We start from the raw sequence: 72,089 nt of genomic DNA, 5'->3' as shown, positions 1-72,089 counted from the left end.
TTGGTGAGGAACTGTTCTGAATTTGCACCATTTACAATAAACTCTGTTACATCCTATCCAGTAAATATATGTCTAACAGTTTCCATGAACAAGACACTACATTTAATGGTCATGTACAAAAAAAGGTACTCCTTGTTCTTCGTTCATAGATAATAGAGGAAGTAATAGCTTACATTTTGGAATTAAATACATATCTAAAATGATATAGTATAGTTTTATACTTTCTACTCATCTTTAGATGAGGAAATTGAGCTGAGGTTCAGGGAAGCAACTTATCCAAGAACACATGGTTAATAAGCAGTGGAGTTAGGGTTTTCCAAAGAAGTCAACAAATGTGATTACTTCAAGGATAGAATTCAATTCATTTTCCCAACATTATTCCCCTTAAAAATTCTATGGAGTATAGATTGTAAAGCTGAATGCTTCGTTTCTATTTTGATAACCTTGGAGAAACTCTAAGAGATGGCTCATTGGGAGTTGATCCTTATATTTTTGCAGCTTGATAGTCTATCTATACTAATATGCAAAAGCAGTCAGGATTTACATGCCTCAAGATTAATAGTTTGTCCACCTGTGTACACAGTTCAGTGTTTGGACAGAATGAGATATGATTAATTTAAATCAATAACTGAAGACGAAGCCCACTACCACTCTACCCATCCCATAAGAAAAGAGGCTGAGTAGAATCATAAAATCCAAAAAGACACCTGAAAGGAACCATAAAAAATATCATAGTCAATGCCTAGGTCAACACAATCCACCTCTGATTTAAGTACAGAAATCCTATGAAGAAGCCACGAGGGGTCTCAACACACCCATCCTGACTATGAACTAATTTTTTCCCAGACGATCAGGGAACTCTTTTATTAGGAATTCACTTCCCTGAATTTGACCTTGCTCAGTGACTTTGGAGTGAAGAAAAAAATGACTGCCAGATTCAAAGAGGATTCTTTTCTTCTTCAGCCAGACTGGGATCAGCTGCGAAGCAAGATGATGATACCTGGTGAATGAACGTTCCTATGGGGCCATCCCTCAATCTATAGCTGCAAGAAAATAGCAGCTACATGGCGCAGAGGTTTTGGGACTTCATTCTTTTTAAAGTAAGTCATCGCGTCACATTGTAGAATCCAAACATGTCTTAGCTGGAAGGGACCTGCTTGTCACTCTTCAGATACAAAGACTGACTCTAGCATTATCACACTGATGTTTATGATGTCCTGTGAGGTGGGCTAGGCACCAGTACTTCTATTTTAGATGAAAAGATGAACTTAGAAGATGTTCAAGGACTCACCCAAGTTCCCGCCAAACTAGTCTATCAAAGAGGAGTCTGAGGCACACTTGTAATCTCTGAATTTGGCAACTGGCCAATGTCAGCCTTATAGAACAGGACCCAAAACTCACGAGGATAAGGTATTTTCCCATGGTTACCCAGGGAATGGGTGCCAGTGCAGAGATGTGAGTGTAAACCACTGGTTATTTAGCAATGCTAAGCTGAGCAGCCATTGCTCAGGGCCATGCATCCTGCTTCCCTCCTTTCTGTCCCTAAATTTGTCCACCTGCCCTTTTCTACTGCTACCATTTATTTTCCCACTTGGATTTTGCTAAGAGAACACCACATATCTCTCTCTCTCTCTCTCTCTCTCTCTCTCTCTCTCTCACACACACACACACACACACACACACACACACACACACACACATCCTCTTTCTCCCCTCCCACGCTGACAATCAGGAACACCCTTTCCGTTTTATGGGATTTAGTGCTGTTGTTTTGTTTTCAAATTTAATAACCATGGGGCAGATAAAATAATGAGGCACCAATGCTTTCAGTTGTAGGAAATTTAAAAATGATTGTAATCATTTTTCCTAGGATAATAACTGTTAAGTGCTTAGCATAGGGCTTGACCCTGTGCTATTCAATTGAGGGTAGATAGCCTCATCATTAGAAAAATTACTCTTGGCCACTGAGCTAATTAAAAGCAGAACCAGTATTTAAAGCTGGGCCTTCAGACTCCTTGCCCAGAGCTCAGCGAGGGCTGCCTCAACTGGTCATGACGCTTTAGTTAAGCTGCACAGATAAGAAAGGCTGTGAACTTGGGGAAGGGGAGGTGGTTACAGAGTTCACAAGAGTGAGACGAATTACTGCTTGTCAGACACTCAGGAAGCGTCATCTAGGGTTGGTTCCTGCATGGGTGCTGAAAAGTGCAATGCTACGACTGAATGTATGTATCGCCGGGGTCACCGACATGAATAGCCAAGCAGAAGGATATATGTAGCTGGAGAGGAAAGGCTGATAGAGAGCAAGAGCAGGGACAGACATGACTTACTTGTACTTTCTGTGTTTTATTCTTTGGGTCCAAAGTGAAGGAGGAGATGGTGGGAAAGAAAGATTTTGAGAATCCAGAGGAGCTGGAGGCTGGAGAAGGTGGAAAGATGCTTTTCTAAGCTTTGGATGGCCTCTGGATTATATCAGTTTTAAACTGGCTGAGAAATCACTTGACACTCCTACCCCTGCGCTCCTCCCTACCCCACCGAGCACTGCCACACATCCTTACATTTATTCCCATCTGTCCTAGACCAGTAACACCCAAGGACCCATATTCTCTTCAGCTGCTCCCCAGAAAGCCCATGCCAAGACACCCCTTCCACAGGCGGGCCATGTGGACTCTGTCTCCTCCCCCTCTCCATCCTTACACTTGTGTATTTGGTCTTTGCTGCAGAGGCCGACCCCACATGTTATATCACTGTGTGTGGAGCACATTCAGCAGTGATTGACTTACAGCACAGGCATCGTCTTCTGTTCTTTCTATTAGGGGTGTGATCTGGAAGATGAATGTTTATAACATCACCCAAGGAATTTCATCCTCCTCCGGAAAACTGTGTAGGAGGGAATCCTAATGGAGAAAGAATAATGTCTTTTGGGCTGCAGCCAAATGTTTGGGCTTTTTTTTTTTTTTTTTTTTTTTTTTGGTACTGGGGTTCCTGGAAGCCCTTCTACCTCCGGGCTACACTCCCAGACCTATTTTTACATTTTTATTTGGAAACAGGGTCTCCTAAGCCAGCGCACGCGACTGGCTTCGAACCTGCGCGATCCTCCTGTCTCTGCCTCCCAAGCGCGGGGATTACAAGCGTGCGCCACCACGCCCAGCTGGGCTTGTTTTTAAAAGGCTCTGTGAGCACCTTCTCCTGTTTATTGTAAACTTACCACTTTGCCATAGTCCCTAACTGGTTGGGGTGGGGGCGGGGGCAGAGGAGCAGTGATGAATGAAGGAACATCTCTGTTTTCACTGAGAACCCACCTTACAGTGATGATGTGCCAATTCCATATTAATCGACTTCTTGACCAGGCACACCTTAAAAGGCTGCATGGCTCTCAGCTTCTGAATTGCATCTGCAGGTGGGAGTGGGGCAGAATCCTGAAAGGTAAATCCTTTTGTGTACCCAGGCAGAAGAGCAACTTCTTGCTAGTGGGAAACAGCTCAGTAGTGTCTGTCGCCCTGGGAGGGCCTTGGGAGGCGGTTTTCATGGTGGAATGACACAGAATTTACGGTTGATCCTGGTTCAGTCACAAAGGAAGTGATATAACCACAGTGAACCTCAGTTTCTTCATCTACAAAAAGTAAACCTCAGGGATACTAAAAAGATTTAAATGTCTGTAAAGAAGATAATCAGTGTAAAATACTTCCTGCTGGGTTCTTGTTTCTTGACAACCACCAACATGATCTTGGAGAAGGAAGAGAGTGGTTGCTTCCTCAGAAAGAAGAAAGGTGCTCTGTAGATGGAAAGGGAATTGAAACTCTACTAGGGGTCTAAGAAGTAAGATAATTTTCCCTGGGTAGAAACTGAGAAAATGTTAAAGCCGTCTAAAGAATTCCTGAAATATTATGACATCTCTTAGGTGACAGATTGGACAAGGCACGGTGGTAGCCGTGATCTGGGCTAGGGCATAGAGTTTCTTCCAAAATGAGATTACCATGTGGGAACTCCTAGGCTTCATGGAGTTTAGAAAGATTGTACCAGCCCCAGGCAAAGCTGTCATGTGACAATAAAAAATCCTTCCCTACCTAGGTATGGGGAAGGAAAGGGCCATGCCTTTGTAGTACTAGCAAGCCCTGTAGTAGATATCTAGCTAGTTGTCCAAAGACCAGTAAACATGCTGCATGGATGGTAGAGTCAGCAGTAAGATGTCACCAACAGCCCAAACCAGAGCCTCATTAGAAGTGACCAGCAGGTGCAGCCAGCAGTAAACAGACCATGTGATTTGTCCACCCTGGACTTTAGCCACAGATATTAGATGGGTGTGAAGGCACAGACCCAGCCAACTGCATTGGGTCAGAGACTTGACTGGCAAATCCTCTTCCTTGTTAATGCATGAGCTCCTTTATTCACTAGATGCCATCTTGGTTGGGGGGAAATCGAAATTCTTAAACATTTTTTCAAAGGAACTTAGGTTATCCTAAATAATCTAAACCTTAAAAGACTTCTTTGAATCCAAAGACTCTTGTAAATGGAAACATTCCTGTTCCATGTCCATCCCCACCCTCTGGTATAGTAGGATGGGATTTAGAGAATTCATTGCAGAGATTAGTTACAGAGAAATAGACAGGTCCAATGACTTGCATGCTATTATATCTTAACCTAACTACATGTTTAATAGCACCACAGACAGGAGCAATCACTACCTGTGAGTTCCCTCAAGTGTAATAGAAAGTATCAAATTGGGCAGAATTCTCCAATGTGAAAGTTCCTCAGTTCTGGCATATTAAGTTCTGCTAACACAGATCAGAAAGAAAGTGTCTACACAGTCATTTGCCACAGGTTGATTTTATTTATAACACTGAAAAAAAGAAAAATGGAAGTAGTTCATTATCTTTAGTTAGTTTTTTCGTGTGTGTGTGTGGGGGGGGGGGTGTCTGGGGATGGAACCATGGGCATTCGATCTCTGAGCTATACCCCCTGCCCTATTCTTTATTCTTTATTTTGTAACCAGGTCTCACTGAGTTGCCGAGGGCCTCACAAAGTAGCTGAGGGCCTCACAAAGTAGCTGAGGCTGTCCGCGAACCACAATCCTCTGGTCTCAGCCTCCCAAATGCTGGGATTACAAGCGTGCGCCATCACGCCCGGCTAGTTTGATTTTTGTGTTGAAGATAGTGAAGATGTTTTGCCCTGGCCTCCACAGTAGAGGGGAGGGAAAACAGCATGACGCTGTCTGTGCCCTTTGTGGTGTTCTTCATCATCTCTTAGCCAACTGCCAGAGCACTTTTTCTATTGTCCCTTTCCAACTATATTCTCCACTTCTAATTATTTAGTCATCATTCCTCATTTAATTTGTAGAAATGCTCTCCAGGAAATAGTATCTGTATTTTGCAGACAAAGAAACAATGTGTCTCTTATAGTAGGGCAATACAGGGTTATATTTAAGAGCTGATACTCCTAAATATCTATTGCACATTAGAAATGCAAGAAATTTGATCTGAGCTGTGGTGCTTATTAAAAGCATGATCCTTAAAGGAGGCCTGACTGTGGTAACTACACCCCAGGGGTTGAAGGATGACAAGAAAGCTGGGGTTAGAGTGTTTTATTCTGGCCATGCCATCATGATCCTCCAGAAATTGGTCCTAGTGGCGGAGAAAGCAAATATGGCTGAATGCCTTTTTCCCTTTTCTTAGGAAATTCCTCCAGAGAACACCAACACCCACTTTCACATCTGAGTAAGAAAAAAGTTAGGCATGGTGGTGCATGCCTGTAGTCCTAACACTTGGGAGGCTAAGGCAGGGCTGGAGATATAGCTTGAAGGTAGCTATATTCAATCCCTAACACCAAAAACAGAAACAGAAACAGAAGAAGGTAGCTATATTCAATCCCTAACACTAGAAGCAGAAACAGAAACAGAAAAAGAAAAAGAAAAAGAAAAAATACAGGGTTTCTTTTCAGAATATAGAATAGGTACCCTTTTACCTACCATCAAAGCAGAAGGTGAGGCTTCTCAAAAGACCCCCCAACACACACACACACACACACACACACACACACACACACACACACACAATCTGAAGAAAATCACAGACCCGCAACATTACTTAGGAGGTGTCCCTCAAACCCCCAGGCTTCCTGCAGCTCTGAATTCTCCCTCAGTTGTGTATGTTAAGGGTAGGATTTGACAGATGATGATGTGACTGTATGTCCTTTAAACCATAGCTTTTAAAAGTTTGGGGCACATTGTCACCAAATTTATCAATTAAGAACCTAATTTTGACCCTTTTTTTTAAACCTTCTTCACATAGAAATTAATTTGTTCTGTGAAAACAAACATGGACACGATCGTATTCACTATCAGTCTGAGGTGACCAGGAGGTGGTTTAATGGATGACTTTTAAACTCGTTTTTTTTCCAAAGGAAATATTATGGGGAACGGCAATTCCTACAACAACTAATGGCCGTCAGCTCAGGGTGAAATAGAGGGCTGGTGGGAGCTCCACCCTCCTTCTTATTCTTTCTGCCTCTCCCACACATGCCTGGGACATCCTTTCAATCCCCTGGGCTGCATGGAGTATATTTTGGAAATCGCTGCATATATAAAATATGCAAGCAAGAAAACCACACGTGAAGAATTATTACTAAGGGCTCCCATGAGCGCCATGCTTATACTTTGGAGAATTATGATTCATTAACCAAAGAACTCACCACCATTTTTACAAGAGCATTTCATCTCTGGAAGGCTGTGCCCACAGAGTGTGTTAATGGTATTGTTATGGAGCCCATTTTGAATTTCAGTCCATACTGTGCTTTTGCTTTGGCTCTACTTAAATATTGAAATTAAAGATGCTTTTATTTACCCAGAAGTGGTGGTAGGTTTAACAGGAGTCGTTAAAATGTCTAAAAACAGATGTATCTCAGGAAACTCCTAATACAGACAGTATGAAAAGGCAGAGAGAAACACACACATATGTATGTTTAAAAATAATAAAAATAATCAAAAGTGTGGGTAACAATTCAAGACAAGTGAAGAAAGGGTGTAGGACAATGTGATTAAAAGGCCAAGCTCACCGTTCAAGGAATAATTTCCACAAGATTACTAACACTGCCTTGTGTCATAGTGGCATCCTAACTGGTATCTAGAAAAATGAAGGCGGTCCAATTCTGCTCCCCTTGCCTCTGGTGGTGTCTTACCTGGAGTGTTGACTTAGTTCTGGGAACTTTGCTTCAAGAGGAATGTGGTCCAAGAATAATGGGCCTTGATGTTAAATTGTGTTCTATGAAGCAGTGTTGATGGAGTTGTAGCTGCTTTGCCTGGAGAAGGTGGGACGTTTGTATCATCCTTCAAGAGATTTTTATGAAAAAGAGTCTGGCTTGTCTCTGTACAACTCTTCCTCCCCCCATTCGCCTCTCCAGCAGGGCTGACACCAGAGGGTGCCATTGATACAGATTACACCAGGATTTGAGTTTTTCCATGTGTCTTCAAAAGGTAGATAAAAATTAAACGGACAACTGGGTGTGGCAGTGCACGCCTCTAATCCCAATACTTGGGAGACTGAAACTGGAGCATCGCAGGCTCGAGATCAACCTCAGCAACTTAGCAGAGTCCACCAGAATTTAAGGCCTGTTTCAGATTAAAAAATAAAATAGGCCTGGGAGTGTAGCTCAGGGGTGGAATGCCCCTGGGTTAAATCCACAGTACAAGAGAGAGAGAGAGAGAGAGAGAGAGAGAGAGAGAGAGAGAGAGAGAGAACAATTGAAGGACAGTAAGTAAGATTTTGCCTTAAGGCAAGGCATTCTAATCCGGGAGAAGATCAAAGGGACATGTCTAGACACCTGCATTCAGAATGGGCTCTGGTATAAGGGAATCCATGTCTTTAAGACGAGAAGTGTGGTAATGTTGGCAGCCAGTGAATAGTGCTTGTACAATATGACTAGCCTTGTGGTATTTTATGTTTTTCACAAGTGTTCTTCCCAATCACCACCGCAGTACTCCCAGATAGGAACTGTAATCATCTTTAATTGATAGACGAAGAAACTGAAGCTTAGACAAGCAGTGTAACTTTCCTAAAGCCACACAGAGAACAAATAAAAGAGCTGGCACTTGGGCTCAAGTTTCTCTGATTCCTGAATGTAAAATCTAAATTGTTATGCCACATCTCCTGTCAACAACAAATTACAAAAATCCCATCTTTCTTAGTGAAGTTGATTGTCCAGTTCTCTTGGCCTTGCACATCAAAAGGTAAATCATGGCCTGGGGAACAAGGGCGGGCATGCCAGCCACGGTCTTGCTCCCGCTGCTCACCAATATCTCAATCTGAGACTCAGACGTGAACCCGCACACCTGGGCTCCAGATGGAGAAGGCCGTCCCGCATGTAGCACATGCGTCCGGACCCAATTCCATCACTTCAGCCACCAAGGGCATGAATGACGTGCCAAGGCTCGTGCTGGATATTTTGATTTTGACATTTCTCAAATGCCCTCTCCAAAAATAACACTTTAGGGAGGCAAGATGTGGCCTTGCAGGACATTTCAGAGCTGCTGCTGGGAGCTGAAGGAGCAGAGCCTGTCAAAGCACACGCCCCACTGCCACTTTGGAAACGCTGAGGTGAGAGAGAGGCAGCACCCTTCCCTCCCTGTGCCACCAACAGCTGCGGCTCTCCAGGGGCCGGGGTTCCATCTGCGCAGGAAAGAGGCCGGCGCGGTCCTCACCCAGGCTCTGTTAGTGCTAAAACAGATGTTCCTCCAGCACTCACATCTTAGGTGGCCACTTTCACGGGGTGGAAAGGATAATCTAAACCTTCCTGTTCTTGCCAAAATAACCATGTGGAGGTCTTTGTTCTGCACGTCTCTGGAACACACAGATAGCTTTCCAAGCAGTAGGAGCCTCCTGTCCAGTTCAATCTTTGGACAATCTCTTTTTTTTCGGGGGGGGGGTGTTAAGGATTGAACCTAGGGGCATTCTACCTCTGAGCTATACCCCCAGCTCTATTTTTAAATTTTTTATTCTGAAGCAAGGACTCACTAAGTTGCAGAGGGCCTCACTAAGTAGCTGAGGCTGGCTGCGAACCTGTAATCCTCCTGTCTCAGCCTCCCAAGTACTGGGATTACAGGTGTGTGCCACCTCGCCTGGCTGGACAAACTCTTGTTCTGCCCATTTTACCCCAGTTTCTTGAAGCCCTGGCTGTAGGGCTCCCCTGGTTGGAGTCTGTGAGAGCTGCCTTTGTGGGGAGTTTTCACAGTGAAAGCCATCAAGGCAGGCAGTGAGGGACGCTGGGCTTCCAGTCAATTACAGCAACAACAGGTTTTACCTTGGCTGTCTGGGCTGAGAGGTCACCCATCTGCAGGTCGCTGGCCTTGTCTGGCTCCATTCCAGGAAGGAAGGTAGGGGAGTCCCTGCCCATAGGCTACAGTAGTCTCTGCCCAGCTGGGGTAGAGGACTGTAGACGACTGACCCACGGCTGGTCTAAAAACTTGAGGATTCTTTTGCCTTAAAGAAACAAGCTGGGGAGCAATAAAACTGATCCTCCGAGGCAACCCAAACATGGAAGCCAGAGATTTATATTCAAACCTTTCCTCTGTTTTCTTTCTCCGTGAGTTTGTGATAAAGTAGAAAGAAAAATAGACTTGGAGCAAGAACACTCCATTTGGGCCCGTCTGTGCATGCCTGTGGGCCCCTAGGCGAGTCGTCTTTCAGCTCTAAGACCCATGTCTCCAAAGCCCCTTTCCACTCTAAGATTAAGACCTAAGAGTTCTTGGTTATATAAACAGGATTCTTCCAAGGCCATAATTATTCCCACAATCAAGAACTATTTATTAAGTAAGCAGTAGTGTGTGATTTTCTGAAGATAAGAAGGAGAAGACATGGTTCCTACAGGCTAGTCAGCGGTGACATGGACCAGCGACAAAGCATGTGAGGTCCAGAAAGTTGATTTGTTTACAGATGAACATTATGAATTGAATGATACACCCCAAAAGAGTCCATACCATAGGGCAGTGAGTGATGGGGTTCTTGGGCTGAATTTTTCTACGGAGGAAACTCAGCCCCTGACTCCAGGATAATATCTCCTGTTCCATTTACCCAGGGACCTTCTGGAATGGAGCATAACCCAAGCATCTGTATGGCAGAGCTGTGGCCCATTACCAGTGGGACAGTTACAAAGGGCTGATGGATCCAATAGGAAGAACCTTTCTGGAGTTGATGACCATAATATTGAAGGGCGAGGCTATATAGCCATGCTCACTAAGAGAAATCTCTTTTATGAATGGCCTTTGTTGCTTTGAGGAAACAAAGACTATTTGAGTATCAACCAGCATTCAGTAAGAAAAGGAACCAGGATTCAAGCACAGGCCACTGGACTCCAGAGCAAGCCGTTTTAGCCAGCATCCCATATTGCCTGCTCCAGGATGCTTCCACCCTGAGTAGCTGTGATGAAGGGATATCATCAACACAAGCAATTCTTGCTGCAACTTGGACTGTCCTGGCAAGCTCCGTGAAAGCTGTTCATGCCCAGGCTCACCCCTGAGTTCTCAGTTTCCTTGGTATGAGGGGTCTGAGCATTAATATGTTTTAACAGTCAGGAGATGAATTACTGATGTCCACATAAAGCGAGCTCAGGTGTAGAGTTGCCTCTGTGGTATGTCCCCAAGGTGGATCTGAGCTGATTGGTTAGTGGCTCATGGAAATGGATACAGATCTTTGACTCCTTCAAGGATAGATGCAGCTCTGGACCCATGAGAATTTTCATCGTGGTAAAAACTCCCCATTGGAGAGGTCACCCAGAGAAACACTGCTAGGAATTCCTCTGGCAGTACATGGATGTTTGTTGCAAGATGATAAACTTAACCACTCAGATTCCTATTAGTAAGTGAACACTGTCTCCCTCCTCTCTGGTTTTCTAACTTTTTGCCTTGCCGATAAAGCCCTGTGGAGGTGGGGTGAGTCACCTGATGATGGCCAAAGACATGAGTCTGCGAGAATGGCTCAGGTTTTCCCTCCCTCCTCTCTTGTAGGAGCCAACAAGCTCACATTCTTCTCTGCTCTGTCATCCCTACATGGTCCCTCACCGGGAAGGCTTTCTCTAGGTCTCCTCATCGGCTGGTGAGACTTCCTAACTGCACAGGAGAGAGCTAGCCATACCATGCATCTCAGCTGTTCTTACAATCCAAGGTGATATTTTGACCTCTCTTGGTTTATTTATAGTCCATTTCTTAATTAGTTTATGACTTGGATGGAGGGAAAAAGTGGTATATACGCACTTCTTAAATAAATCCCATCTGTTCCCTTTAAAATGTCACATTTCCCTAGTCAGTTCTTCCCGTAACAAAAAAAAGAGAAAATGCTACAAATTCTCTCCCTCCTCATAAGATTTCACCATTACCCCCACAACCCTCATCAGAGTGTATTAGCTTTTTCTTGAAATAGTAATCATCAAATCATTTGTAATCCATATGCTGCTACCCAGGAGTGGCAACCAGAATTTCAGGATTAATTGCAAGAGCTATAAAGGGCTTTGGGGACATTTTCCCCAGAGCCTCCATAAATAGCAAGAAGGATGCACAGTAACTCTGGCTTGGTGCTTTCTTTTCTAAGTAGAGGCCAAGAGGAATGAATGGCTTTTCAAGCCTCCCAAAGTCTATATGACATGAAAAGTTTATTCTAGTAAAGGGAACCAGACCCTTGTCATCTGACACTAAAGAGGTGCCCTTCACTTGGGTAACAGGGGTCAGGAGGAGGAGGAGAAACAGGTAACCTTTAGCCCACATCAGTCATATCATTACAATTCTGGAATCTTTCTGAAGCGCGGCGGGTGATAGGGTAGAATTCCACAGGGCACGTGGCCTTCTTGGACTCTATCCAAGGGAGTGATTTATCAGAAGGCCCTCCTTATGACCCGGGCTGGGAGTGGTGGTGTCGGCAGGCCTTGGGGTGGCTGGTAAAATGCCGGTGCTCATCAGTTAAATCATCACATGCCTGTTCATACTGTCAAACCTCAGTTACATAAGAATCAACAGCCCAGTGTGCCACTCATCCACCCCTGTTCCTTCATTGCCTGGTTGAGCTTCTAGCTTGCTTTTCAGGCAACTCTGGGTGTTGGGCAAAATGACTTTCATCTGTTTGAAATACCCAGTCCAGAGGATTTTCTCACGATCTGTTGCTTTCCATCACCAGCACCTCTGTTCCACGTCATGCTCTTGGCTAATTGAGGTTGCTAAAGGCATATGGATTCTGCTAATGGATTCTGCCCTCCCAGAGGAGTCAGATACCAGGGCAATGTCACAACAGTGCATGGAAGAGCCATCTGGCCAGGCCTGCATGGTAAGAGGCCTCAGAATCCACAGTGAGGCTCTCACTGGCTCGAGACGGAAAACCAACTCAGCTCCATCCACCAGTGTAAGGGAGCTAATGGCAACTGGCAAAGCACTGAGCTCAAACAGAAAGACGACATGAGCACTGTGCAGGAACGTGGCTCCCAGAGGAGCTGCCTAAGCACAGATTATTTTTCTATGGTATTTGACAAAAAAGTATGAATTTTTTGTTTGTTCCTCTGATCTCTGACATTACTTACTTTCTTTTCGTCATCTGAACAGCACTTCGAGCTCTGGTGGACTTTCTGTTTTAAAAGTTTATTGTCAGAAACTTATTTTTCAACTTGTTTCCAATCATACCTGATAAAACCAGTGATTTTCCTGGGCTCATCAACTTACTTTGGAGGAAATTCACTACTTCTGTGACAATATTGGTTGTGCAACAATTTTCAAGTGTTCTATGCTTAGGCTGCAGGCTTCCTTTAAAAATCTGGTTTCTCTGTTCATCTGTTGACAGACACCTAGGTTGCTGTCATAATTCAGCTATTTGAGTTGTGCTGCTATAAACATAGAATACATGTATCACTATAGTATTCTGACTTTAATTCTTTTGGGAAGATACCAATGAGTGATATAGCTGGGTCATACGATGGTTCCATTCCGTGTGTGTGTGTGTGTGTGTGTGTGTGTGTGTGTGTGTGTGTGTTACTGGGAATTGAACCCAAGGGCATTCTGCCTCTGAGCCATACCCTTAGCCCTATTTTATTCTTTTATTTCGAAACAGGGTCTCACTAAGTTGTGGAGGCCTTGTTAAGTTGCTGAGGCTGGCTGCGAACCTGTGATCCTCCTGTCCCAGCTTCCCAATACTGGGATTACAAGCGTGTACCACCACACCTAGCTCCATTCCTATTCTTTCAAGGAATCTTCCATACTGATCTCCATAGTGGTTGTGTTAATTTTTTTTTTTTGCAGTACTGAGGATGGAACCCAGGGGCATTCTACCTCTGAGCTACACCCCCAAGCTCTATCTTTTTTATTCTTTATTTTTGAGTTGCAGAGGGCCTCACTAAGTAGCTGAGACTAGCCACAAACCGTGATTCCCCCTGTCTCAGCCTCCCAAATGCTGGGATCACAAGTGTGTGCCACCATGCCCTGCCTGGTTGTGTTCATTTTAATTTACAATCTTACCGATAGTGTCTTAAGAGTTGCTATTTTTAAATATCCTTGCCAGCATTTATTATTGTTTGAATTCTTAAAGACAGTGTGGTATGTGCAAACGGTGGAATTTTACTCAGCCATAAAGAAGAACACAATGATGTAATTTGGAGGAAAATGGATGAGGCTAGAGAATATTATGCTAAGTATGATCAGCCAGACTCAGAAAGTCAAGGTTCAGATGTTTCCTCTCATATGTGGAAGCTACAGAGAAAATACAAAACAAAAGGGATTTCTGAGGGGAAAGACCAATAGAATAGTGGAAGAGAGTTGAGAGAGAGGCAATCTGAGACAAATAAGGAGGGGAGAAGGGAGAATTGTTGAAGGAAATAGTTCAAATAGTGCTATGTCCATATATGACGGTATCACTACCAATCTACCTAACATGTGAGTTAGGATCGGAGGGAATCACACCAAGTGCTGAGTGCATGCATGTTTTTATCACTTTGAAGTTCATATGATGTATAATTGCAATGTACCAATAAAATTATGTTTAAAAAACAAAAGAACTATGGTAGAAATTCTGACTCTGTAGGCACTTGGGTAATGATCTGACCCCTTTATTTTGGACCATCACTGTCTTCTGTTAGTTTTTTTTTTTTAATCATGCAGAATATAATTCTTCATCAGTGTTGTTTTTTGTCAACGGTGGTTCTGAGACAAGATTTTATACTTGAAAATTTGAAATTATATAATATTTATAAATATATATTATATTTTGAAGAGTTTAATTCAGTCCTCTAAAAACTAACCCAATTTGCTGTTGTCTATCACCTCTAACAGGGGAGATGACGGGTCTTGTAAAGTACACACTACCCTTCTGGAACACGGACCAAATGCCAGCACAGAAAAATGAGCCCTTTGGCCCTATGATGATGTGTGAAAAGCTCAGCATTTGCCAACACCTGTGAGAAGCAAGTGTGGAAGAGAGTGGGTAGCATCATGGCTGCGATGACGTGCTTTGGAGCTGCTCAGCTGTAGTAGATGGAATAGTCTGCCTGCCCCCAAAGATACATGCACCTACTAATCACTGGAATTTGTGACTGTGACCTTATCTGGGGAAAGGGTCTTGTGGATGCAACTATATTAAGGCTGAGATAAGCCTTTCTTGAATGACTAGGGCAGGTCCTAGATCCAAGAATAAATGCCTTTATAAGAAACAGAAGAGGAGACAAAAATGCAGTAGAAAAGACCTTGTGGGGATGGAGGCAGAGGTCAGAGTGATACAGCTACAAGCTGAGGAAGGCCAGGTGCCACCAGAAGCCGGAGGAGGTGTGGAGGGTTCTCCTCTAGGGCCCGTGGGGGGAACGGAGCCCTGATGATGCCTTCACATTGGGCTTCTGGACTATTGAACTGTGAGAGAGAAATTTCCATTGTTTTAAGCCACAGAACCTAATAGACCACTTGTCACCTGAGTGACCAAGTTTAACTTCCATAAACAAAGCCTCAAAAGGAAACCTGCAGGTTAATGTAGGTGACTAGGTTAGGACATGGCCAGGTACCTGGCATGCCTTACATAAGTTGTTTCTAGTATGGCAACTGCCATTCAGCAGAGCTTAGGTTTCAACCCAGTCACAGGTTGGAACACTGGACACCTGGGGAAAAATTGCTTCAAACAATCTCAGCATCTCAGCAACATTTTCAAAATCAGATGAAGAACATGAAACCAAAACAGCATTCTCCACCAGAGCCATTATTTAGATCCTCTAAATCTGACTAGTTTGGGATAAATGCAGCTTCTGGAGGTTTATGTGCTATGACTTTTAACAGTATACCTGTTAAAATCCACATGCATGCTTCCTCAAACTTTGTATGACCTAGGAGCCTTGATCCTTCTGTCTTGGTAAGGACCCCACCCCACGGGAAGGATAACTGCTCTTTTCTCTAGAGATAGCAACCATGGGAGGGAATTTTTTAGGGAATATGGAAGGGACTGGTGATTAGAAGGCTGCACTTTCTGGCTTTAAAAATACATTCGTACTCTTGCCGGGCGTGGTGGCGCACGCTTGTAATCCCCGCGCTTGGGAGGCAGAGACAGGAGGATTGCGCAGGTTCGAAGCCAGCCACGTGCGCTGGCTTAGGAGACCCTGTTTCCAAATAAAAATGTAAAAATAGGTCTGGGAGTGTAGCCCGGAGGTAGAAGGGCTTCCAGGACCCCCAGTACCACCAAAAAAAAAAAAAAAAGTTCTTACTCTCAGGACCATCAGCTCTGTTTTGGCATAAATTTTCCAGGAAGGTGCAATTCTAAAATGTTAGTATGCTCTAAGAAGAAACAACAGACTTAACTACCCATGTGCCTCAGTGTCAAATGGAGGAAGCAACGTTACAGAGTCTGCACTGGCCATAGAACTCGCAGCAAAGAGAATGGAGGACAGAGGTACTTCCTTGAGTTTATTCCACTCCAAAGAATTTGGTGCTGCCATTTATGGGACAAAAGGTCAGAAATGGCCAATACCTTAGTGCCTTTTCCTCCACTGTGGTTCAGCTGCCCTGCTTTCATATTTTACTGGTCATGGTATTTCCAAGCCAACCATGAGCTAGGGAAACGTGAACCATGACAAACCCAGCAGCACCCTGGCCAAAGCTTCTCCAGTTCTGCAAACCTGGGCGGTACAGGGACACCGTCGGCTGGCTTCCCTGACAAATGCACATGGAGTATGGCAGGGACCTCTAGGGAGCCGCAGGTACTCCTCATACAATTCTGGTGATCAGAAAGCAGTCACTATTCCCAGCATTTGGAAGGCTGAGACAGGAGGATCGCGGTTAGCGTACAGCCTCAGCTACTTAGTGAAGCCCTTTGCAACTCAGTGAGACTCTGTTTCAAGATAAAGAATAAAAAATAGGGCTGGGGGTGTACTCAGAGGTAGAATGCCCCTGGGCTCTATCCCCAGTACTGCAAAAAAGAAAAAAGAAAGAAAGAAAAAGAGAAAGAAAGAAAGAAAGAAGAAAGAAAAAAGAAAGAAAGAAAATAATAACAATTGAGATATCCTGGACAAAAGGCTTTATCTCATTGAAAGGAGTTGATTTTCCCTCCCCCTTCTATAACCACTGTTTATTGGAGAAGATTCCAGAGGACAATATATTTTTTAAAAGCAGGTTTGTAGAGATACTATGAGGTTGTATGAATAAAATGAAGTCATATCTGGGAAAAATACACCAAAGCAAATCAAACCTAAAATATCTAACTTTGCAATCTTACTCAGCCCAAATGCCCTTGGAATCAAGGCACAAACTGCACAACTATGTATACAAAATGCTTTTAAAGTTCTTTTATAAATTTGGAAGAAAAAGGAATGGTCTGTTTGGATCTACTAATGTAAAATTCCTTGCTGGAGGTTTATAGACACTAGTACAAGTGGTCCCCAAATATTCTTATTCATTTTTTAATTGTAAATAAAAAAAGAACAGATTCTACTCTTACAACTCCCACCCCATCACAGCCTCCAGACACAAAAGATAAAGTTCTAAGAAAAAAGGAAGGCTTCCTTCCAGGCCTCTGATAGTGAAGTTACACTCTGACAGAACACGGATTACATTTAAGTCCACCATATTTTTCCCCCATGAGAAACCACATATTATTTAACATCTTGAATTTTTTTGCATGAGTTTACTGGAAAAAAACTGACTTGGGTTTTTGGACCTTTATCACAATTTTTGTTTTGATTTCTTAATTTTTCTCAAATAAATAAAAAATCAAATTGAATGAGCAGCAATGTGTTAGTCATCTCCTTAATAGAGAGATTCTGGGAATTAGAACTTTCTCTTGGTGCTTGCCATCATTGGATGTGTTGAAATCAAGCAGTTTCTACATGCAGGCAGACCAGTTGGTAGGGTATGGAGAAGGAGTGACTCTGGGTCCTTGCTGTAAGAAAGCAGAGTGCTGCTGCAAGCCCCGCCATTGAGCAATGACTCAGGGATGTGGCTGGCAAAGGGGTAGAAAGTGGCTGTGGGGAGCGGCTGTTAAATAACTGGCACCCCAAATTAAAATACGATCGACCAAGTCACTCCAGCCCCAAACCTACCATAATTGAGAGTCACGGTGTGGAGAAAGCCATACAAGTTGCAAGGGTGCATTTGTCAGGTATTTCTTCCTGCTTCCTTCAGTATTTCAAGGATTAGGGGGATTTTTCCCTTGATTCCACAGTGCCCATGGAGGATTGACTTATCTATGTATAAAATATCCATCAATTAAATTGAGACTATACTAGTTATATCTTTAAAGATACCATATAATTGCAATTATAAAAGGTATTCATAATCATCATTTCATAAATGTTTCCTATAGCTCTATGATATGGGTAGAGATTATTAGTCTCATTTTACTAGTGAAGAGCATTTCAGTAGTAAATGTAGGAAAAGTACTCGATCTTACAAGCATGATAAAAATAGATATTAAAACAAAAAGCGGCCGGGCGTGGTGGCGCACGCTTGTAATCCCCGCGCTTGGGAGGCGGAGACAGGAGGATCGCGCAGGTTCGAAGCCAGCCGTGCTGGCGTAAGAGACCCTGTTTCAAAAATATAAAATAGGTCTGGGAGTGTAGCCCGGAGGAAGAAGGGCTTCCAGGAACCCCAGTACCACCAAAAACAAACAAACAAACAAAAACAAACAAAAAGCGTATTTTTGATCATCAAACTAAAAAGGCTACAAGTTAGCAAGATTTTAAAAATAGTGAATGTCTTATGTTGGCAAGGCTGCATTGAGACTGAGATGATCTTTATGCCAGTGGCAGTGCACACTGAGCCTTTATGAAGAGCCATGTGCAATTCGTGACAGATCTTTAAAAGTACTCATACTTTTGAATGCAATATTTTCATTTCTAAGAATCCCTTCTAAGGAAATAAATGCAGACAAATTTTGTATTAAAAATGTTTCTTACAATGTTCTTTATAATTGTGAATCTTGCAAATGACATAAACATTTAACCACACGAAAATGGTTATAATATACCTCCATACTGGAATACTGCGGGGCCCTTGAAGAAAGGTTTTTTAAAAAACTTTTAATGACAAACAAAAAATTCAGAATGTGCTGTTAAGTGAAGAAAAAATAAAAAAAAGGTCTTACGTAGTAGCATGGTTCCAGTTCTATAAAACTATGTAAATCCATTTAGACTAGACTGGAAAAAAAAAACCCAAAGCTTGGTTAACTTTCTTAAGGTCACAGAGCTGTCTAGATGAGCAGCCAGCTTCTGAACGCAGTTCTTCAGACACTAATTCCAGAGTCTCCTTCCCCATACCATCGTGTCTCTGAAAATATTTGGTTTGAGCAAAATATCATTGTTTGTTTAAGCTGTTAAAAAAACAAGCCACCATTAATGAAATTATGCTGAAGACCGTTACTACTTAAATAGACTTAAGGCTCTAAAACTTTGGATTATAAATCAACTTTCCCATCCCTGCAAGTTGTTGATGCTACCCCCACATTTAGAACACTCAAGGGTGATATCATTATTGCCCGAACTCAATTTCCAACATGTATCACCTGCGCAAGATATAAAACCTCTGTAACATAGAGAACCACAAAGAAGAAGATAACAATATTGAAGACAACCTGGAAAGATTATCCCCCCCGCCCAGCAGTTTCCAAATTGGACTAAATGGCAAAATTATCAAGATGAACTAGAAATTCAGATCCAGTTCCCAACAGAAGAGGGACTATTTTAATAAGTTGAGGGTGGAAACTTGGCATCTGTATTCTTAAAGTACACTGGGCAGGACCATCTTTAAGCCATTCTAGTCAGTGGTAGAAACATGTCTGATGAGGTCTCCACATGCACAATGATTAACATATGGTGACTCCACTGTTCAAAGTCGGACTGTCCCTCAGAATCCAGATTTATTTATGATTTGAGTATCCTGGCCTCTGAGTCCTGTAGCCACACGACATATCTACTCAATGGGTAATGTAATCATTGGTTACTATCACTTATCAAATCTTAGTGGCCTCAGATAATAAAAATGTATTATTTTCTACTACCTATGAACCAAAAATCTGGGTACAACTTAACTGTGTGCCCCTGGGCCAAAGACTCTCTCGAGGTGGCAAGCTATTGTTCAGGGCTGCGGTCTTAGGGAAGGCCAGAGATGGGGAGAAGGGAGGAGGGAAACGACTTCCAAGTTCACTTATTAGAAGGTCTCTGTCTTGCTCCATGGAGCTAGTTTATACCATGGCAGCGGTCTTCCCACAGAAAGTGACCAGAGAAAGCAAGAATGAGGGAAAAAGAGCCAAGAGGAGAAAGAGAGAACAAGAGATAGAAATAGAGGATACATATGCAAAAGAAAGAAGGCCATAATCTTTTGCATGATCTAATCTTGGAAGCGGCATCCAGTCACTTTGTTAGAAGCAAGTCACTTAAGCACATAATCAAGGAGAGGAAATTACACAAGGGTGTGAGCATTAGGACCAGGGGTCACTATCGCCTCTGTTTTAGAGGCCATACTACACTACCCTAGGTAAATAGCAGAGATAAAATTCTACACTGAACCCATTCACCTCTGTCCTTTCATTTCTGTTTGGTAAGTATAGAGCTGAGGCTGGAGTGAACTTGTCTATTAGTGGTAGTTAAGTCAATAGTATTAAAGCAGAAGGAAGTTTAGTGTAGGTTCATGTCTGAGTTTTTACACATACAACATAAGCTGTGTGTGTCACTTTAGTTATCAGTGGAGAGACTTAATTAGTCAAGACTGTACAGTTGAAAAGACCTTAGGATTTTTTTTTTTTTTTGCTTTCAACTCTTATCTTTTCTAGCCCTAACTTGTGGAATATTACTCAATTCTTCTAGAAAACTTAAACTTCAGGTCCTGACTTCAAATGTAACTTGCTCAGAGGCTAATGAAAGTATATTTTTCATCCTCTTTGAAAGACAGATACTAAGTATTGAATAAAAATAAATGTAATTATTATATTTTATGCATATGAATGTGTGTGTGTGTGTGTGTGTGTGTGTGTGTACATATGCATACCACATCTTACTAGGCTCATCTAGGGTGTTTTGGCTGACACCATCTCCAGCTCAGCCTAAGTAGTGGGTCCTATAGTAACGTGAACAAAGCTCGGCATGCGGACCCAGCTAGTTTACACACAAGACCTACCGTGCAAAGTTAAATCCAACTTGCCATCTGGTGGGCAGATGACCGGTGCTACAAGCATTTTCCAGCATCTCAACTTGCTGTTGAATTAGAGCCACAAATTTAAGCAGCAGATACAGCTGCAGCATGGCTACTTTTAGAATAGGGCATTTTCTGTCTCTCCCCATGAAATCACTGGTGAGGAGGGAGTCCCCCTTGCCGTTTCAGCTGCCAAGACATTTCACGCTAACGAACTGTGAAAGGGAAGTCACTAATGATATGAAATCCCTTTTTATGGCCAGGCCTGGGCCAAGGCCACCAGAGGGGTGGTGTGTTTCCCTGGTGGACCGTTAGGAGAGGTTCTCAATGAGTGAGGCGCAGCCCTCTCTTTGTGGAAGGTGGGAGGACAGGCTAATTCCTAAGCAGTGCCCAAGGACTCTGGGGTCACGGGATTTCTCTGGGGACATGTTTCCATAAACCACTATCTATTCCCTTGCCAATAAGCCAACGTTTGAGATAGGACCTTAGATTAGCAAGGTTCAGAGGAAAATGAAAGGGGAGATAATTTTGCAGACCACCTAGGAAAATAAAAGTAACCCAAATACCTGTTCAAGTTAATGGAAAGTCCCATAAAAATGGCTATCCCATTGAAGTCCGCATCCACTGTAACTCAAGCCAGCTGACAGTCTGAAGACTTACACAAAGGGGCGACCAAGGGACACGGGTGTGGTGCAGTCAGTGGAAAGACCCTAATTCAGAGTAAGGGAAACTGATTCGTGTCTTACTTGTTTCATTTTTGGCTGTGTGCTTTTGTGTCAAACACTAGAACTTTCTGAGTCTCCTATCTTACCTGTACAATACCATTAACCACCTCATTTAATTATTATGAAAGTGAGGCTATATCCACAGAAAGGAATACTAAAATAATGTCACTATTAAAATTATGTTTTTACCATTCTGTCCCTGTGACAGAAGTTTTAAATCAGAAGTATGACTTTCTGAGAGAGAAGTCTGTTCTCCGGGAGTCGATTTTGAAAAAAAAATTTTTCAAAAAAAGTAACAGAATTTATGAGTGATTTGTGAACAGATTTCCCCAGCAAAGGGTATTAAATACTGAAGGAATGGGGGTATAATAGAAAGAGGATTTGAGAAAAACACAGACGCTATCTCACTCAAACAGCAGAAGTATGCCTGGGATCTGGTTGTGAGGAGAAGACCCTGTGGTTAGGAGACCCCTTGACTAGGGCTTGAGATCTGAGTGAGTAAGTTCTCTAGTTCCACCGAATTGCAGGTTCTCATTTCTCATTCACCAGTATTTCTCCATGTTTATTGCAGTGCTTGGTATACAATAGATGCTCACTAAATGTAGAATAGAAACCACATTATGCAGGTTTCATGCTTTGGCTGAGAGTCAGCTATTAATCAGCAGACTAACTCGGGTGTTGGGGGGGGGCCTTTCTGTACATACCTCCTTCCCTGGCTTCTGGTCTCTTCCAGGTGACATTTCTGAGGTGGGTTCAATCCCTACATCTGTAGGACATGTCAGCCCTTCCAGCAGCTACCTGAACACACCAGAAGTCCTGGATAGAGGGTACGTGTGGTATAGCCCTTCCTATAGACAGGTGACTCCTATGTCATCTAAAACTAGAGTCTGAATGGCTGCCGATTTCAAGTGCTGCACGTATGCAGGGGTAGGTGGGGTGAAGCCCCCATGTCAGGGAAATGGTCAACAGAACAAGCAGTATTGCCATCCAGGCCAGGAAGCCATCAGTTCTCTGTGGTCTGGGGTGGTGAGTCCAGGAACGGGCCTGCTAGATGCTTTGGGCCCCAGTTATTACAACTAGACAATCTCTGATGAGTTTTATGATTTTGCTCAATGACGGTAAATCACACATTATAATTCTTACATGATTGGAAGTAGATATAGGCTCAGAGAAATGACAACAAATAACCCTTTCTCCCACAATACTGTTTTCCTAGTAACCAGAACCGGAGAAAACCAGAAGGTTTCAAATTAGTGAAATATCGGTTTGGCTTTCATTTAACTAAAATCGCAGTTCAAGCCAGGTGTTGTGGTGCATGCTTGTAACCCCAGCATTTGGGAGGCTGAGACAGGAGGATTAGGTTTGTGGACAGCCTCAGCTAGTACTGAGTGAGGCCCTTTGCAACTCAGTGAGACCCTGTTTCAAAATAAAGAATAAAAAATAGGGCTGGGGGTATAGCTCAGAGGTAAAATGCTTCTGGTTTCTATCCCCAGTACATAAATAAATAAATAAATAAATAAATAAATAAATAAATAATATAGTAGTTCAAATTTCTCTTTTTATCCACGATGTTCATGATGGATGTGCAGAGGACCAGACACTGATACTCAAAGCAGGTTGAAACACCTCCCATGTGTTTCGCCAACACAAACGCAATGACTACCAATGCCAGGACTTTAGGAGGGATTACTAGGGAACAACCCCACACGGAGTAAAAGTGGTGAGAGTCATCTTAGAGAAGAAGTCCTCCATGGCCTTGGGCAAGTCACTGCCCCCCCATGTCTCAGTTTCCTCGTCTATATAATATGAAAGATAATTGAGTCTTCTGCAAGGGTCGTGTGAAGATGGAATGAGATGAAAACTGTGAAGAGTCTAAGGCTGCGCCTAGCATGGTAACAGATCTGCCCTCACTCTAATGAGGTGTTCTCCTGCCTTTTCTCTTCTGACAGAAAATCCATTCCCAGAAGCTTTCAGGGGAGAATGGAGGGTCAAAATGAATCCCTTGTGGCGCTTAAGTTTTCCCAGAGGAGGAGAGCAGCCAGAGGTATCTCTGCTCAGGAACGCACCAGTGAGAAATTGGCACGTGGATAAAGATTTGTTTGCTTGAATATATGGAGACAGGTATGAGTAAGCAGTCTGAGCTTCTGGACATTTTCATTATAAGAATATTTGTACTGTGTCCAGAATGGGGTCTTTCTTTTCTCATGTGACTGGAGACTACTCCAACATAGAGAATCATCAAGACAAATCAGATAGAAAATGAGGACCTTGTTGTGTTTGTACTTAAAAGTAAATCTACTCACAGCCTTTCCTCCCCTGAGATGTTTCATATTAAACATCCATATACCCTTTAGCGCGCGTGCACACACAAACACACAAACACACACACACACACACACACACACACACACACTCACACTTCTATCTAACCTTGCTATAAGAGTTTTGAAATATTCTCCAGAGAAAGGGCCTAGATCTGAGAGCTTAGGAGAGGAATGCGATCTTCACTTGTTACACGGTGGATTTTTAAAGCTCTTTCCTGACTCTCTCCTTCTGTGTTATATCGATGCCCATATTTTTTGAATGATCTACCAAATCACTCATACCTCAGCAAAAGATAGAAATTATTGCCTTTGGTGATATCCTCAGCACTCATTCACATTGACTGTGTTTGTCTTTCTTCTCTTTTGGGGGTGTGATGGGGAGCATCCTTATGCTCATGACAGCTAATCAGCCTCTGTGCCCTCTGCCAGCTTGGTTTACAATAAGCTTCATCTGGCAGTCCATCTGGAAGCCAGTGCAGTCACCTGCAGCGGGTGAGCATATGGATGTGTATGTGATTTCTTTTTATTAACTTAGGGACCATTTCTCACCTTGTTCTCTAGCTTTGTAGCCAAACAGAATACAGGGCTCCCATTGATTTTTGTGACCTGGAATTAGGTTTCTTTCAAGGAAAATGGAACATACTAAGATCAGTCTCATGGAGCATGGAGAAAGTGAAGAAATGGGCCATAAATTCAGGTGCCCCTTGGTGGAGGGTGCAGTTGGCCTCCATTCTTTCCTTGGGTACGGGCCAGATGCTACAGTGGAACTTTAACTGCCCGTAGAGGGCAGAGTTCCAGAGCATTTACTGTGAAGCATGATTTTCTGTATTGACTTAACTCACACGAGTTCCCTAGCAAAAGGGACTACCACTGTAGGTTGCACACACTCAACCTACCTATAGTCTCGCTTCTGAGGCTAGAAAATCTGAAGTTGGAGAGAGAGATTTTATTATCTTTAACTCTGTTTCCAAGCATTTATCGTTGTTGGGTCCATGTGCACCAGGTAAAGAAGAAATGTCTTATTCTGTATTCAACTTTGCAAATGACATCATTGTTCTATAAACTAGTAAGTTCTTGTTATTTTAAGTCAATGGAAATTGTCAACTTTGGAGGGAGATGTGAGATGTCACTTCTTCGGTTTCCATTGGGCAAAGAGCTGAATGACTTCTTAATGTCCTTGTTGGTATATTGGGCTTGGTACCCTTATTGAAGACCATTGGACTGAATTGTTATGCTTTAAGAATGAAGTATGAACTAACGGGCTCTCCGCACTTCTGCAGAACGAATTCATTTTTTTCTCCTTTTTAAAAAACTTGACGCATTGCAATAATGCAGCATAGTGAAGTTGAAAGTGATGCAAACATGTACACAGCTTGGTGTGTTTCCTTCCTTCCACCCACTCCTCCTTTTCTCCTCAAACATGTTAGTGTGCCTGGTAGTGAACTGTTTGCTTCATCAGTGTCCTTTTCCCCGCCCTCCTTTCCCAGTCCCTTTCCACTATTCTTCTCCCTCCTTGTTTATCTGAAGTCCCCTTTGTTATCTCTTTTCTCTCTAGCTTCCACATATGAGAGAAAATTTGTGACCCTTGACTTTCTGAGACTGGATGGTCTCAACATAGTATTCTCCTTTCCTTATTTTCTTTCTTTTTTAATGACAAAAGCACTCAGACTCCTTACCCTCTCAAAGGAAAAAGGAATTATCACAGTGGCGATGACAACCTCAGTAAAACCACACAAAGAACCTCTTCCCACCTAGGAGAGGATGCTACGCCTCATCCTCGTGGTGTCCATGTTCTGTGTGTTCGGTGACAAGCCTCTAGTAACAAACCATAGAAATAATCCCTGAAAGCATAGACTTCAGAGTAAATGGATGTCTTTTCTAGAAGGACACAAATAGCCCTTCCCACTGAGGCTCCGATCATAACTTTCGCCCTTCTCTTTGATTTCCCAAGAGATTAAATTCCATAGAACCTTCTACCTTTAGCGTTCCACATGTTGAATAGAGCAGAGCCTGCAGAGGTCACTCATTTTGAATATTTTTCTTTTAATTATTTTTTCAATGATATAAAAAGACGGCTGGCTGATTGTTTGTTGTTTTTTAATGAAACTTCTGTGAAAAGAGTCAAGGTAGAATTTCCTCTCTGTATTTTGTTTGCTTCCTTTCTTCCCACTTTTCTTTGCTCATCTTGCCAAAACTAACGTTTCTCTATGGCTCTGGTATGCTTTATCCCCTAGCAGGACTTTTGATCTCTAAAGATTTAAAGTTTGGAATAGGCATTGGTGGCCTTGATTTTACAAAAAAAAAAAATATTTTAAACTCCTTAATGCCTTGCTCTTTTGAACATGCCATCACTCAGCAAAGAGACTTCCTTACGTAAGATCCAATGAATCAAGCCACGATAGTGTTGAGCAAATATCTGGTGACTTTGCAACAGTATGGGGAGGCTGGAATAAGCTTCTGAGAAGTCATGTATTCACCATGCATGACTCAGGGCTCTGAACGTAGAACTGGCTTAGGAAACTAGATGGGGCTCGGAACAAAGGAGAGAACACTCTCATTCTTAATTCTAGTTGGTGTTGGTCTAGCAAGTCCTAAGGAACTACTGTTGTGATTTTTCCTTCCCCCCAACTCTGTTATTCATTCTTCTTCAGAGGAAAAGGAGGTCTCATTTCCTTGTGATTCTGTAGCATCTTAAGCATAAAACCAGTAAGACCAGTGCTCCTGGCTAATCTCCATGTGGCAAACATCTGTGTAATGTCCCACTGCGTGGGCCCATCTTTGCAACCACCCTGTAATTCTGTCCACTAATCATGAGGCGAGCTAAATCTGTAAAGAAACTGAACAAATTCTTTTCACTTCTGTCTGTGAAACTTCCATTAGGGAAAATTCTGCCGTTTAAAAGTCTTCACCAGGCCGGGCGTGATGGCACATGCTTGTAATCCCCACTCTTGGGAGGCTGAGACAGGAGGATTGCACGGGTTTGAAGCCAGCCTCAGCTCCTTAGTAAGGCTCTCAGCAACTTAGTGAGACCCTGTTTCCAAATAAAATATTAAAAAAAGGTCTGGGAGTATAGCCCGGAGGTAGAAAGCCTCTGGGTTCCACCCGCAGTACCACAAAAAAAAAAAAAGTCTTCACCAGAACATTTTGAATATACATTAAGAATTAAGAAGTGTGTGTGTGTGTGTGTGTGTGTGTGTGTGTGTGAAAAATTGTAAGAAAACAGGACTAACTTGATAACCTGAAAGTGTTAGATCACTTGTTTTTTTTAAAAAAAGACAGAAGTTTTGCTGAAGTAATATGGTCTATAGTTCTGAAATTACAGAATTCCCTTACTATAATAAGACTGAGTATTTATTGTTCAGAGTTCTGAGTTTCCAAGAAAAAAATCCATTCTAGTTAGTTTAAGCAGAAAAGAGATTTATTAAAGAATATGAGAGAAAAAAAGAGAGAGAGAGAGAGAGAGAGAGAGAGAGAAAAAAAAGAAAAAAAAAGAGAGAAAAAAAAAAAAGAATATGAGGCAGACCACAGAAACTCAAGGAGGGTCGGAGAGCAGGCTCTGAGCCATCCAGGAAGATTTACTGGCCACACTGAGAGAGATTCTCAGCAAAAAATTGCTTTTGCCATCATCCTTTTGCACCTGTGAGGAAACTGGGGTGGACAGGAGCAGTCCTGCCAGTGTTGATCTCTAAGGTATAGACAGCTCCACCGTGACACCAATTCTTCCCACGTAGCCAGTTCCTTGGTTACTCTGTCCAAATCCAATAATCTCAGGAGTGGTTCTGATTGGTGGAATCCAGGTTACCCTAGCCACAAGGGAAGCCAGTATGCATGATTTCTATATAGCTTCTGCTTCTAAAAGGTGCAGCTTAAAATGTGCAATGTTACCAAAAGGTAAGTAATATATCATAAAAATTAAAATCATTTTTGCTTCAAAGAACATCATTAAGAAAATGAAGAGAGCCGGGCATCGTGGCACACGCTTGTAATCCCCGCACTTGGGAGGCGGAGACAGGAGGATCGCCAGCCTTGCTGGCTTAAGAGACCCTGTTTCCAAATAAATAAAAAATATAAAATAGGTCTGGGAGTGTAGCCCGGAGGTAGAAGGGCTTCCAGGAACCCCAGTACCACCCCATAAAAAAAATAAAATGAAGCTGGGCGTGGTGGTGCACGCCTGTAATCCCCGTGCTTGGGAGGCTGAGACAGGAGGATCGCGCTGGTTCGAAGACAGCTTTGCTGGCTTAAGAGACCCTGTTTTCAAATAAAAAAAATATAAAAAATAGGTCTGGGAGTGTAGCCCGGAGGTAGAAGGGTTTCCAGGAACCCGAGTACCACAAAAAATAATAAAATAAAATAAAATAAAATAAAATGAAGAGACAACTCCCTAAATGGAAGAAAAACTTTGTAAATCATAGAGATGATGAGAGACTTGTATTTCTTCCAAATAACGAAATCTTTTAGCTCCATCTTTTAAATAATTACATAAATTTCTTCCATTTAAAGAAATTTCACAACTCAATAATGAAAATATATAAGAATTAAAATTAGGTACAGGATCAAAATAGTCATCTCTCTGAAGAAGATATGCAAATGGTCAACAAGCATCATCAGCCAGCAGGGAAACGCAGATCAAAGCCACATTGAGTACCATTATGTATCCACTAGTTGGCTGTAGTAAAAACAAAAAACAAAACACCAGATACTAGCAAGCACTTGTGAGGAGATGGAAAAGAAATGCAACCCTCATAAATTTCTGTTAGAAACATGATATGGTACAGACCCTTTGGAAAACCATTCAGCATTTCTGCAAAAGATTAAGCATAGAGTTGCCCATCATCTGGAAATACCATTCCTAGATAAATATCCATAGGAAGAGAAGTGTAAGTCCACAAAAAATATTAGACCTGAAGTTTTATAAAAGCAGTGCTCAAAAATCATCAATAAATAGAAATAATCAGTGTCCATCAACAAGTGGATGAAAATGAGTATATCTATACCATGATATATTATTTGGTCAGGAAAAGGAACCAAGTACTAATACATGTTACAATATAAATAAACCTTGAATACACTGTGCTAGGTAGAAGAAGCTAGTCACATGTGCTAGGTACCTTATGATTTAATTTACATGAAATGTTCATGAGTAAGTTTGCTGTGGCCAGCATAACAGCTCCGCAGTCTAGATAACTAGGTGACTTAAACGATTGAAATTTATGTTCTCGGTTTTGGAGGATGGAAATAAAAGATCAAAGTGTGAGTGGGGTTGGTTTCTTCTGAGACCGCGCTCCTCGGCTCTTAGATAGCTGTCTTCACATGGCCTTCCCTCTGTAACTGTGTCTCCATTTCCTCTTCTTGAAGGCCACCACTCATATTGGATTGCAACCCATCCTCTTGACCTCATTGTCCCTTAATTACCTCTTTAAAGATGCTGTTTTCATCACCCTGTGAGCTGTTTTGTGCATATGTGAATGTCTTTCTTTGAATATTACTTGATGTATGATTACAATGCACCAGTAAAAACTTTTTAAAAAGCCAGCCAATCGTAGTGGTGCACGCTTGTAATTCTAGCATTTGGGAGGCTGAGACAGGAGGATTGCAGTTCGCCGGCAGCCTCAGCTACTTAGTGAGGCCCTTTGCAACTCATTGAGACCTGGTTTCAAAATAAAGAATAAAAAATAGGGCAGGGGGTGTAGCTCGGAGGTCGAATGCCCCTGGGTTCCATCCCCAGACCTGCAAATAAATGAATAAATAAATGAAGACTCTGCTTCCACATACAGTCCTATTCTGAGGTACTATTTATTAGTACGGTAATATATGAATTAGAGTAGACATGGTTCAGTCTTTAATAGTCCATTCTAGGAAATATATAGATTAATAAATAGATGAACAAATAGTTTAATAACTGCCTGGGACTGGCAGATGGGATTATTGAGGGCTCATGATTTATGGGTCAGAGGTTTCTTGTTGGGGAAATGAAATGTTTGACATTGATTGTAATGGTTACAAAATCATGTGACTATACTAAAAGTCATTGCATCATACACCTGAAATGGGTGAATTGTAAAGTATAACAGTTGCATCTCAATAAAGCTCTTACCAAAAAAAAAAGAAAGAAAGAAAAAGAAGTACAGAGATATTAGGTAGCCACAAACGATGAATATTTATCACAGGAAATAAGCACCACCCTCAGCTGAGAAATTAAGAACAAGCCAGGAAATAACAATCCATGGCCTCTGTGGACGAGGATGAAGGGTTCCTCCCTCAGCTTAAGTCTGAATCACCTTGACACGCCAGTGTGAGCACTGGTGTTTTTGTTTTGGTCACGATACCAATGTCTTTGGGAACAAAAGTGAACTGGCCGAGACATGTCGTTCCTCTGATGTCCAGGATGAAGGTGGTTGCTCTCATGAGGGCCCCAGAGCTCTGGGCACATCCCTGAGAATCCATACAGTGTAGAAAAGATTGTCTTCTCAGAGATACAGTTATTTTTTCAGCCTCTGGATATGTTTATTCCAGTTGAATGCATTTTTGGGAAATAAAAATGTTTAATTTAGAAAGGTGTCTCTATAATATTCGATGGAGTCTGCTCTGGTTTTATTTATTTTGCTTTTCTATAGTATTATCTCTTAAACCCTAATTGCCCTTGGCAGTACTGAGCCTCTCATGCACGGTTCATATCTGTGGACCTCCCTTGGGTTCTGCTCACTCTTTACCTCTTGCGGTGGTCTTGATTTTTTTTCTCCCCATGAATTTATTTGAGGTTCTATTGTTGCTCTGAAGAAACATATACAGCAGAAAGCATTTGGCAATGGATGGAGACTGGGGAGAGGACCAAGGAACGCTTCTTTGAGTTTTGAATTTCAAGTCTTTGAGGGTTGATAGAGGAAGGAAAGGAGAAGTGGCGAAAAAGGGAGACAGAGGAGGACCATTCAGGCATCACAGGATGCTCAGGACCACCAGGATCACAAAGGCAGCAGTCTGTAGTTTGATTTGAATTGGGTGTAGGCTACAAGGTGGGGGAAAGGCAGAAGGTAAACCTGGATTGGTAGGCAGGGCCAGGGGCAAAAGATGTCTAGGGCAACTATTACAACATACCTTTAAGGCATAAATTGCTATCACATTAAATTGTGAAAGAGTATTCAGGCATTGGCTTCTTGTGGTTCATATTGAAATCAGCAAAATTATTCTAGAAAATAAAATCCAGGAACTTTTTGTGGAGCGATGTAATGGAATTGACCCATATGAGCATTGGCAATGAGTGTTCAGATAAGCTTAAAGTTGACACAGCTGGAAGCGAGGGGTATGATGATGGTTTTTATATGGAAGGCCAGGGAGAGTTGCTTTCTGTCACACCAAGTGTAAGTCATAGGTGGTCCAACCCTGATGGGCTTCAGGAGAATCCAAACACAACCAGTAGAGATAAACCAAAGGTGGCTGCCAATGTTTTCTAAAAATGCTTTCAATGATACTCCCCTGGCCCGTGTGAATATATTCCTTACTCTGTCTGATTTGGAGTGAGAGATCTTAGAGCTAGAGATCCCAACCAAAAGTCATTCAGGCTACTGTCTATGTATCCATCCATGTATCTCCCCCATCGATCCCCCTACCCATGTACCATCCATCCAAGCTTTGAATCTTCATGTGGCACATATAATACAGTTTTTGTTTCTGGCTTTTGGTTGAGAAACATGTGCGTGTACACACACACACACACACACACACACACACACACACACTCACACACACACCCTTATGGTTTCGATTTTAAATGTCCCCCAAAGACCACATGTTAAAGGGTTAGTTGGATACCAGATTATGGCATTATTGGGAGGTCTTGGAACCTTTAGAAGATGGGACCTGGTGATAGGAAGTTAGGTCACTGGATTTGTGCCCTTTAAGGGGATATTGGGCTGCAAATATTGTCCTTTCCTTTCTGTTTCCTTCCCAGGCACCGTGAGGTGAACAGGCCTCCTCCACCCACACATTCCCGCTGCTATCATGCATTGCACTACCCACAGGGCCAAAGCAACAGAGGCAAGCAACCATGGGCAGAAACTCCTGGAATCATGAGCCAAAGTAAAATCGTCCTCCTCGTAAATTGTTTACCTTGGGTATTTTGTCACAGTGAACCAAGCTATCTAATACACACACACACACACACACACACACACACACACACACACACACATTTTCATTTTTAAATGAACAAACAAATGCCTAAAAATGAAAATTCACCTTCCCTTAACTTCCAGGGGAGTATTTTTTATATTAGGAAAACATTTGATGTCAAGGACAACATTGCCATCTCTTCTGAATAGCTTACGTCTTAATTAATTCCCCTGTCCTTTAGTAAATGAAACCTCCATTCCTAATAGAACCCCCATGTCATTTTGGGGGCATTTAGAATAATTTCTAATGGTAGCTAGTTATTTACCTCAAAATTCTTCTCCTAAATCCAAGTGAGAAATGTCACATAGTTTTCCTCTGATACACACCCCTCTCCAATTTTAATTACAATCCTTGTTCATAGCCAGAAAACCCTCATCTGGATTGTTTGCCTAAGAAACGCCACCTTCTGTGTCTGCCTATCCCAACCCCTGCCATTTTTGGGCAAATCAATCTTCCTCCCATTTATGACTCCTAATGTGTTGGAGGGAAGTGGGACAGCGAAGCCATTTTCTGGGTCCTCTTTTGAGAAGAAAGCAAGCTTGGTGACTTGTTCTGGGATGGGTTGGGGGATCATGCAACAGTACCCCGAGCAACACATCTGGCCAGGGCTTTACGCTCTTACCTCTCCTGGAATCCTGAGATGAAGAAAAAATTAGAGAGGATGTGAAAAGGGAAAATCTTTTAGTACTGAAAATGACTTGACTGAGAACCTCCCTGTGTGTTGACTTCCCCTGCCCTGGTCCATTTCCCTTCCCCATTTAGACCTCCACAGTCCTCTGCGGTATATCATTCACAGGACCTGTGCCACGCAGTAGTAAGCTGTATCTAGAAAAGGCAAGGAAATGAATTCTCCCTTGAAGCCTACAAAGAAACAAGCTCTGTGGACGCTTTGACTTTAGCCAGACAAAACTGATTTGAAAATTCTGGCTTTCCAGCACTTTCAGACAATAGATTCACATGGAGTGAAGTCACCATGTATGGGGTATTTTGCCACAGCAGCGGGGAGAGGGCACTCCACTTGCTGCATCGCCTACTTACAAGTTCATCTCTTTGAATCAAGTTCCCAAACTCATCTTTGTATCTCCAAAACTGAGCTTACTGGCTCACAGTCATTTGCAGAGCACCGAGTGTGGACTTCTCTTTGGGGGCAAACTATCTCACTAAATCAACTTCTGTGATGCTGGCCAACCTACAGCCTTTTTTGGGGGTACTGATCTTATCCCTGCTTCCTGCAACTTTGATTAGGGCAACGGAGTTGTATGTTACTAAAACTGACAACTTACAGATGTGTCATGGAGCACAAAGTAGCTGTGATTGGGCAACCACACAGAGCTTGGAGACGCCCCTTCAGTCCACTGGTGTCCAATCAAATGCTTCTAGAAGAGAAATGACCCGCAGAGGTATCGGAGAAATGCAAGACACAGTTCCTGCCTGTAAGGATTTTGTCAAAGGAAAAAATATATAGAAACATTAGTGACAGGAAAGTATTATATTCGATATAATAAAGCGTTCTTTGTTAGATAAATAGAATCAGAGAAGATTACATTAGCAATATCCTTCCTTTCCCTGAATGGGAAATTTATGGAATTTCTTTGGAATGTATGAATCTAGTTCCATGTTCCTCTCGGACAGTTCTGAGGCTCAGCTTCCCATAAATGGTGTCATAGTTGGGCTTTCTCAAGCTGTGAACATAAAGGGGAAACTGAGACTCATTCTCCCCTTGCCACTTTTCCTTACTTCCGAAGTTGTGAGAAAAACCTAGTGTTTAGAAAGAGGCATTTTAATATAGCACCTTATATGTTTACCTATTATAAGAAACCTTTTTACTGGTATTATAAAAATAGGGTTTTAGCCGGGCGTGGTGGCACACGCTTGTAATCCCCACGCTTGGGAGGTGGAGACAGGAGGATCGCACAGGTTCGAAGCCAGCGCGCTGGCTTAAGAGACCCTGTTTCCAAGTAAAAATATAAAAAATAGGTCTGGGAGCATAGCCTGGAGGTAGAAGGGCTTCCAGGAACCCCACTACTACTACTACTACTACTACTACTACTACTACTACTACTACTAATGATAGGGTTTTAGATTCTTAAAAAAAAGAGCCATCTTCTGTCACTATTTTAATGGGGTCCAGTTGGGAGTGTTTGCAGAGCAACAGATTCCTGTGATGAGGTGTGCTTAATTTCACAAACTCAGAAGAAGAAATCGTAGTAAAGAGCAGAAGTACCCTCATCTTTCCCCCATAGTAAGGACTAAGAGGTCCTCTCCCTCCATTATTGGGTATCTGTAGTCACAGGGAGGAAAGCCAGAGGCATCCTGAGAATGCCTGACACAGCCAAGTCGCCCCTCTCCACAAGGGCGAGGGCTGGAAGCCAAGTTATCTCTGTAGGAAGAAAAAGGCTCCCTGGAGAAATGGGGGAAAGTAAAGGCTTTAAATGAAAAGGAGCCATGTATAGTGGATGCCTGTAGTTCTCGTACTTGAAAGGCTGAAACAGGAGGATCGTAGGTTCATGGCCAGCCTCAGCAACTTAGCAAGGCCCTCAGCGACTTAGTGAGACCCTGTTTCCAGATTAAAAATAGGGCTGGGGATGTAGCTCAGAGGTAAAATGCCCCAGGACCCTGGGTCTGGGTTTAATCTATAGTGGCGCACACACACACACACACACACACACACACACACACACACACACAAAGAGGAGAAGGAGGAGGCAAAAAATAAAAAGCCAGGTGTGGTGGTGCACACTTGTAATCCTAGTACTTGGGAGGCTGAAACAGGAGGATCACAGGTTTGAGGCCAATCTAAGCAATGTAGTGAGACCCTATTTCAAAAATAAAAAATAAAAAGGACTAGAGGTATAAATGGAGGTAGAATGTTCCTGGTTTCCATTCCTATGGAAGGAAGGAAGGAAGGAAGGAAGGAAGGAAGGGAGGGAGGAAGGGAAGAAAGGAGAAAGGAAGTCAGGCAAAGCACAGGCCTAAAGGAGAAGAAGAGAGAAGGGTGAGTTTCAAAAAGAGGTCATGTCCCACAGGCCTGGGCAGAGAGGTTTCACCTGTGCAGAGTCAGAAAAGAGGAACCAGGCCTGGGCCACAATGCTTGATTTCCAGGGTGTCTTGGGCAAGCAGGGAGAAGGAGGAGGGAAGGGAGGGGGTAAGCTCTGGCCCCCCACAGTCCATAGGAGGCCTGCACCAGTTTCTCCAGGGTGTGTGACAGGTTAAGAATACAGTCTGGAAAGTAGAAGGTGATAGCTCTTGGTCAGCACATCAAAATACAGGAGCTGCTGGGTGGAGGAGGGGACCAGGCTGGAGGCCTGTGGCATTGGCTAGGACAGGCACCTGAACATGAGTGTCATTTTAACTGCATTACCAGGGCATCCTAGCACAATTTCTGATATGCAAGGGATGGTAAATGGAAATTCTCACTAAAGTAATGCAAAAGATTGAATTAAATATTGCTAGTCTCTTTGTTTAATGTTCTGCCTTTCAAGACTTACTTTAATGAAAATAACCTGATTTATACTAGATTTCGTAGTCACACATTACCCTAGCTTCTCTAATCCTATTCTTATAAGGCCCATATGTTCCTCAACTGGAAATTCTGACACCATAGTGGTTTTCACAAAATCTCCACAGTTGGTCATGAACAAAATAACACATGGTCAAAATTATATATATATACACTATGGTCAAAATGTGCAGCATTGCTATTAGCTGACGTGCTGACAATTATGGAAGGATATGAATAGTGCCCACCACCTATTGCTTGATTACTGCTCACCAGCCACTGCAATCCACATTTCACCTCATTTAGTTCTCCCAGCAGCACAGTAAAGTGCTATTATCCCCACTTTACGGATGTGGAATCTGAGGCAAAGAGAACGTGAGTTGCCCAACGTCTCAAGGATGGTTAGTAGCAGAGAGGGGATTTGAACCTCAGCCCATCTGAGTCCAAAGCTCACCTGGGCTTCCTGTCGTGTGGAGGTGGGCATTGGAGAGGGCTTGTGATGGCCACTGAAGGATGAGAGAGAATTGGGTGTGAAAGGAGAGGAGAAGTTCACACTGGGTAAACTGAGGAGACTAACAGGCTTGGGACTAAGGTTCATGCTTGAACCTAGCAAGAGATGAGATAGAGCCAAATGGGGAGCCTTGAAAATGTAGGCGAGAAGTGTCCGCGTGTTTCTTCACGGCAGAGGGAGTTCTGGGTATTCTAGTCTTATTTTGAGTGATACAACCAGTTCAACTCAACTAACAGACCTTCAGACCATTTTAAAAGTGATTATTTGTGCCGGGTGGCATGGTGGCACACGCTTCTAATTCCCGCACATGGGAGGCAGAGACAGGAGGATCGTGCAGGTTCGAAGCCAGCCGCGCTGGTTTAAGAGACCCTGTTTCCAAATAAAAAGAAGTATTAAAAAAAATATGTCTGGGAGTGTAGCCCGGAAGTAGAAGGGTTTCCAGGAACTCCAGTACCACCTAAATAAATAAATAAATAAATAAATAAATAAATAAATGCGATTATTATTTTTTTTAAGCCGGGCGTTGTGGCGCACACTTGTAATCCCTGGGCTTGGGAGGCTGAGACAGGAAGATTGCACAGGTTCGAAGCCAGCCTCAGCTACTTAAATGAGGCTCTCAGCAACTTCGTGAGACCCTGTTTCCAAATAAAATATTTAAAAAATAGGTCTGGGAGCATAGCCAGGAGGTAGAAAGCCTCTGGGTACCACCCCCAGTACCACGAAAAAATAAAGTGATTATTTTTTGGCAACAATAATTTTGGCAGGAAAGGAAGAGGATGAGACAGGAGGAAGGGGAGAGAATAGGGAAATAGTACTGTCATTCAGTAGACGATATTTGCAAGGCTAAAGGGAAATGTTTTGACAAACTTAATCGCTGACATAAACTGGTTCTTCTAATTTGATTCCCAGTAAATAATGTCAAACTTCCATTATACAGGGAGAGGAGAAAGGGAAAAAGAAATAAATTCTTCCACTCCTGTGGACACCATTAGCTTGGGTTCCATTGGGAGGGAAATGGCAGCCAATGTTGCTATTAAGCTGAGGGGTTTTGTTCTTGGCTTGGACCTTGTTAGCTGGCCACTGCAGCTGACTTCTGTTCACAAAGTGGTACCCCAGCTTCGGGGAGGTGTGCGCCCTGAGTACACTGCTCATTGTGAGACTTGCTTCAGAAGAGCAGCTACTCAGTCTACTCAGGGGAGTGGAAACTGGTGGGCTTTAGTAAAGGCTTCTGTGCCAGACACTTTTATATATGTCAGGTCATCTGGTTCTCTCCATAACTTTGTGAAACTACTATTCCTCTGTAAGAGCCATGGAAACAGACTGAGAGTGAGCCCTGGAGGTCACACAGCTAGAAAGCAGAGGAAGAGAGATTTGAACTTGGGTCCTTCTATCCCCAAGTCCAGTGTTCTTTCTCTCCCATCACTGTGGATTGTAGGTTAAAACAAGCATATAAAAGTCAATCAGCAAGCCAAACATGAGAAGGAGGAAGGGGAGATAATGGGGTGGGAGCTGGATGAGGGCTAATTGAATGATGTGTGCTTGTACTGGAGCATCTTGTACTCCATTAAGATGCATGACTACAATGTACCAATAAAAAAATAAAAAAGCAAGCAAACAAAAAAATTAAACAGAGGAGCTGAGGAGCAGGAAGAAGTACCATGATGAGATTAAAAGGGAAATAAAAATCCCAAAGATTTCCCTTGTTCAGATGTAAGCTTAGGTCTGAACCTGCAATGTATGGGCCCCAGTGGATTAGTTGACACTGAGGTGGGAGCTGGTGAATGGGCTGCTCTCATCCAGCATTTGAATTTACCAAAAGGAATTTGTGAGCCAGCCATGATGGCTCATGCCTATAATCCCAGTACTTGGGAAACTAAGACAAGAGGATTGCATGTTCGCTACCAGCCTCAGCAACTTAGCAGGCCCTCTGTAATTTAGTGAGACTCTGTTTCAAAGTAAAAAAGTAAAAGTAGGGCTGGAAGTGTAGCTCAGAGGAAGAACGCCTCTGGGTTTAACCTCCAGTAACACACACACACACACACACACACACACACACACACACACACAACATTTCCTCCTCCCCCTATCTTCCCCAGGCAGAACTGAACCTAAAGAGGTTTTCATGGGTGATGTGCGCATGCCTGGTTGCCGCAAGGGCTTTAATCCTGGGAGATTTTTGTCTGTGACTTCACTATGAAAACAGATCTGTTTTTCCTGACCCTGTCAGGAGGCAACAATTAGTAGAAGAATGTGAGGTTTACTTTTGACTAACCATGTGATTCCTGCCAGAGCCAATGGGATGATTTGTAGCTAAAATATAAAGATTATGGGCTAAAAAAATAAAGAAATCATAGCAAAAATCCTGTGAGCCCACTTTAGAACAGGGAAACAAAGAGTGAGCTTTGGGAATGAAATATGGCATGTTTTTGTATACTTTTCTGCATGAAAATGCAAGACATTCTGCACTTGAAAGTTGCTTTCATGTTAATTCATGCAGGGTAGATCTTTTTTCCCTTGTTGTTATAAAAACACTTCAACACCTGTTGTTATAAAAACACCTCAAGACATGTATGACAGAGAATACCACCAATTTCTAAATCACTTCAGATAACTAAACATCAGTGTGGATTGTACAAGGACTAGTTTTAATCCCAGCCTATGACTGTTGGGGTGAGTATAATGGATTCAGGAAGTGTTGAGGTCGGGACATACAGCTGAGACCATTGGGAATAACAGCAGAGCAATAGAGACACCATACACTAAACAGGCCGTCTGAAGATGTAGGGCTCAGGGTTGTAGTCAAGGCCTATGCAAAAAGCAGACTCAGGTAGGGTGAGATGGTCATGATCATGGATCTCAGAGGAGCCCAGACACAGCCATTGAGCCAAGAAGAGTCATGGGAATGAGTGGACTTTTCAAGACCCGATACTATCTTACCTTAAAAACAGGGACCATGCTTTACACATCATTTCACTCCATGATGGCTACCAGAGATTCTTATCCCAGAGCAGTGACCATCAAAGGCTGATTGATTATGTGAACTTCTTGGTCACCATTTATACTCCTGGACATCAACTCTATGTGACCCAAAGGAATCCCAATGGGGAACAGTGGTCTCCTAGCCTTCTGAGATGGTAAAACTATCTGTGAGCCCATGAGCTTTGCATTTTCATAGCTGAAATCAGCCTAGCTTTCTCCACCTGGAATTGAAGTTCAGTTTGGTTGAAGTAGGATAGGTGTACCACTTTCCAAAAGTGGACTGGTGTAGTTCCCAGTGCAATTCAAATATAATAAACGAGACCTTGATTTCTTTTGTTCCAGAGATGGTTACTAATAATCAGTTTCTGGAGCTAAACATGGTCACACATACTTATAATCAATCCTAGTACTTGGGAGGCTGATAGCACACACCTGTAATCCTAGAACTTTGGAGGCTGAGCCAAGAAGATTGCAGATTAGAGGTCAACCCCAGCAATTTAGCAAGAACTCCAGCAAGTTAGAAAGACCCTGTTTAAAAATAAAACTAAAAAGAGCTGGGGTATAGCTTGGAGGTAGAATGCCCCTGAGTTCAATCCCTATTATAAAAAAAAATTAGACATCTAACTATGTGAATTTATTTTGGAAGCTCAGTTGTTTAATACCCCTACTTGTTGTATGAAGTAGATTGACAGGGATCCTATCCAAGGGTAAAACAAATGTCTAAATCACTTCCTATTTAAATCACTTCACATATTTGTCCCTCCTTCCCCTAAGCTTCTGCAATAATTCATAGATATTTCCATTTGTCCTTATTATGCATTATTTTAATTTTTTAATTCTTGTCAGGGAACCCTTTTGGTGAGTAGAAATGAAGGGTAGTACCTGATAAATAATGGAACATAAATAAGCTGTTGCTGCTGGTGCATTTTTTATAAGTAATAAATTAATGAGTGTGTAGTACGAGACTGGATAGAAAAGTAAAGCATTCACATTCTTACCGACTCAGCGTATTCTCTATTTGATAGACAGTATTTTTCAATACTCTTTCTACATCCATTAAATCTTGGCTTCAGACATAAATTCAAAGTATCCTGGCATTTTATTATTTATGGTCTTCTTTACTGTGACAGCCGTGCTGTTCACAACTTCCTTCAAGAAAAAATATGATGTTGGGCTGTGTGAAGCACAGTTAGCAGGCAGCCTCCATCTGCGGTGCCCTGGAGTTTCAGCCTGAGCGTGGGGACTGCGTTAGCACTCCGCACAGCCCTCAGGCAACAAGTGAGCTTGGTGCGGCCCTTGGGTGTGGCCATTTCCAGCAAATGTAGGACTTCCCTATTGAGTGATCTTTGTTGGACTGAGTTTTCTCTGGCCCTGACTGTCTTCTCTCTTCCCTTTCATTTCAGGTATCAGATATTTATCACAGTCTGAAGACTTTCCATGCCCAGTGCTGCTTCTTCCTCCCACCTCAGAGTCTGATCCCCAGGGAAGTGGAATGGACATATCACAATATTTAATCAGATAGACTTTCTTATCTGTGTCTCCTAGGATGACTGTAACCTTGTTGAAACACCCCCCAAAGAAAGCTGCTCATCGTGGCAACAAAGTCTATTCCAAATTGTGTCTTGGGCTCTCATGTTCCAGTAAAAATGCCATCCCATGGAGAATGGTGGCTGAACTGGAGAACGGGGCGTTTGAAGTCAGCACCCCGCACACTAGCTCTTTGGCGAGGCTTTGCAAATTGGATCTTGGCCTGAAGGAACCTGAGCGCTCCTCGGGGGGTGGCGAGAGACACTGAGCGTGTTCAGAGGTGATAACGAGAGCAACCGTGTTTGAATGGGGTTTATGAGGCCTCTTGGACCGGGCCCTCGAGAAGTCTAGTGCTTTTCTTCCACTTGGCATGTGCATTCTTGGCACGGGATATGTGAAAGCTTGGAACAAGGTTATCATAAGCTGTTTGTTTTGCCAAAGAATTGACTACCACTTCAAGTCGGCTGCTCCCCTCATCTCCTGTTTGCTTCAGCCTTGCCAGGGAATCTGCTCTCCTGTGGTTCCTGGTAGCCCCACTGGTAGCTGACAGTGGGACTGGTAGAAGGTGAGTGAAAGAAAGAGCCAAGAAAAGCAAACATCCCTGAGTTCTATTATTTCTTGCTGGCTGCTTGCAGCTTGGCATTCTTGATGCTGTTGGAACCCCTCTCCTTAGTACGAGGCCTATCAGTGAGACAGCAGACACATACTTCTCCTATTATATAATGCCTCCGGAGTGGGTGTTGAAAACATCAATGTCTTCAGCTCTCACTTTGTGTGCCTAACTACATGGAAGAACGGAAAACATTAAAATGCATTAATGCAAACATACTTTAATTCAATGCAGTAATAAGATGGCTGGTGCAGTTTCTAGGAGCAGAATATAAGATGTCAACACAGATGACAGCATCTGCCAGGAGCCGTCCCTAATTGCACCATTTGTCAACCCCATAGGCCCTTGAGTATGTCTCTGTGTAACTAGTTTGTTTTGTATATTTTTTGCCCTGTCTGGGAGTTAAAAGAAACTGAAGGAGTCATTATGGAATAACCTCTAGCTGAAGGTAAGAAGCCTCTCTTGTACAAAGTGGGCCTATCTTAAGCAAGTGTTAGGTTCTAAAGTCAGCATGTAGGGAGAAATCAAGTGCTGCCAATATCACCTTTGAAATGTTGATTTGAGAGCCATGTGGAACCCAGGCAGTGGGGGCAGGAAGGGTAAGCAGCTCGTCTTCCGTCTCCCTGGTGTCTCACTCTGAGGCATAAACAGCCTTGCACATGGAATGGCATGGAGAAGCATCTTTATTATCTGCATGTTTCATTTGTATTTCAATCAATGTTAGACTTGTAGGATCTTATTAAACTATTTTACTAGGTTTTTTTTACAGAATTAACAGTCTTTCTATTCTCACTTTCCCATCCCCAGAGGCAATGATTTTCAACTGCAATGAATGACCCTCCATACAAACTCGTTACTTCTTGGCTTTTCCACTTTTAGGAATTATCTAGTGACTTCCTACCATGGATGACAGAGAATTTCATTCTTTCATTTCCTTCCACCCCAGCCACCACCATTCACCATCTTTTTTTTTTTTTTTTTTTTTTTCAGCACCAGGGATGGAACCCAGGGCACTGTACCTCTGAGCTACACCCCCAGCCCTAGTTATTTTTTCTTTTCTTTTTCTTTTCTTTTTTTTTTTTTTTTAGCCTTTTTATTGTTGAAGCAGGGTCTCACTGAGTTGCAAAGGGCCTCGCTAAGTAGCTGAGGCTGTCTGCGAACCTCTATCCTCCGGTCTCCGCCTCCAGAAAGCTGGGATTACAAGCGCGCACCACCACGCCCAGCTCCATCTCACCATCTTCCAATTCTCCATACTCATTGCATTTGTATCATCATTTTGGGTAGGTCGCTGTTTGTTGTTTGCATTTTTATGACTATGCAAATTAATTTTTCTTTCCTAAACAACTTTATATTTTTTCTTGAGCTAATAATTTATTGTTGGCTTTGTTTGCTTAATTTTGTGTACTTATAAACTTTCCACTGGCTATCCAAATCTTCTTCCAGTGTGTTCAAACACACTCATGGCCAATCAGTTTCATTCTGGAGAAATCCCCTGGAGCCTTCTTGCTCTCATATGGCCTGGTAACACTTTATAGTGAGTCACTGCTGTTTTGATCACACCTCTGTATCATTCTGGAGATATTTTTGGCCTTCCTTCTGTGTTGTGTTTCCTCTTTCCTATATAATGTCTTTTCTTTTTTGGTTTAATTTCCCATTTGCATGGAGTACATTCTACAGAAATTTCCCAAGAAAGGATAAACAGGAAGTAATTTGTTTGAAATATTACATGTCTGAAAATGTCCTTACTCTCTCCTCTTGCTTTGGTCTATTTGAGGGTAGAATTTTAGGATGTAGATATGAATGGAATTCTGAATTCCATTCAGAATTTTTGAAGGTATTAATTCATGATTCTGACTCCAACATTGCAACTAAAAAGGATGATGCCATTCTGACTTCTAGGTTTTGTAAGTACATTTTCTTTCTGAAAACCTGTAGAATCTTATTTTTGTCCCAAGCATTCTGAAATTTCACAATTATTTGCCTTGATATGAGTCTATTTTTATTTGTTGGAATGGGCCCTTAGTGGGTTCTTTTAATATGGGAACTAATCTTTTTGTGTGGTACTAGGGATGGAACCCAGGGACATTCTACCTGTGAGCTACACCCCCAGCCCTATTTTTTATTCTTTATTTTGAAACAAGGTCTCACTGATTTGCCAAGGGCCTCAATAAGTAGCTGAGGCTGTTCGCGAACTACAATCCTCCTGTTTCAGCCTCCCAAATTCTGGGGTTATCAGTGTGTGCCACCACTCCCGCCAGGAACTAATTTTTTTATTATGGAAAGTTTTCTTATATTATTCCTTCGTTAATCTCTCCTTATTTTGTCTATATTCTTTTTTTTTTTTGGTTATCTATTGCATCCATATTGAAATTTTCACATTAAACTTTTTCTTTCAACTCCTCTGTTGAGTTTTCAATTTTGCTATCAGATTTTTAACTTCCAAGAGCTCTTTTTTCCTCCATGAATATTTCTTTTTAAGAAAACATCCTAATTTTGTTTTATGGTTGCAATGTCTTATCTCCCTTAAGATACTGACATAGAGGCAAGGTAGCCATAGGCATAATATATCTTTTTCTTTCTTACAAAGACTCCATTTTTCCTACATTGCCCTATTTATTTCTATTCATTTGTTTGTTTCTATAAAACAGCAACAAACTACACACTTTCCTCAAGTGCACATGGAATATTCTCCAGGATAGATTATGTTAGGCCATAAGAATGTTTTAACAAAGGTAAAAAAATCAAATTCATATCAATTATCTTTTCCAATCACACAATGGTATAAAATTAGCAATTAATAACAGGAGGAATTTTGAAAAATTCAAGAATATGTGCAAATTAAGCAACACTCTTCTGAACAACCAATGGGTAGAAGAAGAAATCAAAAGGAAAACTTAAAATACCTTGAAATAAATGAAGATGGAAACACAACATACCAAAACTTATGGGATGCATCAAAAGCAATTTTAAGGGGGCAGTTTGTAGCAATAAAACTTTGCATTTAAGAAGAAGCCAGGTGTGGTGGTACACAATTATAATCCCAGTATAAAAATCCATAGCATTTCTGTCCCTCTTATTAGAGACATTTCTCATATGTCTTGATGCTCTTAAGTTACCTTCATATTTAAGGTACCAGAAAGTTGATTGGAAGCTTCAAATATGAGTGGCTCTTGATGAACATGAGCTTCTTTGGTAGGGTGATATGGCTGAACCCCAGTGTCAATACCTTGAGGTGCTTTCCCATGAGCCAGTAAGGTTCCCAGAGAAGACATGCCAATCATCTGCCAGAACATGCATCCTTGGTTCCAGTGTTCTGGAAGCTGATTGTTTTAGAGATTTTGTAGTATAGCCTGGGTTCCCTCTCAGCTGCTTTCCCAGTGCTGCCTAAGGGCCTTATTTTTTCAGGTTTGTTATCGGTTTATGCTTCCAATATATTGTTCTTTTTTGTGGTGATGGTAACTGAACCCAGGGGCATTCTACCTCTGCACTACATCTCCAGCCCTATTTCATTTTTTATTTGGAAATAAGCTCTCACTAAGTTGCTGAGGCTGGCTTCAAATCTGTGGTCCTCCTGCCCGAGCCTCCTCAGTACTGGGGTTACAGGTGTAACCACCTTGCCCAGCTCAATATGTTCCCCTTACTGTCCTTTCTCTCATCTTCTCACCCTTGTTGGTTTATACCTTTAAAATATCAAAGAGGTTGGGATAGAGTAGAAATAAATTCATGCATTCAATCTACCATCTGAACCCAAATTCAGTCTTTAGTTGCCTTCTCTCTTCACTTTTGGCTTAATAAAAATTGGATTTATATAAGTTATATACTGTTTCACCAGTGATTTTAGTAAGATTTGTCACGTATCCTACAGTTTAAAGTTATTTTCTCACTGGATCACATTTGTTTTTTACTATGATCTACTGTGATAAGAACTATAATTCTTTATTTTTAAGTAAGAGAAAACTGAGATTGAGAGAAGTTGAATTCTATCTACATTCCATTAATTGCTGGAGAGTTTAGATAAGACTCAGAAAGCAGATTTCCTGACTCTAAATCTGACTCTTGTCAGATTTGAATTAGTTCTTTCTTTCTTTCTTTCTTTCTTTCTTTCTTTCTTTCTTTCTTTCTTTCTTTCTTCCTTTCTTTCCTTCTTTCTTTCTTTTTTGTAAATATTTCCTGTAACTAGAACCAATTAGGCTTCAAGGCAGCCTCTGCCACAGTGGAGGACTCTGCTAGGAGGTTGTCCTGACTGATGGCTGACACCTACCTTCAGCTATCCAATTCCTCTTGCCCATATCAGGCCTTTGACGATGTGTCTTCAGCTCTCCTTGGGTATGGATGAAGAGTCATGGATTTTAAAGCATAAGAAACTCTGAGTCTAGAACACTAGATGAGTGTTGAAGTTGTCCTTGGTGATGGAGGCTGTGAGATACCAGAATTCTCAAAGAAGCTGGTAGTGTGGAAGGCTGGTATCCAACAGCAACAGGCAGGATGGAGAGAACGTGGTGGGCGTGAGTATCACGAACCTCAAAGAAAAGATTTCACATTGGGCAGATGGCAAATGTGCAAAGAGAAGACTGGAAAAAGCCAACCCCGGCTTTTGGGCTCCTAGAAGAATGAGGTCTATCACAGAACTGAAACAGAAAGAATCCAACACCAGATAAGGAAATGAGGCAGAAAAAACATTGGGAATGTAGATTACAGATATGGAAAGAGATAATTAGAAGTGAAGGGAATTGAAATAGGCAAAATGAAAAGAATTGGGATAAAAGGGAAGAGTTGGGAAACTTGGATTCAAGGATGTGTATTTGACCTTGAGTCAAAATTTAAAAACACATGTACTTCTTTCCACCCAAGCAGCTACTGAGGCTGCTGAGGGCAACACCAGACAGTTGGAGCGTGGCTTTGGTCTCTCCCCTTTTCCAGTGGAAGCATGCCTGTGGGCCAAGACTGCAGTGTGCCTGTCCTCACCTGCCACATGCCCTGACTTGCCAACCTCACCCACGGGGCTCTTTCTTGTCCATGATCACCAAGGCCACTGGGTGAAGGATTTGGTCTGAAGCCAAAGCAAACAGCAGCTGAGAGACGTACAACAGTTGGCGTCTGGCTCAGATGGCTCTGGCGCCTTCCCAGGCGATCCCCTCTCCCCGCGAAGCCTATTTGGCCCAAATGAAAACAACTAACATTTGTGCAGGGCTTTGGGTTTGACCAGCCAACTGTGCTGGTGGTGAGGTTTTATGATTCCATTTCACAGACGCAGAAGCTCCTAGCTCCATCTCTTATAACTGAGAGACATTAAGTCATTAACTCTCCCTGAACATCAGCTTCCCCAGTAACAAAATGAAAATAAGACCTACCATAAAGTTAGTTTGAGAATGAAATAGGATGATGTGTGTCCGCTGTTTGATCAGTTGATGTTGTGTAAACGCCCATCCCTTCTTAGCTGCCTTGTTTCAGAAGGAGCCTCTGTTTGCCTTTGCTATTGGGGATAAGGGCGTTCTTAAGGGCAAATGAGGAGGCTCCAGCAAGACCTTCTGCACCTAGATGCATACTTCTTGCAATGTGAATTTGTTATTCCTCTGATGAAAAGCAGAGTTTATTCCCTCCTGAATCCTGGCTGGCTTTGTGACTTACTTAACCAATAAATACGGCAGCAGTGACAGTGGGCCTGGAGTGTCTGCTCTCAACCTAATGCCCTGTGATTCCCACATAAGGAAGCCCAAGCTGATTCCCTTGAGGCCCAGGGGCACATGGAGAGAAAGTTCCAGTCACTTCCAGCTATCCCCACTTAGGCCCCACCTGGCCAGTTGGACCAGTCATCTCCTCCCTCACCCCTACACCCCCATGTGCCAACTGAGCGCACCAGACATGACCTCGTGAGACCACAGAGGAACTGCCCGGCTGAACACGGCCCACATTACAGAATCAGGAAAAATCACATGGTTGTTATTTTAAGCCACTAAAGTTTGGGTTTCCTTATTGTATGGAAATGGGCAACCGAAGCATGATTAAGGCGAAACAGTAAGAAAATGTTAGGATGGTGGTATTGTAATGATACTGAAAGGGGGTATGTTCCCAACAGCATGCTGGGTGTTTACAGCACAGCCTGCCCCATACCTCTTAGCCCTTGATTCCCCTTTGTCCATGTGAGGAGATCAACTCACATTGACATTATCTATCAGCTTCTCAGAGGCCTCCAAATTATTCTGAAGAAAATGGTACTTAGAAAAGAGGTTATGGAACCAGGGAGGATGGAAACAAGATATTTCAAAATAGGCTGAGCTGAGAACTCCAGCCCTGACCCTGTCTGGGTCAACTTGAACATCTCAGAGGGATTTTGGTCGAAAGGGGCTCAGACAGTCCCTGAAGTCCTTTGCAACCAAGGTGAAACATACAAAGCAGATGGTTCCGTTCTGTGCAGGTATCCAGGCTGTTCTTGGGGGACCTGACAGTTTCAGCTCTAGACTTGCCTGTGCATAGGAGAGAAAACCTGAACTGGAGACAAGGCTGACGTGACTTAAGGGAGATCAGACCACATTCTCCCTACAGACCCAAAAGGAGACTGACTTTAGAGAAATCATTCCACTGGGGCAGTGGTATGATTTCTAGGGCAAAGCCAAGTGCCTGGGGTGCAGGCTGCTGTGTAGATCCTAAGATTCCTCCCAACCCTCTTGGACGCAGTCCTGGTACCACTGTCCTAAGGTACTAGAGTCCAGTTTAGTTAAGTCTCTTTCTATCTCTTTCCTGCTTTCTCTTTTCAGCTCCATTTCTCTCTTCTCCCCTCTCTTCTCTTGGCCAAGAGCAGAGATGAGGCAAAAGAGTCAGGCATGGCAGAGTGGCTGTGGTTTCTGAGCTCTGTTTTTCTGAACAATTCCAATACCATGAGTGTTGGGGAGAAGACAGGGAGAGGCTGCAAGGTGTGGCCACTGGTATGTGGTCGGGCACTTGGAGCTGTGGTACACAGCCCAGCCACCCTTCCAGACAGTCATTCAGGAGCATTCACAATGGCTCCAATGGGACTCCACCAGAAAGCATGGCTTGCAGCAAAGGACATCAGGATTGTAAGGACACCTGGCTCCAGCACCAATGTCTCCCATGAATCTAGGCAGATTAATTAAGGTTTTTTGGGGGGGTGGTCTGGGGATTGAACCCAGTGGCATTCTACCTCTGAGCCACATGCCTAGACCTTTTTATTTTTTATTTTATAACAGTCTTGCTAAGTTGTTGAAGGTCTTGCTAAGCTGCTGAGGCTGATCTCAAACCTGTGATCCTCCTGTCTTAGCCTTCTAAGTGCTAGGATTACAGGTGAGCATCACCATGCCCAGCTTACGTTAACATTTTTGAGGCATGTCACAATTTATAATTTGCTTTCAAAAGTAATTTTGAATTAATCCTCTCAGCCCACTCCCAACATATGTGATATCTGATGTCATTAATCTTATTAAAAAGATGAAGAAGCCAGATGTGGTGGCACATGCCCATGAGGGTGTAGGTCAGAGGTAGAATGCTCCTAGGTTCAATCCCCAGTATAACACACACACACACACACACACACACACACACACACACACACACACCACACACACACCACTGTCCCCTGCTGCTTGTATATTAACTACTCTAAGGCTGAGTTCCATTATCATTAAAATAATGACAATTTCACTTACTCCATGGGAGGTACACACATTATCTGTTATCTTGCTTAATCCTTTAAATAACCTATGGGCAGGAACTATTTTTATTCCTCTTTTACAGATGAGAGAGTTGGGGCTTAGAAGGATTAGAAACCTGCCCAAGCCAAAGCCCCCACTCTCAGCCACCTCACCACACAAGTTCTCACTGTTCTGTAGAATGAATCCCCCTCGCCCCACCCAACTACCTTACCAGGTGATACTGAAGATAGAGTGACATGGTGGATATAAAAACACTGTTTGGAAGTTAAGTATCTATGCCATACATATAAGGAAAAATAAAAATTCCTACCCCTGAAGATAACTAAGCTCACGAGAACTTCCAATAAACTGGCATAGCCACACATCTTCACAAAGAGCTGCACGGGCAGGGTCTAGGGTCCAGGAACACCAGTCCTGGAAGACTTCCCGAAAGAGGTGAGCTTTGTCTAGGTGCCTGGTGATGATACTGTGATACTGGCACCAAATATAAGAGAAGAGAGGCATTCCAAGCTAGAGCCTGGACCCGCAGGGCCACTCCCTGTCCAGGGGGGAGGAAGGAGGTGTCCAAGCAGGGATGGAGATTCTGGTAGGAGTGAGTGGTAGTAGAAGATGCTCTTAAAGCCTTACGTGTGTGTGTGTGTGTGTGTGTGTGTGTGTGTGTGTGTGTGTGTGTGAGAGAGAGAGAGAGAGAGAGAGAGAGAGAGAGAGAGAGAATATGAGTGTGTCCAGGGCCAACCATCCCCATGCCTTTGGAGTGTCACATACAATAGTTTCCACATCATCCTAATCACAGAGCAGAACTCATCTGAGCACTTTCTGCCACAGTCCTCAATCCCCTGTGGAATCAAAAATGCACTCTGTGATCTTGGCGCAGACCCTGGCTCTCACTTGTGGGCCTCTTCATGGACTTTTATGTCTCTGTTTATTTTGTGTGTTTCGTGAGTAGCCCATGCCTTTAAAGGAAATGCACCAGCCCCAGCCTATCATTATGGCCCAGCGTTCGCCCCGCTCCTGGGATGGGTGAGCCTGGGCTTTTAATTTGCTGTGACAGGAGATAATTGTTGCTTGAGTTTCCACCTCTGAAAATAAACCCGGGTGGTGCTTCCTGGCTGGGAATCCACAGAGGCAAGCTCACCCCTGGGGCCCATGCCAGGAAAGGCTTCCACCAGCCTGGAGTGATTGGTCTCTATGCCCCTCAACCCCTTTCCTTTTGTGGATTGCAAAATTTACAACTAGCATTTTCTTTAAGAACTCAAGATGGCAAGCTAATGTTCAGGGAGAGTTTCTGGTAGTGTGTGTGGGAATTTGTAAGATGCAACTCTGTGAAATTTCAGATTCTGGGAATTCTAAGTCATCCTCTCTGGCCTAGTCCCTGTTTACAGCTGCATTCAAGTTCAAGTGCATCTTGTTCTGCCCATCAGGAGTATTCTCCATTGTCTTTTTCTTCTCTCTTAAACATGCCATCTTGCACCGAGGTAATGTGGGATAGGTCCCACCTATCAATGCATTCTGGATTACAAGTTGGGACATGGGTTTCTGGATGGTGGCAAGACCTATAAAATGAGGGAGCTAGAGATGATCTCCCAAAGCTTCTTCCTGCAGAGAATCCTTTATCTTGGATGCCACTCACAGGCTTGTATCACTACAGGTGATGAGAGCAAGGGATTGTGAAGCCAGAGCTGGTCATACAAAGGCTGATGGTATGAAGATGTCTGGGAATTATACGTTTTTGCTGTGGCTCCGGACTAAGATGATACAGGAGAACGCAAGAGGCTGGGAAGCTCAGGTGGTAGCAAAGAACAAATCCATGGGGGTACTGCCCCCTTAGGCTCCTGTGCCTGTTTGAAGGTCATTCCTGTGCCTACAAGTTCTCTAAGTGATCCGTGCACGTATGCCTCTACCTTCCTGTGCCTCATTAAGATGTATGATTACAATGCATCAGTATTTTTACTAAAGTTCTCTAATTCAGATTATGAGCTATATGACCTTGGATAAGTTATTTATCCTTTCTTAGTTTGCCCATCTATAAAATGGGGAAGATAACAAACCCACCCCGCTGAGCTATTGTGAGGTTTAAGACAGTTTAAGTGTGGTGGGCATTTGTGCATCTCGTTACAAATTCTCGTCCTATCCCTTTTCCTGTGGGTACCTGGCAGGACTTGCATGTCTCTAACCCCCTCATGTTAGGCTTAGCATGTGGATTTCTTTATCCAATGAAAGGAGAACAGTACAGTAAGAGTAGCTGTGCAGAAGCACTTAGCCAGAATAAGACACTGCAAGCTGCCTACTTCTCACCATGGCAACCAGCAACACGACAGTGGAAGCCAAGCTCCCTGTGTGAGGAGAGGTGGAGCAGAACCCCAGCAAGCCTTCAGTGATCACTTAATGAGACTGAGAAGTCAACTTACTATTAGCTACTAAGATTTGGGGATGTGTGTTACTCACCATAATCTAGGCTATCCCCACTAGAGCAAAATTAGAAGCACAGTGCATAGCCCCTAGAACACAGTAGCCTCATAATAAATGATGGTTTTTATCTTAGTTCTTAGGACGGAGATCAGGGCTGATCAGGGCGCTGTCTTTTGAGGCAAGCACAGAATCTAGCGCAGTTTTGAGCAAATGCTTCTGTATTCTTTTATAGTGACAGAGGCTATCAGAACCCAGAGAAATACTATGTACAAGAAAAGCGAAGCCCTTTTCAGAAGCAGGAGAGGGTATACCACTATTTGTTCAATGTGTAGAAGTCAAGTTATCATGTAGACAACTTTCACCAGCCAAAAAATCAGTAGTGGGACAATCGGTTCCTGCATTCTGTGCTCAGGCTAAAAGTTAACAGATACTGGGTGTGTGATTGCAATACTTAGCATTGATTACTCAGAAATCAAAATCTTGGTTCATTTCAATTATTGTCATAGGAGTATTTTTTCTATCCAACTCAGTTTATTTATTTATTTTTCCGGAGGTACTGGAGATTGAACCCGGAGCCTCATACATGCTAGGCAAGCACTCTACCACTGAGCTACATCCCCATCTCACAAATTCACCTATAGAAGAACTAATAAAAGAAAACAATTCAAATGATGTTCTGCCTATGTATGAAGGTATCACCATCAATCTCACTATTATGTAGGGAGAAGGGTGGGACCCGAAGGAATTAAACCAAGACCCATGTGCAAGTTTATGTAACTTTGAACCCCACTAAGATGTGTAATTACAATGCATCAATAAAAGTTTAAAAATAAAATTATAGGAACCTCAGTTACATTCAAGTAAAAAGAATCATAGTGAAAGAAGCTGTTATTTCCAGGCAGTTTTTAGGGACAACTGAGTATATTACAGGTATGGAAACAGGAATGCAGGTAGAAGTTAAGAAGCATGGCTGTGGGTGGCCTGAGTTTCCATCCTGGTTTCTTCAGTGAGCTACAAGGTGGTGCTGTGTTCAAGAATTTATAACTATTCCTGATACACAGGGACAGTAAATAAAAAAAATACACTAGATTGATAGTTTTTAACATTTTCTCATACTGTTCTAGCCATTTACTTACTGAAGAATATTCTCTTCAAATTTTCTCAGTGCCACTACCTCATGTAATCTTTCAAGCAACTCCATGAACTGGTAATATTGTTCTCATTTTATGGGTAATTAAATTCAGGCCAGAGACAATAAGCACTTCAAGATCCTATAACCAGTTGAGTGGAGGTATTAAACCAAGAATTTAAACAAGGAAGTCTCTGAAAGTCTTAGGCTGTAGATTAACAGACATAGGGACTAAAGTCCAAATTCACCACAGCTCCTAGGAAGGGGACAGGGATTGCTTTAACACCACCTGGCCCACTCTGAAGCCCAGTGGGCTTGCACTTGGGAAGGACACTTAATATAGAAAGGTATGCTGACAAGGAGCATGAGTCATCCCCTGAAGATAGATGCCATCTGTGCTGGGAACATGTGGATAATTAAGGGTCCATGACAATCAAGAGCATCCGTGTCCCCTGGAAGCTTTGTGTCTACGATGTTGGCCGAGTACCTTACTCTCAGGTCAAAGAGGTCCCCTAAAAAAGAGTGCAGATTTGGGCCTCCAAGCCTAGAGCTTTTCTAGTAAAGTAATTCTCTCTTGGGCATCTTACTTCCTCACATCTTCATTGCATGATAAAGTGATTCTATCTCAGAAAAAAAAATCTTGGTTAAAAGGAAACTTGTCACAACAACAGGGTTCCACTTTTCTTATGGCTGAACGCTATTCCACTGTGTGTAGACCACATCTACTTACTGATTTGCCCACTGACGAACACCTAGGATGATTGCGTATCTGGGCTATTTTGAATAGTACTGCGATAAACATGGGAATGCAGACATCTCTTCAACAAACTGCTTTCTTTCTTCTGGTCATTTATCCAGTAGTGAGATTGCTGGATCATATAGTGGTTTTTTTTCTTTTTTCTTTTTTTGAGGAGTCTGCCTGGAGGACATTATGTTAACTAATGTAGCACACAGAAACAGAAATACCGCTCATGGTCTTGCTCGTATGTGGAAGCTATAAGTCGATCACATAAAAGTAGAAATAGAATGGTGATTACCAGCAGCTGAGAAAGAGGAGGGGAGAGGAGATAGAGTGTGTACAGTTTTATAGGAGAGACAAGTTTAAGTGTTTTCTTTTTCTTTTTTTCCCCTCAATACTGGGTATTGAGCTCCAGGGCAGTCTACCACTGAGCTACATCCCCAGCCCTTCTTATTTTATGTGAGACAGGGCCTTGTTGAGTTGCCCAGGCTGGCTTCAAAGATGTGGTCCTTCCTCCCTGCCTTGTCTCCTGAGTAGCTAGGATTATAGGTGTGCACCACTATGCCCAGCTAGTCCTAGTGTTGTATAGCATGACAGAGTGACTAAAGTTAACAACAATCTGTTACATATTCAAGGTAATGAAAGCAAAGGATTTTTAATATACCCAGCATCAAGAAATGATACAAATATGAGGCAAGGGACAAGTGTATTACTCTGATTTGATCATATTGTGTACATATATTAAAATATCACACTGAGCCGGGCCTGGTGGCCCACAATTGTAATCCCTGCGCTTGGGAGGCTGAGACTGGAGGATCACGCAGGTTCGAAGCCAGCCTCAGCTACTTAGAGAGACCCTGTTTCCAAATAAAATATAAAATGGGTCTGGGAGTATAGCCTGGAGGTAGAAAGCCTCTGGGTTCCACCCCCAGTACCACAAAAAAAAAAAAAAAAAATCACACTGTATGCCTTAAATCAGCATGTCCATTAGAATGAATTCTTTTTCAAGCTGGGCGTGGTGGCACATGCTTGTAATCGCAGCATTCGGGAGTCTGAGACCAGAGTATCACGGTTTGCAGACAGCCTCAGCTACTGAGTGAGGTCCTTTTCAACTCAGTGACACCCAGTTTCAAAATAAAGAATAAAAAAAATAGGGCTGGGGGTGCAGCTTAGAGGTAGAATGACCCTGGGTTCCATCCCCAGTACCGCAAAAAGAAAAAAAAAAAAGAATTATTTTTCAAAATGGATTTTAGACTCTCATTATTAGCAATGCACACAAATTGCTCCTGAGAGTAGCTTTATCTCCTGGACTAAATGGGGACATGAAAGGGCGGAGTGATTTGCGAATTAGATCTAGATAATTTCTTGATAACTTTAACCTTGAAAGTTGGCTAATGGCTGTCCAGCTGGGGGATTAGAGGCTCAGTATCTCATTACCCTTTATTCATTCATCAACCACTATCACTAGAGCACCCTCTAAACAAAGTGAGGTTTGGTTCTGGGAAGGAGAAAAAAGCTCCCTGTCCAAGGGAAGCTTTGGTCTCGCAGGGGAAGAGAACACGCCCCGGGTGGCTCTGTGCAGGCAGAGCTTATCAGATGCCAGCTGTCCAGAAGTGGTGGGTTCCAGGCTAGAAGACAGTCATGGCGTTTGAGCCAGTCTCCCCAAGCACCCACTTCCCTTCTGAGTTTAGCATTCTAACTCACCAGCTTCATGCTATGGAGAGGCATGAGAACAGGCACCTGTAGCTCTTGGCCCTTGACCACACAGTCATAAGGCTCCCAACTCTGCTGTCAGAGCCCCACCCCTGTGCCGGGCATAGTGACACATGCTTGTAATCCCAGGAGGCTGAGACTGGAGGATCATGGTTTGTGGGCAGCCTCAGCTACTGAGTGAGGCTCTTTGCAACTCAATGAGACCCTGTTTCAAAAGTAAAAAGACTAAAAAATAGGACTGGAGGTATAACTTGGAGGTACAGTGCCCCTGGGTTCCATCCCCAGAGCCACACACACACAAAAAAATAAATAAATAAATAAAAATAGAACCCCACCCCTATCCCTGGGATTTTGGGGGCCCTATAGAGTTGGGTTATTTTTTTAAATATATATACTGGAGGTTGAACCCAGAGGCACTCTACCTCTGAGCTATACTCCCAGCCCTATTTTATTTTCTACTTGTAAACAGGGTCTCACTAAGTTGCTGAGGCTAGCCTGGAACCTGTGATCATTGTGTCTCAGTCTCCCAAATACTGTGAAACTCTGTCCTGGGCTGGGATTACAGGCTACCTCATCCAACTCAGGGGGCTGTCTAGACTATGCTCAGGAACATGTGGGTACACCCCTTTGCAGAGCAGGGTGAGGGAGGCAGTTAAGCACTGTGACAGAAACTATTCCCCAAAACCCTTTTCCCCGAGCCTCCTTGCTGTCCATCAAATGTTGCCTTTGTGTTAAGTGCCCTCCTGCCCCAGCCTCACAGGCGCTGTCATCTGTGAAGCCTGACAGCCTCGGACTCAGCCATTCCAGGGCGCAGTCTGTGGGCCCTGCAGAGAGTAAAGACCCAAGACTGAGCCCCCTTCCTCTGTTTCTCTACACTCCACCTCACCTGCTGAAGCACAAACTCTTCCTTTATCCAAAATGGAAGCTCCCGTGCACATCCATTCCTTCAAAAGCTTCCTGGGGCTGGAAACTGAGCCCCGCTAGAGTAACCACTATTCATCACTCAACCTTGGGGAACAAGTTGGATGGACCCGTCCAGCAACAGAAGTAGCCCAGGACTGCCCCGGGACAGCGGGAACCTGTGGCCACTTTTGCACCCCGCCACATCAGGCCGTTCTCTGCTAACCCTGCTCATGCACCCTGTGGATGAGGTGTAGTGCTGGTGCTACATTGGTGTGTACTGGCCAAAACTTGAAAAGAAAAACCATCCATCCCAATCCTCTGCTGGAAATACAAGGCAAGCTCCCAGGATTTGAATGAAGGAGCCGGCTTAGAGGTTTGAGCTTCCACCAAATTGACTCAACCAAGTAAGCTAGAGGCCTCAATTTAGAAGGTGGCTGTCTGAAGCCTGGCTGGTGGCATTTCTCAGACTGAATAAGAAAATCCTCTTAGAAACGCATTTGCCTTAATTCGTACTGATTCGCCACTGCCCATCAAAGGGGTCTTATTGAAGACTAGAATAATTTGCTCCCTAGGATGCCTGACTGAGGTTCCTCCCTGGGCTTCAGAGTACAGTATTTGTAGGCATTCGTCTTCCAGCTGGTATAACAATCATCCCTTCTGCAGCTAGGTTTCCTTTGAGATGTATTTTTAAGCCTCAGCCTGACTTTTATTGACTTTACTGTGCTCCTGTCTACCAGACATTCTCAGTCCTCATTTGAGTGGACTAATCGTGACCTGTAAGTCTGTTTGTACCGACATCTGCCTCCCAGAAGATCAAAGCCACGTGGCCAGGAGAGGGACATCACCTGTGCTCGTGCATTCTTTTCTGATCAGAGTGACTTATCACTTGGCTGTCATCATCAGGCCAAGAACGTTTTACTTCTGCTATTTGGTATCAGACTGTTGAATATTGGATGATTTTATGGTTCAAGTTTATGCTTACTCCTCCTATTTAAAAAAAAAATCTGCGTTTTAAAAACATCCTCTATAGCCAGGCGTGGTGGCACACACTTGTAATCCCAATACTTGGGAAGCTGAGATAGGAGGATGGAAGGTTTGAGGACAGCCTCAGTAAGTAATGGAAACTCTCATAAACCTACCAAAACCTTGTTTCTCTCTTTTTTTTCAAGCAATTTACACATCTTATTAGTTTTGTTGTTGTTGTTGTTACTGGAGATTGAAGCCAGGGGCACTCTACCATTGAACTACACCCCCAGCCTTTTATATTTTTGTGTTTTTTAAATATACTTTTATTGGTGCATTATAGTCTCACATCATAATATAAATCTTGTTGACAGTGACATACGTGCACTCAGCACTTAAGACCATATTTCAAAGTAAAAATTAAAGAAATATAACTGGGGTGTAGCTCAGAGGTAGAATCAATTCCCAGTAGCACAAAACAAAGAAACCAAACTTCTTTTTGCACAAGAAAAGCCTTCTCCACGGGACTCTATGACATGGAAATGGGACTCCAGGAAATCTTAAACATCAGCCGGGCGTGAGGGCGCACACTTGTAAGCCCAGCACGTGGGAGGCTGAGACAGGAGGACCGTGGTTCGCAGCCACCCTCAGCTACTTAGTGAGGCCATCTGCAACTTAATGAGACCCTGTTTCAAACTAAAGACTAAAACAGCGCTGGAGATGTGACTCAGAGGTAGAGTGCCCCTGGCTTCCATCCCCAATACTACAAAAAAAAAAAAAAAAAGGAAGAAATCTAAAATGTCTCAGTTAGACTTTCGGGAAGATGGCGATCAAGAAAAGCGGGGCTTAAGAGTCCTGCTAACAACTAATCTCCATTACCACAAAATCAGCGCCTTTCATAGCCAGAAAACACCATCACCAGAGAAACAAAAAAATCACCAGACTCCAGAGAGAACGCAGACTGAGAACAGAGCTCAGAGCCACAGAGGAGATACACCGGCCTCACACCCGAGACCTCAGCAGCAGCGCCATACTGCCGGTGGAAGTGGCAAATTCACCGGACGGCTACAGCAAGCCGAGGTGAGCCGCTGCGGAACAGCCAGGCGGGATTTCTCAGCGAAGGAACATCTAAAGCTCCCAGTGGCTGAGCTCAGCACACGCTGCAGGGATTCAGAGTGGAACTCAAAACCAAGAAGAAATACGCCAGCCTAACGGCCGAGGGCGTAGCAACGGCGCCATATTGCCACCGGCGGCAAAAGCAGAGAATTCACCGAATCCAGTACAGCTACATCTGCATACTCAAGAACAGTGAGTCAAATTGCGGGTCAGAGAGGAGAAATCCCAATACTGTACTCCCTGGGACTTGACCCAGTGGGGGAGGGGCGGTGGCAGAGATATCACACCATAGGAGAACGTGCAACCTGGCACCCCCCACAATCTAAAGCAGCCTCTATCGACTCTCTGGGTCGGAGATTCTGTGATACAACCCAGTAAAGGAGTAGTGGGGTCTGAGATACTACTGACTCGAGATCCAGAACACCTTAAGTGAAGTCATAGTGACCCAAGGGAAGAACCCAGAGAAGGCACAAACTTCCGAAATCATGGGAAAGAGGAATAATACTGGAGCAATGAATGCCCACAACCCCACAACATCAGAACCCGATAAAACAGAAAATCAGAGATTTCTAGAAGATCAAATCAGGAAAATAAATGTAGAAATAATAGAGGTGCTTCGAAAAGAACTCAGAGAGAGCCAAAAAGAGATAAAGGATGCAATTAATGAAGTAAAGGCCTCAATTCAAAGCACAAACAACCGATTAGACCACATGGAGAACAGAATCTCGCTCTTAGAAGATGATCATTCCAAAAATGAATGCATAGTTTCTAATCTAGGAAAAAATATCCGAGAGCAGGAATCTGATATTGAAGAAATATGGGCCCATTTTAAGAGAGCTAACCTAAGAATAATTGGAATAGAGGAGGGAAAAGAAAGTGAAACCAAAGGGATCAACAATCTCTTCAAGGAAGCAATAGCAGAAAATTTTCCAAACATAGAGCAAGAGGTCGATACACAGGTCCAGGAAACTTATAGAACTCCCTTTAGACAGGATCGGAGTAGAGGATCCCCACGCCACATAATTGTCAAAATGAACAATGTGGAAGCCAAGCAGAGAATCTTAAAGGCAACAAAAACAAAGGGCCAAGTGACATTCAGAGGCAAACCAATTAGAATCACTCCAGACTTCCCAAACCAAGTCATGAGAGCCAGAAGGGCTTGGAGTAACATATTCCAAACTCTGAAAGAAAACAACTTCCAGCCAAAAATTTCCTACCCAGAAAAACTTTCTATCAAATTAGATGGAGAAATAAGAAGCTTCCATGACAAACAGAAACTGAAGGAATTTATGTCTTCAAAACCAGCACTAGAGAAAATACTCAAAGAGATTAACTACAAAGAAGAAATAGGTAACACACACCAGAACCAGAGAAACAAGAGTTCCCATCCAACAGTCAACTAAGATTGGTTATCTGTGGAGATTCATTACTTATGTTAGTCTTTTACCTATCTCTAAATGGTATTGTTTGCCTTTATTGTTGTTAATTTTTAGGATTTCTAGTTGGAATATTAATATACCTTCAGATATAGCATTTGGAAATATTTTATCCCATTCTATTAGTAACTGTTAACTCTGTTTACATTGTCTTTGGATATAAATTTTTTTAGGGAGTTTGTATACTCTTCTGTTGCCTGTGCCATTGAAATCATATCCAAGAAATCACTGCCAATTTCAGTGTTGTGAGGTTTTATGACCCAGATTTTCTCCTAAAAGTTTATAGTCTTAAGATTTATATTTAGGTCTTTTATCTATTTTGAGTTAATATTTGTATATGGGATTAGGTAAGGGTCCAACTTTATTCTTTTCCATGTAATTATTATGTTTCAACAATATTTAGTTAAAATATTATTATTTCTACCACCAAATGTTCGTGGAAACCTTGTCAAAAATAACTTGACAATATAGGGAAGAATTTAGCTCTAGGCTTTCATTTAACTCCAATGGTTTATATATCTGCCTTTAGAATAGTACTACACTGTTTCAATTATTGTAGCTTTATATGGTTTGAAATCAGAAAATATATATCTTCTAGCTTTGTTCTTTTTCAAGATCGTTTTGGGTATCTAGAGTCCATATTCCATATTAGGATAGATTTTTTTTCTGAAAAATAAATATATAAATATATGATAGTTTCACCTAAAAAAATATTCTCTGGTAAGAGAGAAAGTAAAAAGAAATATTGAAATGTTATCATTAAGTCATCAAAAGCTTGGTATCAGACAAATGAAACTGTTATGTGAGATTATCATTTTTAATTTTGGATAAATTGCTATAATACTAGATGTCAACCACTAAGCCAAGCATGGGAGGGAGGGATGGGGAGAGAATGGGGTGGGGATTGGGTAGGGGCTGACTGGGCGATGTGTGCATGTATGTCTACAAAAGTTTGTATCCCAGTATGATGTATGAATACAGTGCACCAATAAAAAAAAAAAAAAATGTCTCGGTTGGCCTCCTTGGCCTCCTTTCCCTTTAGCCCAGGGAGAGACAGCATGTCCTGAAGGGGAAGCTCTGTCCTGGGCTGAGATGAAGAGGTGTAGGTTGAGGGCGCAGCTGCCCACCATGTGCTGAGAAGCAGGGACCCTTCAGCGCCATTCTGCAGAGGAGGCGGCCATGGGGCACTGGCCCTGGGCTCACCATTGTCTTTATGGGATGGATACCCACAATGCTGCCACAGAATCTAGGGCAAGGCCCTAATGTTAGATTTCTGAGCTCTCCCTACTCACCCTAAAGACTAAACTATGGCTGTGTAAGCATATGGGTCTCTGTGGGTGTTGTCCCTCCTGGAAAACACATGCAATTTCAAGTCTGGCCCCAGCCCTTTAAATCTATAGAGCTGGGCCCTCGGGTGGGCTGGACACGTGGGGCACTCTCCAGAGCAGCCTTCATGGTGCCTTGGCCACAGATCCCAGGAGCCCTGTGTCCTGTTTCTCCTTGGAACCCCACTGTCACCCTATGAGATCCTAGATCCCGCTCAACCCTTCACTGAGCACTGCTTTCCTTCGTTTTTGCCCCAACATCTAATGACCCCGGGGCCTGACCTGGCCTGCCTGGCCCCCTCTGCATAGTACCTTCCCCATGGCAAGGAGTATCAGTATCTGGATCAGAAACCCACGAGGTGAGTTCTGTGAGGACTGCCTGGGTACCTTGCCCCAGCTCAATAAATATTTGTAGATAAAGAAAGGGAAGAAGAAATGAAGTGTGAAATTCCAGTCCAGTTTCCCCTGGGAAGGCCCAGAGCCCTGACTCAGACTAAGGGGCAGGTGCCAGGGATGACTTGAGCCCATCCCCCACACCCCAGTCTGAAGCTCTGGGAGGAAAGACCAGAAGCCAGGGAGCCAGGGAGCTGGGGCAAGGTGCTGTTGCTCAGAATGCTTGTCCCCTGCTCTGCGCAGAGGGCAAGGAGCAGGGCAGGGAGCCCTGGGAATATACGGAGGATGAGGAGCGGGAAGAGCGCATGTCCTCCAAGGCCCTGGCTAAGCACAAGCAACCTCAACGTTTCTCTATTCAGAGCCTTTGCTCAGCTGGGACAGGTTGAGAACATCACAACACAGGAGGTGATGCAGCCTGACCCTCGGGCTCCTGGCATGGTTATGGGTGGCTGGCGTGGTGATTCCTCTGGTTCGAGGGTCCCTGTACCTGTTGCTTAAATTTCGAAGGAACAGGGCCGTTGCACAGCCCCACCTTGTCTACTAGTATTAACTTATACCCACACCATTAAAAGATAAGGCCAGAGGTGCTTCAGCCTCCTGACGAGCAATCCTGAGCAGCCCACCCTAAAGACAGAGACAGAAGCGGGGCTGGTATGGGATGTATCAAACCAGGCATCTTTAGAATCCCCCAGAAAAGTCCAGGCAAGTCCAGGATAACCCCGCCAAGTCCCATGAACACCAGAGATGGTGAGAGGGGAGGATGCAGTCACAGTCATTCCAGGACAATACAACTCACTTGTCTCTGGCTTTTTGTGTGTGTGTTGGGGGGGTCTAGGGGTGGAACCCAGGGGCATTTGACCTCTGAGCCACATGCCCTGCCCTATTTTTTATTCTTTATTTTGAAACCAGGTCTCACTGATTTGCAGAGGGCCTCACTAAGTAGCTGAGGCTGTCCGCGAACTGCTATCCTCCGGTCTCAGCCTCCCAAAAGTTGGGATTACAAGCGTGCGCCACCACACCCGGCATCCCTGGCTATTTTTAAGGTTAACTTGCAAGGCAAAGAGCACAAAAGAATGCTGGCACAGGCAGGGACTCAGACCCGGCAATGATCCCAGCTGCCTGTGCACCTGACATACAGAGCCACCTCCCTGGAGGCCAGGGCACACCCCAGCCATGAGTCTAAGCCACCCTGGTGGTCAGGTGCAAGCGGCAGTCTTTCCATTCCACACCCAGGGTCTGTGTTGGCCAGGAGAGAAGCTCCGAATGGTCACTTGGCTGTGTTTTGCTATTAAAAATAGCAAATTCTGGACACCAGCTCAGATGCTATTGCCTTCCCTGTAGACACGTGGGCTCTGTGTGGGGAAGCAAGCCTCTTCCTTCCCAGAGGATTGTAGTCGAGTGCCTCAAGGGGGGGATTGTGTTACAGAAGCTGCAGAAATGGGGCTCATTCCGATCCAGAGGATGGCTCTGTGGAGGCTTGTTCACACTTGTGCTTGTGTGAGCGTAGGTAACTGAAGCAGCCCCGGGCAGCATGCACACCCATGGCTGGTGTTAGGGATTGATGTGGTTTGTCCCCTCCAAAACTCCTGTTGAAATTTGGTCCCCAGGGTAACAGTGTTGAAAGGTGATGGCCTTTAAGAGGTGATGAGGTCATTAGGAAGATGAATTCCTTTCTTGGGGTAGGGAGTTCTTTAGTTACCTCCAGAGAGGGTTATTATAAAGCATGCTGGCTTTCTTCTGCTTTCTCTTTTGCACACGTGACTCCCTTCCTCACTTGCTGGCTCACCCCAACTGCCCCCTCTCACCACGTGACCTCTATTCTGCACGTGTCTGCATGCCCTTCCTCTTTTCCACCACTCAGGGAGAAACACGGGGCCCTCATCAGAAGCCAGGCAGATGCTGATGCCACGATCTTTGACTTCCAGAATCGTGAGCCAAAATAATCCTCTTTACTTCATAGATTACCCAGCTCTGGGCATCCTGTTCTTGCAACAGAAAAGAGACTAAGACACCTGACGGGCCACATGGACAGGTGAGATGGATCTGAAGTGAGGACGAAAAGACCTGGCTTTATGGGGTGTGAGGTTGAATCAGAAACAGCTACCTCCTGACCTCCAGCCCCTGCTCAGCTCGACCTGCTGGCCTCTCCAGGGACTCAGCAGCTGTCCCCAAGGGGGCATTTCCTGTGCTTCCTCCACAGACTGCAGCTTTGGCAGGGCATGGGGAGTTACTGTACGAGCACCGACCAAATTATTGAAGATGTGAATTTGGGGACTTCCAAGACCCAGAACTCCTGCTCCCTGCTCTACGATACCCCGAGACCACCCTTTCTAAAAAGGACAAGTGCTTCTCAGGTCCTTCTGATGTGCCCATCCCATAGGTAACCAGAGCAACAGCATCACCTTCAGTCACTTAAAGCCATGCTGCCAAGAATCACTAGGCATCTGTTAAAAATTCAGATCCCTGGGTCTCACTCAAGACACTCACAGGGGTGGGGGAACCATTCAAACACATTCCCCAAGTATTTCTCAGATTGGGAATCACTGTGCATTAGAGTGTTAAAACTTTAAAATGCATTAAAACATCTTTCGTTGTTAAGACCTCCGGACCTGTAAATTTGACATCCAGATATCATTTCACTTCCTTAAAGCCTTAAAAGAACCGGTTCCCTCTTTTCTTACAACACTGCTACCCTCTGGGTTCTCCACCTGCTGTAGGCAGCAGGAATCTGAGAGTCTTCAATACTGTGTGAGCTGCACATCGCGTCCCTGGGCATTCCTGACTCCCGCAGAGCACAGACGCTGCTTCCGGCATGATCCTAACTGCTAGAAGTGGGCGAGACCATGAGATTTTGCACCAAAGTCTTCAGATCTCAAAAACTTCTGAAAGGGGCTTTCTGGCGTTATCAAGCACCTAAGCCAGGGGAACATTTTGATGCACATCACAGGCCCGGTCCCTGGGTAGCGCTAAATTCCCCAGATTGTGCAAAGGGCAGAAATGCGTCTTTAAGAAAAACTCCTAGTGAAGCCAGAAAACACGTTGCCAGCATGACTGAATTAGGTAATGAGAAAGACCATGTTTTCTGCCAGGGCCCAGCGAGTCAGGAAACAATCCATTTTCCTTCAGCTAATCTCTTTGTTTACGTTACTCCCTTCCCTCCACAGGGCTGGCTCAGAGAAGGCCTGTTTTCTGTTATGTTGCGTTTTGTTTTTTTTACTCCTTGGCTAGTAGCGTTTGGTCCCATTGAGGCTTAGTTCATGGAGCCCCGCAGCGGAAGACACTGTCTGTCATAAGTCGCAGGAACTTCCAGGGAAACGAAGGAGTGAGGCGGTGGGTGCCCCGGCAGGATTCGCCCGCCCGCCTGCTGGCTGGCCTGTATGTTTTGGCGTGAGCGTGGAGGCTGGTGTTTGGGTTTCTCACATTTGTATCCCCAGCTCTTGACTCAGTGCTGAAGGAATCGAATACAACAATGATAATATAAGTGATGAGTGATTTGCAAGGTGAGCCAGGTGATTTTCTCTCTTAGTCTCTCTCTGTACTTATACACAAAGAGAGTGGGAGAGAGAGGGGGAAGGGGAGGCAGAGAAAAGCACAGTGGGTCAGAGCCATGGATGGCTGCCTAGTGGCAAGGAGACATCTATGTCCCTGTCACAGCTCAGAACTTTCAGGGCCACCAGCTGCCATTCTGTCCATTCCTAACACGTAGCATCAGAAGATAAGATCAGGCCATGAGGGTTGTAGCCCTGGGAGGCAAGCGACCCCCATTTTGCTCCTTCCACAAGAGCTCTTCTTGAGAGCATGTAAAATCCTGCTCTGTTTATGGATTCTCTCCTCTCTCTCTCTCTCTCTCTCTCTCTCTCTCTCTCTCTCTCTCTCTCCCTCTCTCTCTCCTCTGAAGAACCCACTGGCATGATCTCCATCTCTGTTTACTCCACATTGTGACATTATGGGCATGGGGTTGAGGACTCTACTTCTTCCTAGCATTTCCAGCCAAGGGTAGGGAGAGAAGGCCCCAAAGCCGGTGTTCCCAGGGGATCTAGGGTGGCACTTGTCCCAGGTAACCCCTCCCTTGCCAGTCATCTCTCTTCCTGGGAAAGGCCTGTCATGCCAATACCAAAGCCCAGCCCGTCTGAGTAGTTATGGCTCATAGAACAGCAGATACCCCATGTGAAGAAATGGCCCATCTTGTGTGAAACACAGAGATTCTCCTTTGTACATGGTTTTCTGCCTTAAAATAACAGAAGAAAATGTCTGTTCTTTTGGTTCAAGCAAAAATAAGACTTTTTTTGAGAGGCCTATTTAAAGGGTTCATTATCTCGCAGGCTGCTAACTATATACTCTGCACCACACTCAATAAAAGCTTCATATAACTGTCTCTGAAATTAACAGCCACCTCTTGTGCTTTTCAAGTTATTAAAGACGTTGGCATGGCAGAGAGACTGTAAACTTTCTATACTGGTGATTAGTCAGCGGGACCACATCCCACCAAATCCCCCAGAGCGTTTCTAACAAAAAGTTCCTTGTGACCCAAGCGCCAATTTTTCTTTCTTGTCTGTTCATTCTAATTCCACTCAATTGGTCCTGAGCAAGCTGTTTTATTCCTGTCAACTTGTGTTATTTACTGGAGCCTGTCAAGGGGACTGAAGTGGAGGCTGATCTTATGTAGGAAGTCTTGAGACTCATTAAAAAACACTTGAAACAATCACCTATTGTGATAGTCATGGCTCGATGTGGGGTGGCCTTGCCTGGACTATTTGAAGACTGGATAACTTTATTTATTTCCTATTAAAAGTTTCAGATTAGAATGACTTTTTTTTTTTTTTTTTTTTTTTTTTTTTGCTAAAAAAATGTTGGAGTTGGGGACCCGGGGCCCGGTCAAAGCTTCCCGGAGATTTCTGGGCAAGTATCTGAAAGTAAACGGATTAAGAATGGGTTACTGGGGGTGGGGAGTCATGGGACAGCGCCATCCCTCCCTGATGGGCTGAGGAACCCGGAGTCAGCCCTAAGCAGTCAGAGAGCTTTGCTTCCAGGAGAGAGGGACATTTCCCTAGGAGAGTGAGGGTGAGTGTGGTTTTCTCTACAGATGGAAAGAACCCCCTCTGTCACTACTGAACCATCATTATTATAAAATAACCGATCGGTTCATACAAAAAGGGCAGCAGGCTAGATTCCCCAAGGGTGTAAAGCAGATATCTGCATAGTCTTTGGATCATTAGATGAATGGGGCAGTTTAACTGATGCTACATGGAGTGTCAGGTGCCAGATGGATCACGTGCAGCCAGAGCTCTGGGCCAGGAAAGGGCCAAGCAGCCTCCTCTGTCCACTCGCCCCCTCCTCAGCTTCCTCCTGCTCTTCACTCTGTTCTTCTGTGCTCCGCTGCCTATCCTCCCTCTGCTACAAGCATCTATCCCCCAGTTAAGGATAAGCAGAATTCATCTGGATGGCCCCTGCGGTTGGAGTCGCACCTCAATCATAAGCTCCTCAGAACCCATAGAGAAACTGCCTTCAAGCCAAGGTGGAAGGAGAGGATTCTTGGTTTCCCAGTCCCAAGATGTGAAACTTGTTATGGGGAAGAGAGAGAGGACTACAACCTTCAGTGGTTCTAAGATGCAGTACAACAGCACCATCTTAAAGAAATACCCAGGAAAAGGCCAAGTCATCCGGCCCACTGCATACATCACCTCAAACACTTTTAGAACATGGTTTTTCCATGAGGGACTCATCTGTTAACGCACATCACCCTTACCCCAAGCTGGGGGTAGGGTGGGAGTGGGTGGGGGCAGAGAACTATGTGTTCTCTGGAGGGTGGAGCCAGGCCAGCCTTTCCCATCAGGTGTCCCCAGGAAAGGAGATGCCAACTTCTACCCCATGAGCCAGAGGTTCTGAGTCACTTTAGCTGGGGAGAAGCTGCCTGCTGTGTCCTCAGCTCCTAGGCCAGCTACCCCACTGTGAGTTTGGAAAGCGCTAGACTGGTTAACCTCCAAGATGCTTCCTAACTCTTGAGATTCTAGCATGCAGTGGGGCCTGGTGACACTCACCTATAATCTTAGTACTTAGGAGGCTGAGACAGGAGGATCACAGATTCAAGGCTAACCTCAGCAACTCAACAAGGTCCTCAGCACTTAGACCCTATTTCAAAATAAAATAATAAAATAGGGATGAGAGTGTGGCCCAGAGGTAGAACAACTCTGGGTTCCATCCCCAGCACCAAGGAAGGAAGGTAGGAATAAAGGGAAAGAGAGAGGATGGGAGGGAAGAAGGAAGGAAGGAATTCTAGCATTCAATGGTTAGAGAATGTGGAGGCAAAATTTCTCAAGGCAGTGCTTTCCCATCCTGGTTGTGAAAAATAATCACCTAAGGAGATTAAAAAAATAATACTTCACAGGCCTATGTGCTCATCTTGGGGATTATTATTCTCCATGTCTGAGGCAGGCCCCAGTATCTACTTTTTTTTTTGGGGGGGGGGTACTGGGGATTGAACCCAAAGGCAGTCTACCTCCAAGCCACACCTCCAGCCTGATTTTGTGTGTGTGTGTGTGTGTGTGTGTGTGTGTGTGTGTGGTATTGAGGGTAGAACTCGGTGGCTTTTCTACCTCCAGGCTATACTCCCAGACCTATTTTATATTTTACTTGGAAACAGGGTCTCACTAAGTTGCTGAGAGCCTCACTCAGTAGCTGAGGCTGGCTTCGAACCTGTGTGATCCTCCTGACTCAGCCTCCCAAGCACTGGGATTACAAGTGTGCGCCACCACACCCACCTTCTTCTTCTCTTTTTAATTTCTTATTTGGGAACAGGGTCTCATAGGTTGCTGAAAGCCTTGCAAAGTTGCTGAGGCTGGCTTTGAACCTGTGATCCTCCTGTCTCAGCTTCCTAGGTCCTGGGATTGCAAGCACGTGCTACCATGATCGGCCAGCATCTGCCTGTCTACAGATCTTCAGGGCAGTATGAAGTGTGGGTGGTGCACATCTGAGGAGTCAGGGGATCCATCAGTGGAGCTTCCAAGAGGCAGTGAAACAAGGGAAGAGCTAAAGCAAGTTCACATGCTCACCTCTGTTTGTGAACTGGCCTATGGCTGATGGTGCCTACCTAACATGGTAGAAGACGCTTCACCAGAAATCAGCAATTCAGGATGCAGTGAAACCGAATCTGTCTTGTTTTGTTCCGTCTGGTTTTAAACCTCAGACTGACACTCAGACCACATTCCACAGGCAAACATCTTGCAGCCTAGGTAATTGGTAGATCCCCGCCGGCCTTCACCATCACCTGGAACCAGCTGGAAAGAAACGTGGGCTGCCCACCTCAGGAGTGCTGGGGACCTGAAGGACAAGGACCCCAGCACGAGCAAGAGGTGGCCTCCTCTGTTCTCCGCTGCAAGCAGAGCTGACAGCCTCAGGCCAGATGGGCCAGGCTGGGGAGGAGGATGAGAAAAGCAGAAGGTCAGGAAGAAGGTCAAACCAGCTCCTTATGCCCATGGCTCTTTTACAGGACTCAGGCTGAGATTCTAGTTGAATGAACCACTGAAGGGCCCCTGCGTGCACACACACACATGCACACACGCACGCACACTCACACACGCATGCAGGAGCAAGAGCAGCTCGGCTGGCTGCCTGACCACCAGGCAAGTGCCGTCCACTGACTGGGGCAGTCGGGTCCTGCACAGGAGGACAAGCTGAAAGTGATGCATGTTAATATTTCCAAAGTTCAGTGCAAGCCAAGGAAATAAGTCTTATTCCTACTACTCCCTCTCACATACTCTACAATCCAGACAGACATCATGACTCACTGCTATTTAGACAAATCCTCCTCCTCCTCTCCTCCTTTGTGCATTTGCTCCTGTTTTCCCTCCCCACCCCTGTCTGCTGGGCTCCTACACATACTTAAAGGCCTCCGTCAGAGAGCACCTCCACTGATCTCCCACTAGGTGAGGTGAGGTCGTTCCCCTGGGACCTGCTGGAGTACTCTGCTTGTAGCTATCCACTGGCATTTTTCTTAAGCAATTGTGTTTCTTGTTTGCTGCATTGTAAGCACTTGGCAAGTAGTGACTGGGTCTTTGTTTTGCTTTAACCCCAGCATGCTTTAACGCTGTGCTTTGTATATAGCAGGTACCCCATAAATGTTTATGGAATGCAGTTAATGCTGGGCTGACAGTAACTGTACAGCACCGAGGCCCTTGCTACCTGTCAGTGGGCAATCCTCAGCACCCTCTGCATCTCCGCTGTCACCAGGCATTGACAGATGGCTGGGCCTCCGGAGCAGATCCAGGGTCTGGACCGGAGGGTCTTGACTCCTTTGCATTACGACCTCCATGTGGGGTTGAAAGACACTCCAGTCTGTGTTGCATTTGGGATCCCCTTCAAGACATAATGAAAAAAAAAAAGAAATTTACACACCACTGGAAACAAAACTTGGGTGTACACATGGTCCACATTTTACAGCAGATGGGTAAATTATCTGTTTAATATGATTGATCATTTGTTATAGTATAACACATTATTTCTCATCTTTATTATGTCAGGTTTTGAGTTTATAACTCTATCGTTAAGAGCAATTAAGTTTCATGAGAACAAAACTAGTAAGTTAGACAACAGTAGAGTGGACACAGGTTTCTGAGATAGACCTGGACTTGAAGCCTGGTTTCCTTGCTTCATGCCCAGGCACTCTGTGTGGTTAACTCTGTGTGTCAGTTTGACTGGGTCATAGATATTTGGTCAAACACTGTCCTGGATGTCTCTGTGAGGATGTTTGGGTGAGATTTAACATTGAAATGGTTTGGGCTGAGAAAAGCAGATTGCTCTCCATAATGTAAGCCGATGTCATCCATGTAGATGAAGGCTTGAAGAGAGCAAATATCGGCCTTCCCTCCAGGAAGAGAGGGCTTTTTCTGCCTGCTGGCCTTCTAATTGAAGGCCACCTTTTCCCCACCTTTGGACTTGAACTGAAACATCCACTCTTCCTGGATCCATGCCTGCCAGTCTTTGGACTAGTACTGCACCGCCGGCTCTCCCGGAGCTCTGAATTGCGGATCTTGAGATTTGCCAACCTCCATAATTGTGTGAGCCAAATCCTTTTAACAAATCTGTCTATGCACCTATCTACTATCTCTTATTGGTTCTATCTCGGTATAGAGTACCAACTAATACAGGTACCTTGGGCAGGTCACCAAAACTTTTCCAGTGGATGTTTTCTTATTTATAAAACTAGGGCTGATGCCTACACTGTGTGAACTAAGCCATGTAAGTCTCTGGCATGTGACCCACCACAAGGTTGGGACTCAGTACCCACTGTTCCCTTTTCTCCTGTTCCTCTATAAAATATACAGATGCTCCAAAATTTCTGCAACCGTGTTTTTAGAACCAAAAATGAAAGGGGGCATGGCTCCAGTGCGCTTACGGGGACGACCAATTTCTGAGATACTTGAAATGAATTCACTATTTAATCAATATCTGAAGTTAGAGTCGTCTCAGGCAATCCGAGTTGTGCAATCACTGTATCAAGACTGCTTGTGCAACCGAATGAAACCAAAATGAAATACAACTTTAAAGTAGTTTTTGCTAAGGATCAAAATTAATAGAGACCAAATCTCCCCTTCAATTTGGGCCATAGAGACAGAGAGCTGACAAAGGGCCGTTAGAGACTCTCCCACTGCTCCTGTCCTGTCATGCGATGCACTTTTTCACCCTTACCACCTCAAACCTGCTCATCCCTATGGCTCAGAAGAGGGTTATGCGACACCTGTTCACCCCAGTGACCCATTTCCATGAGTATTTCTGTTCCAGCACATGAAGACATTAGCATCCAACAACAAGTGGGTTCTGCTCTTTGGTCTATAACCAGAGGCTCCAGTGAAGAAAAACAAATGAGCTTGTGCTGGCCGGGGGTATTTCCAGTAGCTGGAAATTCCCACTGCTGGTGACCTAGCAAAACAGGCCCAATATAGCATTTTATAGGTCCTGCAGCAGGGGCTGAATTGACCCCCCCCCCCAAAATCAGAGTGGTGATGGAAAAGAAGCCTGTCAATGACCCAATCTCTTTGACAGTGAATGCTGAATGGCAGCTTTTGTCTTGAGGAGCATGTTTGTTTTCACTGTTGACCATAAAGTATGTTTTTTTTTCCTCCAGAGTTTCAGGGGAAAGAGACACATCTTCAATTCAGTACCTAGGCAAGTTAACAGCAAGGGCGGCTCCTCTTCCAAACTCTCCATCCAAAAAGCTGACATCAGGGTTCTGCAGCACTCCGCCTGTGGCACACCGTAAAGAAGTGGGCTTTGTTTTGACTGGGGCCTGGGGAACCAGGCTTTTAGTACTCAATCCCTTAAACACAGAGTGTGCTCAATATGGCTTTGACGATAGTTGGCGAAAGTGGACTGAACTCAGAGCCACGAAACTGGCAGCTGTGTCTTCTGCCACAGAGTTTGACCTCGACCTACAGATGGACAGGCGTTGTGTGTAATTACGGAGCCTCTGCTGCACAGTGGAATAAACTCGAGGTCTTCCAACTGGGGATGTTTATGGCATACACTGGACCTGGTTAGGCCCGAAAAAGAATAGTTGTGGTATACTCTCCATCCCAACCGTTCGTTCCCTCTCCTTGACCTACCCTTTGTGGGAGCCAGGAATGCTAAATATTTCTTGTAGCTCTGCCCAGGCCTTTTTATTTACACTCCCCCTGCTCCCCAGCCCCAGCCCTCTCTCTTCCTGTGGCAGCTCCAGCCTTCTTCCCTGAGCTGCAAAGATTGCATTTTTTGTTGTTGTTTGTTTGAGATAATCTATCGAATAAAGAAAGATGCAGGCATCTGGTGTCTGCTGGACAGCGGGCCGTGGTCTGGCAAAGATAATGTGCAATTCATACATAACAGACTTCCTTCATATTGACAACTCTATCAAAGTTTCTAGGCTAGAGATAAAATAAGTTTGCAAAAAAATGAAAAAAGAAAAAAGATAGCATGTGTCCAGTACAGACAGAATGAGCAAGAGGTGGAAGATTGATGGGGAAATTTTTTAGATCCCATTGGCCACTTTGTTTGTTTTCTGGAGGGCAGAATTAAGCCCTTAGAGCAGGTCTCTCATTTCTTGGTTTCTTTTCTAATTCTAGAATCTCCTCTAACCACACTGGGAAGGCAAGTGGGAAATGTCATTGCTACACATTTATAAGGGCATTTTCTTCAACAAGTCTGTTTAGCCCCAAAAATACACCCTCAAAATCATTTCCAGGCAATACAACCCTAGAGGTGGAGCCTGAGAGAAGCTATAAATGTTTCAAGCCTATTGCAAACCTATTGCAGAGAAATGCAGACATCCTGAACAGGTTCCCTCCCATGGCCCCAGCATGGTCCTGTGTCCCAGTCT

Source organism: Muscardinus avellanarius (genome assembly GCF_963383645.1).
Source record: "Muscardinus avellanarius genome assembly, chromosome: 15".
In the NCBI taxonomy this organism is placed as follows: Eukaryota; Metazoa; Chordata; class Mammalia; order Rodentia; family Gliridae; genus Muscardinus; species Muscardinus avellanarius.
The sequence above is the reverse complement of the archived record's forward strand: the minus strand, read 5'-3'. Positions refer to the sequence as shown.